Raw genomic sequence first — 72,089 nt, forward strand, 5'->3', positions numbered from 1 at the left:
TGAAGTCCACCATGTACAGCCTAGTCCTCATTGCAATCGAACGAGCATGATAAGAAGGAACATGAACTGGGGGCTCGATCAATCGAAGACGCTCCATAAGCCAAACCTACCAAAAGCAGGTATTAGACATAAAAAAAGAACGAAAAAAAAAGAACAAAAAAAAAAAAAAAACAATAAAAAAACAAAAAAGAAGAAAAGAAAAAAAGAGAAAATGTTCTTTTACCTGCAGAATAACGGGACTTCCCAAGTATGGTAGGTCGCGGTTGGCTTTCCTATTATCCAAGCCCAACAGGATCTCTCCTAGGCATAAACAAGTTGGGCTCCTGCGCAGCTCCATTTGCTCAACTAGGCCCAGGAGACGGGGATCACCTCTCAAGTCTTCATCAACATGCCCTTGGAGGACATACACATGCAACAAACAAAATCCAAATGCCCTTCGCCTAGCAACATAAGAAACGGTGGGGTCGGCCCTGTTAATGAATCAGTCAATGAAGTCCAACATCCGCACTCCCTTCGAGGTCACTAGACGGTCCACCTCAATTCTTGTCAATCCAAGCAAGTCTCTAAATTTGCTCTTATACCCTTGCAAAGTAGAAGGAATGGCAGGCAAGTGTTCTGGGTCCCACCCACCGATCGCAGCAATTTCTTCAGGAAATGGGCAAATGTCGCCTCCAGGGAAAGCAAAAACATGGTAATTCGGGTCCCAGTAATCAAGACAAGCATCCAAGAATGGTTTGACAACCTTGATAAGCTTCAAACTCAACAACGATCCAAGGTTGTAGGCGCCCATGTCGTGTTTCTCCATGTTGGAAAACTCGTTGGTCCACTCTTTTAGGCGAATCTCCAAAGTATTCATGATGAGTGATTATATTGAGAATTTTATGTAATAAGACGGAGAAGAGACGGAAGAATTGTGTGAATAAAAGCTCTATCGACGTCTCTATTTATACTAAATTTTGTTTCCTAAAATCTGCCAGAGCAGACACACCGGGGAGCAGGCGCAGCACCTGCTGCGCCTCTTCAAAGGGACGCAGCTCATGCTGCGCCTCTTCCTCAGCTAAGTTTCTGTGATTTTCCGCGTTGGATCTTTCCTAAATTCCTTGACGAATAATTTCGTATTCCTACGGGTTATTATTTTGGTAAATATGTGGAACTTACCATATCCCATGTTTCCTAATTCCGCCGGCGCGCATTTCGAGGCGATATCAATATTTTCGTCATTTTACCACACTTGTATATTTTCATTTTAGGAAATAACTTTCATTTTAATGTAATTCATTTTAGGAAATAATTTTCATTTGTAATTTAATTCATTTCAAAATTCATATATTTATTTCACTTATATATATTTTCTTTTATTTCTTTTTTAATCATTTCATTTCTAACTTATAAATTTCTATTTTTTTCTTTTTTTAGGGGTAACCCTCCCTACCGTCCGGTCATTTCCGGCAAATTTTTTGCATTTTTGCATTTTCTCTTGCATTTTTGCATTCTTTTGAGTCATTCGTTTTGCGCTAATTCAGGCCGTGTGTATATACAAATGTATGTTCTACGTGATTTCTATGTAAATTTCGGCAGCATGACGGCATAAACCGTCATCTACCAAACCTGTTCAAAGCTAACCTGCAGATACAAGCAACGCAACCCAGCAGCAAAGGCACTCAGGCCATCATATATACAACAAAAAGGGAAATGTACGACAAACTGGGGGCTCGAGCCCCAAGCAAAATCCAAATGTCCAAAATGAAGGTCCAAAATGTACAAATGTGCAAAAATACAAACAACAACTAAACAAAACTACTGTCGGTCGCCCTCCAGCTCCGCAACTCTCGCCTCGAGAGCAGCAACCTCAGCGTCTCGAACCTCGAGCTCCCTCAATAAGCGAGTTGTCTCCTCCCGAGACTGGGCCAACTCTCGCTCCAGCACACGGTCCCCCTGTAAACAGCAAAATTGGCTCATGTCAATCATTTCAAGCAATTACAAGAAAAGTTGGAAAATCAAAATTCAAAATAAATAGACACAAGGTTCATACCTGACGACTTCGACCGCCGACAAGTGCCTCGATGGCAGTAGCTCGCAACCGGTTGGCCACCCTCCATAACGCCACGAACCGAGACGGCGCTACCTGCATTTTCAAAAAAGAAATTCTCAATAATTGAATAAGTTCAATCAAATGTGTTCTTACACAAAAATCATGCAAATTAGAGGATCACCCTCCGAATCAGATGCTGCCAATCGTCCAGGCCAGCATCCGTCACAGTCACGTCAAAGTCACGCAGCTCGGAGATCGTCGTCCTCTCGGTCGCGTCAGTGTACTCGAGGGTCTCAGGGTACTCTGGGGGCTCGATGCCCGCTGCCTCCACCTCCTGCAAAGTCAGATGTTTCTCGTTATTCGATGACCTTTCATCGTATCTCAAAATCAAGAATAAAGAAGGATAAAAGCACTTACCACAACCGGCCAGTACGTCAACCTCCCGTAAAGAAACGCCGAGTAGTCCTCACCAGGAAGAAGGACGGCGTCGCCAGCCAAGTCAGCCTCCCTCTCAGCCTCAGAAGGCTCCCTGGACATCGTCCTAGGAGGATCGATGGGAACCGTCAAGACATCCCGAGAGCACTGATGAGCCAAGCGCCCGCCCAAGTACCACACATGACCCATCGACGTCCTCAAAAGCAGTCAGCTCGAGCTCCTAGGTCGAAGGACCTCGGCCACAAAAGGAGGCGCTCCCGCGTACTCCGCCCAAGGCCTGGGCACCCACTGGGACAAGACAAACAAGGAATCATTCTTATGATCGATTAAAGGCAATATAGAGGCAACATGAATATAAGTGAGATGCTCACGCTGTCCAGCTGAAGAGCGTTCACGTCCCGCCGGTAGACACCGTGAGAGGAACGCTTGCTCCTCGTCCTGCACATCACCCAATCCCTCACGACGAGATAGGCCCTCTCCAGCGGCTCCGTCCTCTTGGGCGAGAGGCTCAGAAAGTAGGAGTACGCCCACGCCTGTGAAGCGAGATAGTCAATAACGATCTTTCGTAATTTGATAAGGAAAAGAATTGATTTTAATCCAGATGAAGGTTCATACCTCCAACAGTAGTCCAGGACCGACAGCACCAGGAGAAGTCCCCTTCTCCATCAACTCCGGACGAACCATGGCCCTCATGAAGCGGATGAGGACCGCAAAACCAGCAGTGACCTAGTCCCAACGCCCTAGGGAGCTCAGGTAAGAAAGGAAGGGAAGAAGCTTTGTCGACAGCCAATCTCCCTTGTCTCCGAGGTAGATCGAAGACAGAAACCACCAAAGTCACAAACGAGCCCTCTGCTCAGCTGTACAGGGAGGAGGAGCCATCTCTCTCCCGTCAATCGTCACCAGCGCCGGGGTCTTCCCCGCAAAGTAGTCTCGGACATAGGAACTGGGCACCAAACCAGGCACTATAACAGCCTTCGGCGACAAGTTCCAGCCGATCAACCTCCTAGCCTCGGCCGAGTCCACCCTCATGGCAGTCTCCGGCCACTCCACCGCCTCAGTCCCACACGGCAACCCCGAAATCATGTCGTAGTCCTCCAGGGTGACTCCCAGCTCACCAAAAGGCATGTGAAACGTGGAAGTCGTGTCCCAGAATTGGTCCAAGAAAGCGCGAACCAGGCTAAGGTTAGCCCGCAGCTTCCTCTTTGCGATATCCCTCCAAGCCTGCACCAACGCACCAAACGCTCCACGCTCGATCATGGCGCGCTCCTCCGCCGACAGCCTCTCGTATCACTCCATCGCCGTCGTGTAACCCGAGAACGACCTGATGTTCCTGGCCTCCTATTGTGGTTTGAAACAAAAGCTATCTTTAGTTTTGAGTGAAAATTGGAAAAGATATGAGCAAGTGAAATGAAAAAGGATGAGTGATGAGTAATGAATTCCTATTTACCAAGCTCTTCACCGTCCTGTAGGACAGGTGACCCTCCGCAGCCCAAAGCAAGTGCCTGATGTCCCAGGTCTCAACCCACGTGGGTGCTCCCCTCAGCTGACGACCTCCTCGTCCAACGTTGGCCCTCCTCGGGGCCTCCTCCTCCTCAACAGCCTCCTCCTCGTGGACCTCGTCCCCAGCAGCCATCACCGCGGCGGTGAAAGCCTCCTCGATGGCACGAGAAGGGTCAACGGCAGCGTCTATCTCCATGGGAGCTCTCCCAGAAGTAGAAGCCTCATCACCTGCAACATTAAAGTAGATTTAGGCCGCGTCACGTGACGACGAGCCTTAGTTAGGGGATTTTCGAGCCTTCGGAAACCCTGAAATCGCTCTTTTCTCGCCATCTTTGGTTATATTCTCACAAACCCGATCACTTATGTGGTAGTTAGGGTCAAGTCAAGCCTAAGTTGAAGCCTAGTCATGGGTTCGAGTCGAAGTTTCGGCAACATTTTGTTATAACGGTGATTATGCCCTAGAAAAGTGTCCTGAAAAAGCCGTCACAAACCAAAATTCCGAGATGGTAGGAAGATTACCCATCATCCAAGGATCCCGCATATCAAGTTTCATCACAAATGGGCAATCCTAAAGCTATTTTCGAAGCAATTTACGGTTCAATTGTGAAACCGTCTCAATTTCACTCAAATGCTCAAAATTCAACGCAAATTCGAAACAAATACATGGTTATGATCCTTATACTACCAATTATCCGTTTCTAGTACCAATTTTGCAAGGCAAATCCATTTGGGGGAAAAGCCCCAAATTTTCGAATCAATTGGGTTGAAAACTCTAATTTTTTCGATCCAAATTGAGCAAAGTGCAGAAGATTGATGCAAGAACGATATACATACCTCGATTAGTCATGATGAATGCAAGCTTTTGAATCAAATTTTTGCGGAAATGTTTAAGATTTGAGAAAGAAAAGGAGGAATTTGTGTTTCGAATAAATGAATTGAATCTCTCTGTTTATCGCGTTTTTACGCAGAAAAGACGCTTCCAGGAACAGACGTAGCAGGCACTGCGCCTCTTCCAAGAGACGCAGCTCTTGCTGTGCCTCTTCCTGGTGTTCCCTTCATACGAGTTTTCAAAAATTCGTTATGAGTTCGTTATTTGTGGGCCCATCTTTGGTGCGCCTCTTCCTCGATGTCATTTTATCTTTTTGGTCCGTTTGACGATTATTCTTCGTTCAGACCCGCATTTCTAAGCCAACAGCAGACTATCATACGTTATTTATCGCTTCCAAGACTTTGTTTGTCACAACGAGCGGCTATTTCTTCACAGGTGTTTCGACACGCCTTCATTATATTCCCAGCGAGAGTAAGCGGATAGACTATCCCTCTCGAGACATGGAGATAAGTTCCCGATTATGTTCCCCAACGAGAGTTCACGACCGACAGTCACTTCCTCTCGAGACATGGAGATCAACATCGACCCCAAATTCTTCCGAAGTTTGTTTGAAGCTGAACACAAGCAGATTTCTCCCAGCAGTTCCAGACTGAGTCCTACTGTCTTTCTTCAAAATCATCGTTTCCTTATAGTCCTTCAGATACACCCTTTTCAGGATAAACCTTCATGCCTTCAGACACTAAGTTATCTTCAGACCAAAGAGTTTCGCCGAAGCGTCTTCAGTCCTGTTTCATCCAGAAGTCTCAGGTCTTATGGCTGGCGAGCCTCCTTACATAGTCTAATAGACTTTAAACGACCCTCCCCGATAGTCGACAGACTCTAAAATGTTCCCGACGACAGGTCCTTGGCTCAGACCCCTCGAGCCGTCTCGCGTCGCCATAGTCGTCAGGTTGTAATCTTCGATTGACCTGGTGGCTATACTTTGACTTCCGCCTTGTCCAAGCCTCAGTCAAAGTGGGGGCTCTGTAGATACCTCATTTCTACACCTCCCGCAAACCACCCGGTGATGATTGGGCCGCATGTTTGGTACGCGGAACGATTTGTGACAGTTCGTAAGTTTATCGTCAAGTGATTGCTCAAACACTAATGTCTACCTCTTAGTTGTCATCTACGCGCCGATCGATCGCTTTGTGATAATTAGAGTACATTTGGAGTCCGGCCTAAAACCGTCTTCATTTTCTGATAACCGTTAAATCCCGATTCAGAATGTTCTGGAATGTTCCGGATATTTCTATTCCATATTTTATAAATATTTCACAATATGTATTCTTTGGTAAACAATTTCCCGTAATATTCATACAAAATATTAAGGAAAACCAAATTATCCCGTCATTCCATAACTTAAACACGGAAATCTTTCTTCCGCAGGAGGAAACCACTTGGGAACAGACGCAGCAGGTGCTGCGCCTCTTCCAAGAGACGCAGTAACTGCTGCGCCTTTTCCCAGTTCCTTTTCTGCGTTTTCTTCGTATCTTTTTCATTTCTTTCCGAGATTCACTTCCAAAGTCTCTCCGAAAACCATATTCCTTCATGTGATTAGTATAAATAGGAGCCTTCGCTCCTCATATTTCTCACGCGACTGTCCGCCCTTCTCTTCTCCCTTTGCATTCTACACCTTTGTTCTTAATTTTTGGCGTCTACGTGCTTGAACATTCGACCACGTAAGCTCGGATCCTTCTGAGTACCAGCCTCGTTTGCATGACCGACCAATTTGACCAACTCCACAACTAATCAACTTAATTAATCTAATCGTTTTCCTCTTATGATGGCACTTTCGTCTACATTCGGGTCGAGCATCACTAATCGGTAACTTAGTTCATCTCGTTTCGTCAAACATGTAAGTCTGAGGGTGTAAATCTCTCTTTTATTTATTGTTCTTTACTTTTTGTATAATCATTAATGTAAGGTTTATGTCGAAAACACCTCCTTAAAATCGATTTATAAAACCGTGTTTAAAACTCTTTTTACGGATTTCCAGAAGACAAACCGTCGAGAAAGGACGCGGCAAGAATTGCGCCTCTTGAAGGAGCGCGATTCTTTGCGCCTCTTCGTGAGGGCCGCCAGATTCTCGCTTCCTTTTTCTTCCTCCGTCCTCTGTAATTCGTCAACTTTGTTCGTTTTCGTTTGTTTTCTTTAATTCTTTGATACCATAGCATAATTTCACCTGTATTATTGTTCATTCTTTAACACATTTAATTCATCATTAAAATTCGACTTAAATCCCTTATAATCCAATATTTGCGGGTTTTCGTCATTAAAATCCATCCGGGTTGTAGAAATTCGATTCGTTCATATCGGGTTTCTGGAATTCGATCTTTGATATATTTTCATCTGTCTATTGTTGTATTTGTCATTAATTTATCGTTAATTCGTCATATTAAACCTATTTTGTTCACCCATGTCACTAATCAATCGTTCATTCATGTAAATAATCCGTCTCATCCATGTTTTAGTGATTTTATGACTCAATCACATGTAAGTAACGTGTTAATCACTTCCGTCCGAGTAAGTATATTAATTAGCCATTAAATTCATCGATTAACATTAACGATTTGCGATTCGGCTCACGACGAGAACTCACCCTTGGAATGAACACGCAAAGAATCGTTGCGCCTCTTCCAAAGCGCGATCGATCTGCTGCGCTTTGTTCAGGTTGATTGATTGTCTCTCGAACTCCGTTGTTGCTTGACCTAGTTTAATTAGCTTACGTATAATTGAATATTAACCGTATTATCACCTACTGACTTGTTAGTTAATTCTTTCTTTATTCTTTTTCTAAATTATCCGTTTTAAAGGTATTTTCGACATAAATCGTTAAACCCGATGTAATTATTATAATTTTCATTATTGTAATTTTTCTTTATTGTATTTATCCTATTTTTTTGTATCATTTGTATGCCTTCACATGTAATTGAGCATTAAATCCTACTTCGACATTAATTGTATGCTAAATTGCGTGTTAACCGACTTAGTCTAATTCTTCACATGCTAGGATTAAAACTTGGATGTTGCATTGCATGCATATAATCGACGATATATCAAGTACGAATAACTTCCCTAATCATCAGTAGTGGTCGCTATCGAGGCGGGCGGGATTAGGTGTTCGATCAAAAGAGCTTCCTAATACGTACCCTCACCCCTTACTCCAGATCTCTGTGAACATCTGTGTTCATTGGCATCCACGAGAGTCATTCTAGACATAGAATGCTAAGGGTAACGAGTTCTTGGTGTTCATGTCTCTACTTTGTGTCTTGACATGGCACGAGGTATTCGAACGGTTCCAATTTCCCATAAAAATTGGTGGCGACTCCACAAAAATGCAAACGCTTGTTCTCTCTCCCAAGCGCCCCCGTGGGCCCATTGTCCACAATTACACTCACACTAGCACCTAAATCGCATAAAGCTTTATCAATTTGGTAGGTGCCAATTGTGCATGGAATAGAAAAGCTACCGGGATCTTTTAACTTCAGAGGGGACTGGTTTTTCAAAAGAACACCCACCTCGGCGGTGAGAGCTATTGTTTCAACCTCATCAAAAGTCCTCTTCTTAGTTATAATATCTTTCATGAACTTAGTGTAAGATGGAATTTGAGTGATTAATTCGTTAAAAGGAACGATTACCTGTAGATTCTTCACAACTTCCATGAATTTACCGAATTGGGAATTCTTTTGATGCTTTGCCAATCTATGAGGAAATGGCACTTTGACTTTTTCCGGAATCTTTGCTTCAACATCTTTCTTTGGAGGAGCATCCTCCACTTCCTTGACTTTCTCAACAACAACAAGTGGGTCATCCACTTTCTTGGGTATTTCTTCAATTTCCTTATCATTTGGAGAGACCTCGAACTCAACAAGCACCTCCTCATCATCTTTGGGCATGGATGGCCCATCATATTTTGTACCACTTCTTAAGGAGATAGCATTAAGGGTATCATGTGGTTGCTCACCTTGAGGGGGTAGTTGACCCGATTTCCTTGAAGAGCTAGATGAGGCCAATTGAGCCATTTGTTGCTCCAACATTTTGATTGCGGCATTTTGAGCTTGTTCATTCTTTTGGATTTGAGCCAACAATTCCTTTTGCATACGGATTATCAAGCCCTCAAGCTTACCTCCCTCTTAGTTATTTTGTTGGGCATTTTGTGGTGGAGGTTGATTTTGTTGGACATTGTTTTGTTGGAAATTGTTTTGTGGAGGCCTTTGTTGATTTTGATAACCCGGTGGAGGGATATATTTTTGTTGAGGGACATAGGCATTTTGTTGTGGTGGGGGTTGTGGTTGAGGATTTAGCACATTGTTGCTTCTATAAGACATATTCGGGTGGAATTTTGAGTTTGGGTTATACGTGTTTGAGAATGCACCCGGTGGATAAGCATTTTGTCTTAAAGCTAGAAAAGCATTTACCTCTTCAATGGGAGCTTGGCAATGGGCGGCATAACGACCCGCACCTCCGCAACCTTCACACACAACGATTTCGCTTGTTGAGGACATGGCATTGATTTGTTGAACGGAATCTCTAGCATCCCTTTCCGCCAATTGTTGTTGGAGCAAAGCAATTTGAGCTAGCAAAACAGAGTTGTTAGAGGATTCTTCTTTAACTTTAGATGGCACAACTCGGGAATTGACATATTGGGCATCATGGATCGCCATAGATTCGATCGTGGAATGAGCAAGGTCGGTGTCAATTTGATCAAACCGCCCATTGTTGGCGGAATCAAGAATCCTTCGGGACTCGGCACAACATCCATTGTAGAATGTTATTGCTAGAAATCAATCATCTAGCCCATGATGTGGGCATTGCCTTTGAAACTCTTTGTACCTCTCCCAAGCCTCATATAAGCTCTCAAGAGCTTGTTGACGGAATCCGGTGATTTGGCTCCTCAAAGTTTCAGTTTTCTCCGGTGGAAAAAACTTTTGATAAAAAGCAAGAGCCAATGTCTCCCAATTGGTGATTCCCAAGGTGGTGCGGTCAAGGCTATTGATCCAAAGCTTGGCCTTGTCCTTCAAAGAGAAAGGGAAAAGTATTTCCCTTATTTGGGCTTGAGTGACGCCCGTTTGCCGGATCATGGAACAATAGTCACAAAAGTTTTGCACATGCAAATTGGGATCCTCCAAAGGACTTCCCCCAAATTGCTTCTTCTCCACAAGGCTAATGAAAGCCGGTTTGATCTCGAAGTCCGGCGCGGTGATTTGAGTGGTTGTGATTCCGGCCGGAAGCATGGCCGCGGTGGGCTTTGAGTGATCGGAAAGTTTCACCATCTTTTTGGTATTAGATGGCGGTGGTGGTGGAGTTGATGAACAAGAAACCTCCTCCTCTTCAAGAACCTCTAGATCGTCTAAGTATGACTTTCTAGCACTTTCAACTTGTACGGGTGAAGTGACTTCTTTCACTTCCCTCCAAAATCGTCGTCTTCTCCTAAATGTTTTCTCGGGATCGAAATCCGGTGAAAGCAATTCTCCACTACGAGAGGACCTGGGCATAAGACACCAATTTCTAGAGAAGTGATAAGTAACGGTCTCAAGGAACAAGTGTTCCCCAAGACAAAGGAAAGAAGATAAAAATCGACAATTCAAAAAGCAATAAAACCGTTTTCCCGGCAACGGCGCCAAAATTTGATAGGTTTATCGCGTACCTATGCAAAGATAATTTCCCTAGACACAATTTAATGTAGTAATAGGGGTCGAACACAAGGAAACGGGAATTACGTCGTGAATTGCTATGGGTAGATTTTTATCAAGGTCGATTACGATTTGGGTTTGGTTTGATTGGTTGATGATTAGTTAAAAATGCAATGTAAATAATATGATAAAAGATAGTCTAAAGGGTTCGGGTCACTCATGCAAAGGTAAACATATGAACATGATAAATTTAATACTAATAATCTTGTCAATGTCAATTGCTTAGGCTTAAAGATACCCACCTTAAGGCATTAGTATCAACCATAGACCGGGTCCTAGAAAAACTCTCGTTCATGACTAGGTCGTCCTACCACACATGCTTAGTCTAATTCAATTTCGTGCCTCTCGACTTTAGAACGAATGAACAAATTAAATCTACGACTACGACCGATAATCAAAGATTAAGCGTAACAAAACAAGTATGTGATGGAAACAATTGATCAATATTATTATGAACTTTATTTAATCATATTATATGTTTGATTTTGCATGGCTCCCCTAGCCTTTAGACTAGAGAATTTAGCTACTCATACTAAGATGTAAAATGTAAACTAAATTGTAAGGAATATTGAACATGGTTATATGAATTATATTAATTAGGTGATATAACATGCGAAAAGAACAAAGCTAAAGTAAATATGAGATACTTGATTATAAAAACTATGTGGTAACTAAAGCAATAATGTAAATTGTAAACTTGTAATAAGAAATACCTTATAAGGGAGGACTTGTATGGAAGAACAAACAACTAATAACCAAAAGATTGAATAACAAATGCTTGAGAATATCTTGAAGTACAAAATGTTGAAAGGTTAACTAAGGAATGCTTAAACAACTTATAACTTAAAATGAAAACTAATGAGAGAAAACTTGTAATGCTTGAGGCTTATTGTAGTAAACTTGGACGTAAAATTGGATGCCTAAAACCTTGGAACACCTCTCCTATTTATAGGAGAGGAAGAAAAAACGTAAGAAACCAAGGGGCATGCAACCCCGATCGGGGCCGCCAACCCCGATCGGGGTCGTGTGTTCCACGGTTTATTGCCTTAATTCCTCTCTTAATTCCTTGGAGAATCCTATGTGGGTGATTAAATGTGCGATTAATCACCCGCTTAATGCTTGCATTTGGCATCTTAAGATCATTTGGAATCCCATGCTTTCCCCTTGACTTTTGACTTGCAATTTGGGCTTGAGTTGGATGTTTGATCTCATTTGTATTTTGCTAATTAATCCAACAAATTCTCATGCAAAAATCCATGCAACTTGAGGCACAAAGTCCATGCAACATCCAATCCTTAGTCCATTTGGTCTTCTTTCCTCTTAGCTTGCAATTTCTAGTATTTTGTAGTTATTTTAGCTCCAAAAAGCTTATTCCCTACAAAATATGTCAAACTATCCAAAACAACTAGAAATGCAAATATTAGCTATAAAACACTTAAGATAAGTGCTAAAGACATGTAAAATCAAGCTAATATAGGGGGTTAATATGTATAAAATATGCACTTATCACAGAGTTCGTTGGGACTTCTTGGAGGCGGTCTTGGTTAGGTATGGCTTTCCCCAAAAAATTGATAACACTTATGATGAATTGTGTTACTTCAGTAAGCTATGAAATTCTGGTGAATGGGATCCCTCTGCCGCAATTCCGACCGCGGTGTGGCTTGCGACAAGGTGATCCCTTATCCCCCTATTTGTTCATTCTGTGTATGGAAGTTCTCTCCCGAAATATGGAGCACGCTAATGAGCAAAGGTTGATTCATGGAATTCAACTAGTTAGGGAGGTTCAGCCAATTACGCATCTTTTCTTTGCGGACGATTCGGTGTTCTTTTTCAAGGATAGAGGGGATGCAGTGGCTCAGTTAGTGCGTATTATCAATGACTATTGCGAAGCTTCAAGCCAAAGGCTAAACGTAGAGAAATCTGGGATACTTTTTAGTCCTAACACCACTTTGATTAAGGCACAGAGGATTATGAAAGCTTTCAATATAAAAAAGAACAATGGAATTGGGAAATACCTCGGGATCCCGGCGGAATTTAAAGAGTCAAAACAAGGGATTTACTGCTCTCGTCGAACATGTCACCAGACGCATCTCTTCATGGAACGGGATTTTTCTATCACCAGCAGGACGACTTAATCTGATTTCATCGGTTCTATCCAATCTCTCCAATTACTTTCTATCGGTCTTCAAAGTTCCGGTAAGTGTGGCAAAAAAGATAAACTCTCTTTTGACACAATTTTGGTGGGCGGGATGTAAGTTGGGGAATAAACTCCACTGGTGTAGCAAAAACTTTCTGAGTTTACCAAAGAGTGCGGGTGGGCTTGGCATTCGGAATGTTCAATGTCTCAATCAAGCTCTGTTGGCTAAGCATGGTTGGCGACTTGTGTCTGGGGAAAAATCTTTGTTCAGTAGGATCTTCAGACAAAAACGTTTTGGAAAACAGGTTTTTCTTCATGGGATGACCCCTATCAAGGGATCCGGATGCTCGTGGGGCGTACGCAGCATACTTCATGGGCTGAATTTTGTACTGGAGAATATTGGGTGGAAACCTGGTACTGCTTCGATGATAAATGTTTGGACGACAAGGTGGGTGGGGGGAGACAGGCCGGAACCTAGGAATGAATGGCTAGACCACAATTCTAGTCATCTGGCTACTTTACAAGTCCAAGATCTTTTTCTTTCTGATGGAAACTGGAATGAAGTCTTCATAAAAGGCCTGTTCACGGAGGAATGGGCGGCCCGAATCCTTGCTATACCACGTTGTGAAGTAAGACAGAGGGATAAGATTTACTGGCCACACATGACGACGGGCGTTTATACGGTGAAGAGTGGGTATGGATTAATTTTTGAAGATTTGATGAACAAAGTAGGAATTGGTAAGGACAACAGTAGACTAAACGATCGGGGCCAAATTTTCTGTCGGACAGTGCTTTGGAATTTACCAGTTCCTCAGATGTGGAAGATTCTGATTTGGAAGATTGTTACCAATGTTCTGCCAATCGGACATGAGTTTTATAAGCGGAATATTGAGGTGGATTCGTCCTGTAGCATGTGTGGCGGTGATCAACGAGCTATGTTAACATCTGAACACCTTTTTCGAGATTGTGGTCTTTCAAGTCGAATTTGGGCAAGCTCTGATTTAGGCATTCGGGTGGAGGGGGCAGGGGGCGTTCCTATATCCGATTGGATATGTAACTGGATTCGCTATCTCACTAAAAGAGATAAGGGGACTCGTGAGGTGATCCTTTTTGTAGACCTTATGGGATTTATGGACTGTGCGAAACAAGATTAAATTCCAGAATCAGGTTCTCAACTCGCAAGGTATCACCAATATGGTTTACAAGGTTATCCGGGAGCAAACGAACATTTTGTGGAAGTCCTTCAAATCGAGACAGTTTCAGGTTGATAAAGGAATAGAGGAAGGGACACCTCAAAAGGAAGCTTTGGCTATTCGGAATGGTCGTCCGGTGTGTATTCTGGGCATACCGACCGGTTGTGCGGTGGTATGTGTGAAAGTCGATGCTAGCTGGAACCGTAATTATGAGGCGGCTTTCGGATGGATTGCTTCTGATGACACAGGCAGGGAGCTGGGAAGGAGGCAGGAACGCATCAGGGCGGAATCGGCACTGCAGGGGGATTAGAGATATTGTGAGGTGGGCATAAGAGCGGCGGGTTCTCCACTTGGATATTTCTTCGGATTGTCTGCAACTTATCACTCAATTAGCGGGAGCTGACAAGGATGACAAGGATGATCACAGGATTACGGGCATCCTAAAAGACATTCGGACTTCTTTTAGTTTTTTTCATTGCTTAGTTTTTAATTTTATTCCGAGACGTTTCAATGGCTTTGCGCATAATCTAGCAAAGCAGGCCATGAATTTGTAAAACCTTTATTTACAGCTAGGGGTGTTCAAAATAAACCGAACCGCAATAACCGAACCGCAAAACCGAAAAACTGTCCATTTTTAAGGTTCAATTAACCGAACCGTTTCGACAAAGTGGTTCTTTGAACCGAACCCTTAACTTTATTATGGAAAAGGTTCGGTTAAGGTTCGCAATTTTAGATAACCGGTTAACCGCGAACCGAGCCGTTTCACAAAAAAGTAAGCAAAAAATTAAAATATTATATAAAAAACTGTTCGTTCATTTAATTTTCTTAGTGTATCCAAATTTAAAATTTCTTAAATTGATTAATGCTAAAGTTTAGCTTATTAACTTTATTGTTGGGTATAATATATAATGAAAATTTAATTAAACTATTAGAAAAAATTCCAAAAATTAACGAAAACTGAAAAAAAAGTAATATAGAACGATTATCGGTTAACCGGTAACCGAACCGCTAATAACCGTTTAAAGTGATTAACCGAACCGTTTATAACCGTTTCTGACGGTGCGGTTTAGGTTCGGAGTTTTGCCGAACCGAACCGTGTGCCAACCGAATTAAATTAGAGGTTCGGTGAACCGAACCGCGAATGAACACCCCTATTTACAGCTGTGAAAAAAAAAAAAAAAAAAAAAAAAAAAAAAAAAAAAAAAAAAAAAACTCAATGCATTATGCTATAAGGAGTAAGGGCTCAATTCACTAGACAATTAACTTAAACTTTTGATTGAAATGGTCTCGAAGATATCACTGGATTTACACATTTGCTAGTTGGCTAGTTGCTACACATACAAATTAAAGAACTATCAAGACATTTGAAGATTGTGGATCACGGAGTCAATGGTTCTAAAACTAAAAATCAAATTACTTGTGCAAAACAATGTCACATACATGATCCTCATACAGCAAATTGAGTACTCAAATCTACCAAAAAAATGATACTCTCTGAGATTTTGCAGGTATATATTTCAAATGAAAAAGGAAACGAAAGAAGAAAAAAGATGCAGAAATGCACCAAAAATATTCTCGTAATTCCAATAACTAAAAATTTTATGCTTACAATAATTTCTTATGTAAGATTGTCTTTTGATAAGGATATCGTGTATGAAACCCGCTTTACTCAGAAATTAAAGCGAGTGGTTTTACAATAAGTTACTCCGTAGTATAATACCGTCTCATAAGAGAAAACTGTCTACTTACACATTTACATCTTAATGCATCATGGCTATACAATCACTGTAGGCAGTTTTACGCTGGTTTGGCCATAGCAGCAGCAATTGCCACTAGATCACTTCAATTATTTACATGGACATCCCTCTGCTACTCTGCTTCCCTCATTCTCCTCCATTTCATCTTACAATGCTAACCAGCACATATAGTTGCTAGTTTGTGCGCAGTATATTTCTATAGCTAAAATCTCTCCAAAAAAATATAATTATTACCTTCCCTATAGTTTCGTTCCTATTCAAAACTGTACATTTTGCTCTCTTTCAATTGTTAACTCGTTATTGTGCCCCTTCGTGTTCTTTCATATCTACTCCATATACTTGAAACAATATATTATGTATTTGATGAAGGTGAAGATAAAATGGCCTTCTTCCATGGGGACGAGACTCGAGAAGTGAATGGACTGACTTACCACAAGATACTTCTTAGAAATGCTCCTTGTGGAATTCAAATTTTGTTGTGCCTCTTTGATTATACTCATCGCAAAGCACTTTCAGTTCTTTCGCCAAGATTGGTGCACCACAGTAAAATACACCTGCTCCCAACAGCAGTATTAAGATTAGCAACATTATTGTAGAGTATAGTTTATCTCTTATTATCGACTATTGATTTCGTTAGAGATGAGTAATTGGTAGTATTTCAGTTGAGGACTGATGTAACGAGCTTAAGCTTGTACAACACCATCACTTTCCTTCTAGGATATTGTGAAAAAGGTGGTCTTTATATACTTCAAGGCTTCAAATTCATAGAATTCATATCCCCTCTACGACAAAAGTGAAATTGTATTATATCACTGATTCACTGGTGTCATAAAATTTTCACCACCATACCCTCAAATAATTTTATATCAACAAAATACTAGGATTTTAAAAACTAGTGCACGTATAATAATTAGTGGTTATGGTGACATTGAACTCAATACCACCAAACGACGTCATATCATTTTCCATAATCGTCCAAGTTAGCGGGCTTACCTATCCTTGCATTTGCATGCTTGGAACCTATTTTAGATAGAACCTTTTTCCAGTTTGGCTTTGCAAAATGGGTACGGACCTGCCAGGAAAATAACAGTAGAAATCAATTAATTCAAGTGTAACTGATGACTTCCAAAGACGGATATTCTGCCATTGATTATAATCTTAGTACACATGTATACTAGCATTTGCATGCTTGGAATCTATTGACTTCCAAACAACTTAAAAAACCAGGACCCAAAATTTTTAAGCATCAAACTATCAAATTGGACTAGAAAGGAGAAGCTAAATAGGTATCTATACCTTGGTCCCAGAAACAATGTCCACACCATTCTTGGCATGGTTGAGTGCTGCAACCATTGTTATGAGTGCGGATCGTGCATCCCCTTCCTCGTATACACTAGTCAAGTAGTTGTGCATCTCAATTACACCCTAATTCAAATGACAGACTTATGAGACCACCAGGAAGATAATTCAGTATTCTATTCGAAACAAAATAGGTCGATTTTGCTTTACCCTCTGATCAAGTTCAGCAACTTCATTCATCACCCCTTTGAACCAATCAAACGAGCCTTGTTCCCTAGTAACCCAGTAGAAATAGGCGTTTGTGGTCCTCAAGGTCTTCTTTTGTTTAGGTGAACCAATGTTGAGGTCTGGTACCGGGTAAAGATCAACAGCCTTCTCCTGAACAGAGACATAACAGAAAAAATTGCATGTGAAATTATCTGTTTGACAACGAAACATTACGGGAGTCTCAGACTCTAGCATGAGATAGCGCTAAATACTCATTGAATACGATGTTAAATACAGTATTAGATATGAATGAATGAGTATTTAGGACAGTCTGACAATAAAACTGTCTCATATAAGATTTGCTGTACTAGCTTAAGAAAACTGTCTCATATGAAAACTGTCTCATGTGATGATCGGAATTGTGAATGATATAGGGTGCAAAAATACTATGCAATAATGACTGGCATAGTATAGATTATATTACTCACTTCCTCTTCCTCCTTTTTGATAATGTTGTTGATCAGATCTTTCAGGATACTGATGAATGGCGTGGCACCAATACCAAGACCAACAAGAAGAAGAACATCATAATTACGGTAATCTTGTGCTGGAGCACCATATGGCCCATCTATCAGCAACTTCGGCAAACTGAAAGAGAATTGGTTATCGTGTTAAATATAAGCTACCAGAGCAACCAAATTAAAGCTGAAAGACGGCAAAACCAACAATACCCTAGCACTGCTATGTTCCCTGCAGATCGCAGGGTTAGGGAGATCGGGTACACACTCTTACCTCTGAGCTAACAATAAATATAGGATTGTTCACGGATGACCTGTACTACAATTCTATAAATTGTGATCATGAATCATCAAACGACTGCTGTTTACAGAAGAAAAGAAACGCAGCTAATTCAGCAAGCCTAAAAGCTGTAAGATACCGGAAAAAAAAAAACAAAAGAAAAAAAAAGAATGACCTTTTCCTTGTTGTTTCATCAGCTCTCAGCAGCCCACTCCTACCAGGTACGGGAGTCTCACAAGCCTCTGAAAATACTCTGTGCAGCTCCTGTGTCCAATCACCAAGTTTACGGACGTGGATGCTGAGAAAGTCATCTCCAGGAGAAGATGTAATTGAAAATGGGTGCCTGGGAAAGAGCAGTAGTTAATGAATATTCAGAGGACCGTATCTAAACTCTAAAGCAGATTTCAAGTACATTCCATGATAGCCATATGGCTGCCAATCCGTGGTTTGTGCCATATGTTAGAAGTGAGGAAAAATCATACTCCAACAATAGTGAGTCTTGTGTGAGAAGGTCGTATGAGCCCAAGTCAAAGCCAAATACTTTCTGCAATTCTCATTTAATTATATGATCAAGAGGTTGGTCTCATACGTGAGACCGTCTCATATACATTTTTGTATTCCGACAGTATATCCACGTTGTTATATTTGATAAATAAATCTCCTTACTGAGAATATCAGGTGTTATCTATGTATATCAACCAGTGTGAAGGTTGACAGTACTATGTTGATAGTGTAGATACTAAGCCTGATAAATATGATGACTGCTACGAAGGATATGTTAATATGATCCTACATAGCTATATTACAGTCTTACAGATTTGCATCTACCAGCTATTAATGATTTCATGAACAGCTAAGTTCCGAAAAATTAATTCTGTTGCATACTAAAAATCACTCAGCATATCAATCATGCACCAGATAAATCAGACATATAATTTCTAAGAGTCTAAGACTATTGCAGCTAGAATGTGGGAGTCAAAATGAAACATGAATCACCCGTTGAAGAAAATTTCGACAATAAGCTTAAATTATTCTACTCACAACGTTTAAGAAAGGTGAGTGATGAATTACCATTCAAAGGGAGAAACAGCTGGGCACTGAACAAACATGTATTGCCCACTCTTATAACGAAACTGAGGGGGCTTCGACATTTGAAGAGTGAGGACGTTTCCTGGATATATAGCCGCCTAGTTCAATGAAAACAAATGATCTGTGAGGAAAATTCCTGGATATATAAAGGGCAGCCCGGTGCACGAAGGCATCCCCACAAGGCGAAGGTCTGGGGAAGGGTCCCACCATAAGGTGTAACAGGGGCAAGCCTTCCCTTGCCATTTTGCCAAGAGGCCGCTCCAAGGACTTGAACCTGTGACCTTTCGGTCACACAGCAACACCTTAACCGGTGCGCCAAGGCTCCCCTTAGGCTAACTGGTGAGGGAACTTCCTGGATATGTAGCTACACAAATTGAGACAGCACTTAGGCTAACCTTCAGTAGACGGACACTGTACAAGCCAGATCGAAAGAGTCTCAAGGTCCTTTCCCCGGCATAGAGAAGCACTGGAACAGCAAGATACATCCACATCTGAAATCATGGGTAAAAAAATGTCAGTAAATATATCAGCAACTAAGAAGCTATAAAATGAAAAGATTAATGTGGCAGTAGAAAGATTACCGTCTTTTTGTACCACTGGTGGACAAGATACAGTTTTATCCCATGGATGAATAGACAAATGTAGACAATGACGAAAAGATGGTGGGAATACCAGAAGGCATTGAACCCTGTGAGTCTATCAAAAGGCTTAGGCAGCTTGACGAGGCCACGTCTAAAATTATGAGTAGCCAGAGTGAAAGCAATTGCCATCAAAACAACCATTATGATCCCTGTTACACCTTCCCACCCGCGAACAAGGTCCCCATATGTCGGTTTATGACCATGATGGCTAAAGTCACTCAAGTACAGCCAGAAGTCTGTTGTGGATGACCGCTCTAGCCTCACAAAGTCGCAAGTTAGATGGAGACCAACATGGAGGATGATACCAAGGACAATGGCCCCAGCAACAGTCTGCAATTTATTCCAAATTCATTAATATAGCCACAACAGGAATTCAGAGAACGGGAAAGTTGTTGCCTAGAAACAAGCGTTTACTTATTGAAAACTACTAGAAAGAGATGACCACCTATAAAAAATATAAATAATTAAAAGAAACGAAATGACTAATAAATCCTGGTTACTGGAGATACCAAATAGCTGTAACTCTGTAAGTATGCTGAAGTTTTAAGAACTAACAAATAAAAATGGTTTTTCTAGTTCATCATGTCAATATACATCACATGTTTTTAGAGGTTGAGCCATTGAGCATCTCAGGTGCGAAAGGTTAGCTCCAATAAGAGAGTTGTGAACTTTGAATTAATAATGTCAGAATTATAGCACATTTTTAGTTCTGGAGCTCAAGCAACTCAGCTGTGAAATGTTAAAGTGATCGTGAACAAAAAGACTATTAGAATATGTTGAACGTATAAATTAACCTCTAAGCTTGCTTGTATTGTCAGCTCATTTCTTTTCTTCCCTTCCTAACACACAATAACTTAATTTCCGATACTCCCTCCCTTCAAATCCAAACACGATCTAGACCATGTTTTTCTCCATCAATATGATACTATTTTTTCGTTGAAAATAATATTTTATAACACATTTTTATAACATATGTTAATGCTTAAGTGTTATATTCAACTGTTTGGTATTTTTTTTTTAACAATTTATTATCAGTCACAAACTTCGATCTCCAAAAAATCAAATGTGATATTTGAATACGAATGGAGGGAGTACGAGCATTATTTAAAAGGGTTTCTAGCCTATGCTAATAGGGATTACGGATTATAGACTGAACAATGACAAATGAATTTCATATAACTAAACAGAAAAAATGCAAAGAAAACATGTTCTGTTTGTTGAAAATAATATTTCAAACTCCATATGATTAAGGCGATACTACGGTAATAATGCTGTCATTTCTTGAACGGAATTATTGAAGTTCCCATTCATTAGGCATAATTCCTTCCCATATGCATTATTGTGAATGGAGTTTGGTACCTACTCCAATAATATGGAGCTTAATAATTTCAGTTAAACCAACTAACTATAAGCCTAAGTAAAATAAGAAAAATAAGAAAGTTTTTAACAAAAAGAGTTTCCCATCACACCAGTCAATCATTTGCTATTTTTGCACTTATCAGCTTTATATACGTGGTGGGCTAACCCATGCCCATTACTTTGAGCGACATGTGAAAATGGGCCATTTGGCTTTCCCGTTACCCATTAACCAAATACCACAGAACTTTCATTGCACATGCAATGTTTGACTTTGAATCCAACTTGATTGTGAAAGATAATAGAACTGACAATTATTAAATTCAGTCATAGTTCAAGAATGGATTTATTCTTATTTATTTGGTTCCTACGTTTCCTTAGTTATTAAAGCCACATATACCACGTTGAAGTATGGTTCAACTGGGTGCAATGCCTAAGATTAGCAAAAAACACGTTTCTAATAAAAAAAAAAAGACAAACAAAAAGCTATTTTTCGGGATATTTGGAGTTTTTGACCAAGTTACTAGATTTTGGAATTTGGATAGCCCTGTCCTTGCTATTACTCTTACTTAGAGATGGCACAGTGGGCCGCGGGCCGGTGGGCGGCACGGCCAGGCACGACTTCAGGCCCAGCCCGGCACGCCACGGGGTGGTTTTCGAGGAAGCACGGCCCAGGCACGAGTGGGCTGGACATGGGCCGCGGCGCGAGTTTGCCCAAATTTCCGTGCCAGGCACGGCACGGCCCAGGCACGAGGTGGCACGGCCCGTACCAGGCACGGCGGGCCTGGCACGGCACGGCCCGACAAAGCACGGTGGATTTTTTCAGCTGTTTATAATTTTATTTATAAATAGTTAAATACCACTCTAATTCAATTCATTTCTTCACAATTCAATCCATCTCTTATTCTTCTACTTATCTTAATTCTTACAAATTACAATCTTACAAATATGAATTATTGTGATATATAAAAATCTTATATAAAATAATTAGTAATTAGTTATTTGGGTTTTGTGATAATTAGTTGAATCGGGTTTTATGATAATCAAGTTGTTGAGTCGGGTTCAAGCAAGGCTATTTTTTTTAACATTGTTTCTTAATCGTTTAATAAAAAACTCTTTTTTTTCATCGTTTCTTAATTATTTGATTAAATCGAATATATTAAAAATACAACTAATCAAGTACATTAATATTTAATAAAATATATATTTTATTTAAATTATTATATTAATAAACAAAAAGTACTAAAATCATACAATTATTATACAAAGTTCTTTGTTTTTTTTTTAAAAAAAAAAAAAAAAAATAGCACGATGGGCCGGCCCATGAACAAGGCATGACCAGCCCATGGGCCAGGCACGGCCCAGCACGAAAATAACCGTGCCATAGGCGGGCCGCGGCTGGGATATTCAAGTATGGGCCAAGCACGGCACGGCACGGTGGGCCTAATTAGCGTGCCTGGGCCGGGCCATTTTTTGGGGGTGGCACGGTGGGCCGGCACGCGGGCCGGCCCAGCACGGCCCACTGCCATCTCTACTCTTACTGCTCTTTCTGAAAGCCTAAAAGTATCCCTTATTCCATAATTCCATAGGTAAGGAGTGGGACCAAAAATATGATGAAGCCGTATAATGCACTCTTTAGTTCCAGATTATAATGGAATAAAGAAACATAACTAGGTGAGTTATGTTTCTTCTAATGTAAAAGTTCAGTCATTTAATGCAGTTTTAGCCGCAATTTTTAACGTTGGTCTTATGAAAAAAGTCGTCTTGTCCTGCTAACAAAAGTGTAAGGTTGCGCACATCAAACTTCCTTTATCCCGCAATTTATGGAAATTATTGAGATGCGCAATTTAACATATAAAACAAGTTAACAAGCACAAGGAAAAGAGAATGGAGTTGGTTTTTACCTTATGGAAGTTGATATTGTCGTCAAAAGGCACGCTGTAAGCCAGTCGAGTGGACCTAAGCCAAGTTATGGTATTCCTGCAAACAGGAAACAGTATCAAAGCCATGTTGAGCTTCAAGGTTTCAGCTGCGCCCTTAGCCGTGGTAAGGCAATAACCCATGACATGAAAGGCGCTCTTTCTTCTATATTGAATGGTTTTCCATATAAATAGAGATATCATGATCAAAATCCAAAGACTTAAAACCCATATCCTCTTCCAATTATCCTGTAGGAAATACAACATGTTGGTCCTTATCCTTTGTATTGGTGTCCGATATCTCAGTCCTTGTAAATTTTGGCTCAAGGCTTGGCTTGTATGACTGAGTGCCTGACTGTAGCTCAAGTACGTGTCCTTTTGCAACAGAAGTGTCTCCAATTGCCATAACTGTGAGCATTATTTTGTCAAGAAATCAGTCTCCAATTACTTCTCATTAACGTTTAATTGCATACTTATATAAATACATAAAGCTTAACCCGAAATTACGAATATCACACATATAATGCGCAATAAAAAGCCTGTATGATCACCATCTTTTTTAAAATCTCTGCATTTATTTCACCATAGTTGGTTAGCATATTAAGTCAGGCATGCGCATCCTACTATCCTAGTGCGGTATAGCAAAGATTTAAGCGAATCCATGTCACATGCATGATGGGTATACCAACTAAACTATTGGATTTGCACGTGGCAAAGATATGCACCACTGTATTTGGCAAGTTACTGCTACTGCTACTTTAGTCAACGCTATAAAGTAACCACGAATGCATATACTAATAGCATCTCACTCCACAAATGTTCTGACTTTGCTAGTAAAGTCAAGATCCACCAAGGCAAAGTGCCAGCGTCACTCCACAGATGTTCCCATAATCTTTTGTGGTAGTTATGAGTAGAGATGGTCAAGGATTGGTTCATGACGAGCCGGGTCAGCCGGTCAGGTAAACTTCCTCGAGTAGGATTTGGTACATTGGCTAAACATATATTTCTAAACCCTCAGCTGGCTCACCGCATAGTAGCAGGCCCGATTAAACTGGCCTAATCTTATGTTTACATGATGAACAAAACCATCATAAAAATGATTCGGGCGAGCTACGCGAACACTGGGCAAAGAGTTTTTGTACTCCTTACAATCTTAATGGTAGTAAATTTCTTGCAACTTCAAGAAATGTAAACCCAACCACCCTGCAGAAATAGGATTAAAGAGCCTACTCATTAACGGACTACTAAATCTCCCTGTGAGCGGTTTAACAAAACAAAGTAATGACTGTTAAGACCCTCTAACGGTAAGAGCTAAAAGCGCTATTTTGAGTGATTAATGAAAAAAGAACTTCTTGGTTTATAATTTCTGATCACAACTCATGCACACCTATGAGTCTACTGTCTATGGCCAATTTATCTTGGTCAAAGTGTCAACAGTCAAACAACGACTTAACAGCAAGAAGTCACTCAAATCGTAAATTTATTTTCCTAGCTTTCGTCATTTAATGTTCTCTTCTAGGTAATACAACTAGTTGACATGGAGTGGAAATGTGGGTTCCCACTTCAATTGTGATATGTTTGGCCAGAAATTCAGCACACTTCCCTTCGCTTTCAAGCAAGCAAATTAGCATATGAGGCCTTGTAGCACACTTGTAATGACAAAAGATAATGGTAAGCATGTAAAGTTGAGAATGACAGAAGAATACCTCGATATATCCAAGCCTTTCTGGATCCAATTCTTCCATGATTAAAGCGGCGTATTCCTCTGCTTGCTCTTTTAATCTTGATAATTTATTAGCTGAAGCACTTAACATTATGATCTGTACATCATTTCAGATATTTCAATCTCACATTAAAAAATTTCCTATAATGTTTAGTAGCATTAAAGAAGAAAAAGTTCACCTTAGTGTTAGATTTTAAGGGATAACATATCATATCGAAAACAACAAATCGTGAATTTCATTTGACTCTAAACAGTACGATTTCATAATTCCTGGCGGGTTTTTAACAATTGACTTACTGCATTTCAGTCTACACAACAACTTTACCCTAACATCTCAAAGCCTCTCATCAACGATGTGATAATGAGATCTGATTTACACAATCATACCCCCGTGTAGAAATCAATGTACGAAGATGCAGGCTTAGTTCATTTTTTTTTAAGCAAAGCTATTCAAGAGCAACACGTAAAGAAGACACTCCGAGAGTAACATGTAAATTGACAAGTTGGTCTTTTCCAAAATTGTTGTACGGTATACAATGGTCGATAATGCGGAGTAACATGTATACCTCAATACGAAGTATGAGATATAGTAGTGTTGACAACCAAAAACGTGGATTGAGACGTTGAGTTATCTATAACTTTGAAATGATTTCTTCCGAGTTAAGACCATCCCCAAGCAGTGGTCGCGCTAACTAGGTCGCGACCCGATTTTACTCTTAATCCTACCTTATTAACCTTGACCCATTTTCACCTTCCCAAGCAGAAGGTCGCGACCTAGGTTATCAACCCAATCATTATCCACTTTACAACCTTCCCAATTATTGTTTTTTTATTGTTTTATAATTGTTCAACCAATAAGAAATTGACACATAAAAGGTCAATAAGACCATATCTTTTGATCAACCTTGGTCACAAATTGACCATCCTTGGTCACAAATTGACCATTTCTTGTTTTTGGTCACAAATTAACCACGATTAGTGACACATTAATAATACTAATTACTTGATTAACCATGACCAAGCACCAAGCAAGGTCATGACCAAGCAATTGACCTTGCTTGGGGAAGGTCTAAAAACACAGAGTGAGGTTGCATGCATTTAGCATTCTAGCCCTCGGCTTGTTGAAGTTAATCTTGCATAAAAATAGCCAACTATTATACGTATAACAATTTTATATTGAGAATTTGTGGTGGTTTGAAATTATGAATATCATGTCAGCCAGTTTAGCAACTCCAACACATTCTTATTATCCTTTGCCAAGAAAACCCCAACCTTTCTAATGAGAAAAAAAAATCCACACGTCTCATATAAATTGGTAAGAAATAGTAGATGAGAAAGCGGAAGGGAAAGTTGACTCATGCTCTAGACGACTAGACATAAGTTTTGTATAATTGTGTACTCTTCTAGGTTAGTCACAATTTACAAGTAACTCTTATTCTAAAGGACAAATGGGTAATTTTCAAGTTACATAGAACCATAATAACTACACGAATTCTCATTTAAGACAAACAATATCCATCTTAAACTTATGACTAGTCAAATACATACCAAATTAAATGGCAAATTGCTAGAAAATTTCAAAAATTTTATCTTTATTATCACCATATATTATATTAGCGTTTGACATTTTAACCTATCTTAAGTGACATAAACAAGACTTACCCTAATAATTAGCGCACCAACTAAATTAGTTCCGTGTATGGTTTTCCCTACCGACAAAAAAGATTACAAAGAAATGAAGTCACCTGAGGAGGTGACAAAGTGTGCCTTATCGGCTTATCTTAACAATCACAATAACAACTACGTTAATTAAATCTAAGAGGTGTGCGTGGAGAATCTCCCTGTTATGATGAAGAACATGGGTAGCGTAAGTCATGAGCAAAGCTTTCACATTTCAATTTCTTTTTTTTAAAAAATAAAAACAAAAGAAAATCTTTGGTTTATATTTCATTATTGGAGTAGTTGGATTAATTCGTAGAATTTTCGCACATCGTCAGCCACCGCATTTAGCCTAACCCAATATATTATTACGTAGTATATTTTATTAAGAAAACATGACACCGGCCTACTTGACTACCTTTTGTTTTTCCGGACAATTAACTAAATTTCATTAGAATAGAAGATCAAGAAAGAAAAGGTGTACAAGGCTAAAAGCATCCACAAGATTACTCGGGTCATCAACTCAGTTTAATTCTAAAGTAAAACTTAAATACTTTAATAATTTTACCTCTTTGACTTCTTCTTCAGTCAACCGACCATCGTCATTTTTATCCACCCTTCAAAATACAAGAAAAAGGTAAACAGTCATAAATTAATAAGGAAACCTAAGACTCATTGCATGCAACTGCAAGTGGTTAAAAAATACTCCTAGTGTTCAAATTTAAAAAGTCAAGCTTGAGATATTATATCAAAACGTTCTCAATTTTGACTTACAAGAACCTTAATTAAATACAAAGTACCGAGTATATACAGTAGTACAAAGTAATTAAGTCTAGATCGAAAGTTTCTAAAAAAGTTTAAATCAAAAGTAAAGAAGAAAGTCATCTCCAACTTAACCAACCTAGAAAATTTGAGTTAAAACGGTATCATAATCATCTAGAGTCAAACCAAATCACAAAAGTCCAAAATTCACTAGAAAAGATTTGTTTGTCAAATGACATGTAAGAACGATACATTTCAGCGACTAAATATTACAATAACTCTGTATAAGTAATTTTGTAAAATCCTCTTTTTTAGTCAAAAATGTGACCCCAACCAAAAATGACACGACAGCCATACATCCAAAATTAACCGAGTCCCAAAATAACCTAACTCCAACCAAATAGGGTGGCATACCCAAAATGATGGATCTAAACCGATGAGACTCTGATTTAACAGCTAGTCTCGCGTCACAAGCTTGTGACCTTTCACAAAAAGGGAGAGGGAATAAGGTGGGGCACCCTCATGTGCTTCCTACTCACCTCTTAATGGGTATTTTGTGAGAAGAAACGGTATCCGTCATAAGCTTGTGACGGATACCGCCCGTCTTCAATGAGATTTGGTGCTGATTTAATATGATTGATTGATCCATTTACCACCTCTAATTTACTATTCAAGGGTGAATTGTTCACTTAGCTTCACCATACTTTTCAGCTACATACTTCTCTAATAACGGTCTACAATACCTTGTAATTTACATGGGTCTTACAAAATGTATTCATCTGATGGGATTTTTTTTATTACCTTTTTCAAACAAAACCACTTGATTGCCTAAACTGTTATGATTGTAAGTCATTCTTATTTCACAAAATCTCATTGAAGACATGACATATCCGTCACAAGCTGAAGACGGATACCATTTTACCTCACAATGTACCCACTTTTTCTCTCTCTGCAACACTATTCATGTGGTCCCCTTTCTCCACTAACCCATTTTGTTACCATTTTATCTCACAAAATATCCGTCACTAATGGTAACCCGTCACAAGGGAGACCAATTGTTCTTATTTATTCCAACTCCAATGGAGAGCATCTCCAGTGGTTCCGATTTCGTGAATAAGCTAGTAAGTGAACTATTGAGCTTTGCCTCAAATGGACCCACAATAAGTTCAATCCCACAAGAAGGAAAAAGACAATAGAAAAAATAGCACAAATTCTCATTGAAGACATGACATATCCGTCACAAGCTGAAGACGGATACCATTTTATCTCACAATGTATCCACTTTTTCTCTATCTGCAACACTATTCATGTGGTCCCCTTTCTCCACTAACCCATTTTGTTACCATTTTATCTCACAAAATATCCGTCACAAATGGTAACCCGTCACAAGAGAGACCAATTGAAAAAATAGTGACACAATTACTAAAGTTTTGATTTTACAGTATGTCTTGTTTAAAACCGAATGTCTTGTTTAAAACCGAATATCCGTCTTAAATCTTAAAATGGTCAAATACTACCACATGATGGTAATAAAGACAATTTTTTTGACATTTTTTAGGCAACTTACCGTATGATTTGGTATGTATTTGACCCGTTTTAAATGATAATTTGGATTGATCTTATGAAACTGAATAAATAAATAGTGAACTTTGACCTATGTCCAACTAAGGTATTGATATGATCACTAAACTATTGGAGTAGTTTGTAGCTTGAAATTGAGGTAGCTTAAATGGTGAGATGGCAAAACTAAGATAGTAGCAAAGCTCAACTACGGAGTTGTTCTAACCTATAGTACTTTATTTATATTTTACAAATATTGTAAGTAAATCCTTAAAAGCAACCATTATAAATGCTCTAACAATCGCAAATTCATAATTACAAACTTACACAAGACGGCTATATAAGCACAGACAAGTCATGTAATATTTTCATTATTTTTATGATAGAATTTAGTTTTATAAGTATACAACCATCTCATTCAAAATTCGCTTATCTCTGATTTTTCTATGGCCAATATATTTATATAACATATTGATATTTCATGCAATAGAAACAAAAGTAGAAATGATGTGCACAAAGCCGTCATAAGCAAAAAACGAGTTAAATAGGTTAATGAGACACACCATAATATTTAAGAACTGATAAACTATTGTCTTATCTATTTACATTTTACATAAGTAATACCTGAGTCATTTTACACTTAAGAGGGATACAGGCATACACCCCAACTCAATGATGACTGATGAGCATTGAGCCATTGAGCAACTTGTTAGCATATAAATTACTGAATTAGTCAGATTAACATAAACGAAGATTGAGACTTCCAAAGTTAATAGGAACCTCAGAGGAAGTGGGGCAATCATTGGCATGTTTTTAGAAAATCAGTAATCATGAATTGAAGAGCCATGATTAAACGCAACTAACTAAATCAATCAAGCCAACCAACCAAATACAAAAATAAGAAAATGATGGATTAGCGAAAATAATTACTCCACTTACATATCGAAGAACAGCTGTAGCCTCGAATCGAAACTCTGGTCTGTAATTTGTGACCAATATTCGTATAATTCATCCTTGCCAATCTTCTCTACCTTCAATCTTCTCCTTCTGCTCAACGCATCGAACATTTCCAGCGCAAATTCCTTGGAATCTTTCATTCCTAAATTTCATCATCATCAATTAAATTGAACCTTATTAGTCAATTAAACAATGTAAAAATGAACAATTAAGTAACAAAACAAGAATCAATCTGATGAAAAAACACAATTCAAATGCATTGCGGTAATTCAATTGAACAAATTAAAAACATTTCCGGCGCAAGTTCCTAACTTAATCAACATCAATTCAAATTAAAAACACGAATCAATTCAAAACACAATTCAAATGCATCACAGTAATTCAATTGAACAAATTAAACAAACATTTTCAGCGCAATTTCCTAACCTAATTAACAACAATTAAAATTAAAAACACGAATCAATTCGATGAAGAAACTCAATTCAAATGCATTGCAGTAATTCCATTGAACAAACTTAACGAATATCTCGAGCGCAATTTTCTATCTTCATCATCAATCGAAACTAAACTGCTCAAAACACGAACAATTAAATGACGAAACAAGAATCAAATTGATGAACAAGCATAATTCAAGTCCATTGCAGTAATTCAATTGAGCAAACTAACGAACATTTCCAGCATTCCTAACTTAATCATCAATTAAATGACTGACGAAGAATAAACATGATGAAGAAACATAATTCAAATGCATTGCAGGAAATTATCAATTCAACAAATTAAACTTGAACACAAAACGAATCAAATCGACGAAATTCTGGAGAAAATATACGAAAAACAAACCAATGCATTGCGCGAAATCAGTCCGAAAGAGATATCCGTCTTTAGCAAGCTTCTCAAAGTTATTCTCAACTTCATTCCACGAAACGTTTCCTTTACTATTACTACTTATAAATCTAAGTCCCTTGAGAGCACGATGAGCTCCAGACCGAGTTCGATTGAGTTGCGCAAGTTGCCTCCGTCGAGCTCGGGCAGCAATCGCCGAGTCAACTCCAGTATCAAACCGATTCATAGAAGGCGAGTTCGCCATCACTTTCGCAACCATACCGTTATTCCACGAAAAACGTTTCGTAAGCTTCTGAGAAAACGACTGCTTCGCCTTACTGATTTCCGCCTTGAGCTCCTGCGAGAACTGCCTGAACCTGTTAAACGACGTCGTTCGATGCATCATTGACGGTGACCTTGACGTCGACGCCGATGTCGGACCTTCCAAAGTTATCGACACCGGCGACATCTCGACACCTCCGCCGTGGTGCGGCGGCGTCGCGATTGTTCCTTTCGCAGGCTCTACGCTTCGGAGAATGATCGTTTCATCGTCTTCGATGTCGAGTGTGACCTCGACGAACTCTTCTCCGGCTGACGACGGCGGCGTGGAGTATCCCGAAGTAGTTACTTCACTTCCCGGCGACGAATCACCGCTTGCCGCCGCCGCTGACGAAACCGGCGGCAGCGGCGGTGACATCCGTAAATTTTCCGATGCCCAGCGGCGTAATTCACGTCTCGGAAATCCTCGCATTGTGTGAATTAAGCAGAGAAACTAATGGAAGGAATTAAGCATAAATAATGGTGGAGTTGGAAGAGAGAGTAATATAATGGAGTGTGAATGAAACGAGGCGTAGAAAGAGGAAATAGATGCAAAACGCGGCGTTTGAGGAGTAAGTGGAAGGGGAAAAAAAAGAAAAGGAAAAGAAAAGAGGAAGGTGGTCAGGTCATAACTACACAATGAGAAAGTCTGTTATCTTGTTCGACTTGTTTTTAGTTTAGTTTATCTCTCTATGGTTTTTGTGGAATGGAAATTATGGAAGGATGATGGAGGTAACGCGGTTGAGACTTGAGAGGCAAGAAGGTTAGATAATGTAAGAGGTAGAGTCGTGTAGTCGTGACGTGGACAACACCATTATTAATAAATTTTTGTAAAGGAGGGGAAAATATTTATACCACAAGTAAAATTTGTCAAAGAAGAAAATAAATACTTCATATGTTGATGAGATAAAGATTCTCTCTATTTGAGTCGATAAAATTCTGTTTTTTAGTTGAAAAGAATCGCACCGAACTTAATGAAGTTTGATTGAATTGAACTAAATTTAATGAAGCTGAACTGAATTGAAAAGAACTGAAATGGGGTGAAATTAAGTCTAAAAGAACGGTTAATAAGTTATTAGGTTTGTATCTTGCATAGCCGGTTCATAAGAGGAAAATATTTTAACAATGGAATTTTAAAAGTTACAAAGGTTCGGTTAGCTTATTCGTCCCAATTTTGTTATCTATATAAGTCCGTATGTGAGAAAATTATTTAAAACATTGATTGAGTTTCAACTACCGGTTTAACTTTTGGTTGTAGATCAAATTCGTATGAAAAAGAAGCTGAAAAACTCGGTATCATCTATTAGACGACTTGTAAAGATTCACCTACATTATGAATAACTTTTTTATTTATAGCAAGGTCAAACCTTTTATTTACTTTATTTTATTTTGTGCAAAAGGTCAAAGTAGATATAAAGGCATAGGAAGGGATTTAAAAGTGTGATGATAATCCACATAAAGCCTCTAACACCAAATAGATTTCATATTAGAACAGTTTGGAAAGCAAATTAAGGAGCACATTGTATAAATGATGGTAGAAAATGGTAGCACTGAAAATATCAGGCCAACTACAAATTAAAGAATTTCCAGAACACAAATGCGTGGCAAGATTTGTGACACCAAATGTATTAGCTTCACATTAAACTTACCAAATTGTTCCATTTTATTTGATATAAACTTCTATTTGCGATTGATGGATGGATCACTAGTAGGTGGGCTTCTAGAACTTTGTTGGCATTGGGCCCACATTGATGGTTCTTAAGTCATCGGCCCACCAACTCTCTTTCGTTTTGTATTTTGCTTTGTCAACGGCTTGGCGTCCTTCTCCTGCCTGCATTTGTCGTTTGTAAATGCGTCTTACGCCCGTAAGGGTGGTGGTTAAAACTTGGATGAAATTCTTAGGAGACTCAGGTTCAAATCTCCTTAAGAGTAATTTTGTAGAGTATTTATGGAGTGAGCACATGCATATAGACTTCGAGCTCGTCACCCTCGGATAGCTTACCTGGTATACGTGGTTTGCAGGCTATCACGCATACCCGAGGATTTACCCAGTGTACACCGAAAGTAGCGGCTGCGGGTTCCCTCGTCACCAAAAAAAATGCGTCTTACAAAAAAAAGGTATATAAAACACATTTTTTTTTTTATAAAAAGAATGAACTTTTTATCATAAAATTATCGGAGGTAAATATTATGCAACGACAAATATTTATAAATTGTGAGCATTTAAGTGTTATAAGTATCACAATTTAAAAGATTAGACCCATTTTAGTCCAATATTACATAGTTTATACTTATAGAACAAACTTTATGTCCGTGCGTTACACGGATACTAAAACATTGTGTGATAAGATTATTTTTCTCACACTTAAACTAGTAGTAATCTTTTTTTTTTTCACATTTAAAGTGTTACATACTTTCATACCTTATACTTCCTCCCATCCAGACCAAAGGTTACAGTTGCTTTATTACACTTGTCGAGGCACGTTTTGTAACGTGCATATCTTTAGTTACACATTATTAAAAATTATAAAAATTTGATATTCTTATAGCATTCATGACGATAAATCAAACAAGATCTCACATGACTATATTTTGTCTTATAGATTAAGAATAATATCAAAGATTCCCTACGACCATGAATAGTGCCAAAAAGCAACTGTAACCTTTGGTCTGGATGGGAGGGAGTATACCCCTATAATTAATAGGGCCAGACTTTTTAATTATATACCCCTATAATTATCTTTTTTTTTTAAATCTCCTATTAATTATCTTTTAAACATAGTTAATAACAAAGATAAATAAATATATTGTTAAACAAATATATTCAATTAGAGATAGAACTCTACCGATATATAATTAAATTAGAGATATAATTTTACCTTTTAGCTTTGATATTGCACTTATTAACAAAGATAAATAAATATATTTTATACAAATATATTCAAATAGAGATAGAGCTCTACCGATATATAATTCTGTTAGAGATAGAATTTTACCTTTTAGCATTGATATTGCAAATTAGTTACCGCCTAATAAACTTCTTTCATGCCTACATCTCATTGTGTTGCGGAGTATCAAGAATCTATCCCTCTGGAGTCTGGATTCTTCTAGAGGTTGTAATTGTTTTCTTTTGTATTTTTATTTTTACCCCTTATAATTGTGTGATGGGCATATAATCATATATAGTACAATGGATCACCAAGTTGTGTAATACGGAGTATATGGCTCATTGTTAAATATTTATCTTATGACGTCACTGTTATTGAATGGTTAAGCCGAATTGCCTTGAGCTTATTAGATAATATCAATTTATATTTAAGACCGTATGGAATAGGAGACTAAGATTAAAAAAATTCATGAAAGATAAAAGTGAATACGATCAAGAACTCCTCATAATTGTAAATTCAATTGACTATAATAAAGTATAATATTTTTAAGGTAGTTTTAAAAATTGAAGATTAAAACTTATAATATAATATTTTTAAGGTAGATCTAAGAATTAAAGATTAAAACTTATATAGTAAATAGATAAGTGGGTCTAAATTAGAAAAATTGTAATCTAACTAATTATTAAAAAAAAAACACCCTAAACTTAAAAGTGCATGGGATAGGTTAATCATGGACACACAGCTTGAGTTTTGCATCAGTAGTTCCCATGACGCAAATGTTATGGGAGATGAATATCTCTACATAGGTCTCTCACAAAATATGGCGTCAACCTCCGTAATCTCATGCCTCATTCAGGCCTTGAATCTGATTTGCTTATATTCGAGCTCAACTATCACATCTTGGACGCGCCTTTTACCTTCATTTTTCGTCATCTTCTTTGCTTCCACGTCCTTTCGTCCTTTCTTCAACCTTTCACGATCTCTATCAAACTCGGGAACGTATATACAATTTCGACTTATCAATTTACACATCGCCATCCAGTATCATAATCAAAATTATTTTGACATGAATATGGAGTTTGGACTTTAGACACCACTGTCAAACTTTCGATAATTTATATGCGTAGAAAATTAGATGAGATTTATCATTCTTAATGAAACTGCCATAGACCATTTCTTACCCATATTTTCACCAATATGGTTGCATAACACATTTATGTTTACACGTATCTTTCCCTAGCACAAAATAAAATCAAAAGACTTGCACTCCTACAAAATAAAAATATAGAACTATGAAGAGTAAAATATACCATAAGATCAACCCTTTGAAAAATACATGTACTCCTACAATATAAATACAGAACTATAGGAGTAAAACATACCATAAGATCAACCTGTTAAAACTTGCTTTGTTGATAGTCGTAAATCAGAATGTATAAACTGCATTGAAAAAGGACAATGTTTCAACAAATTGAGCCTTTAAAAGGCAAAACAAAAATCAAAACAAATTTGTAACCAAGCACAATCAATTATAGTCAGATTCAAAAGGAAAAATAGCATATAACGATGACTTTAGAGCACCAACATAGATGATATTATTTTGATGTGTACTGATGTTTATATAACATTTATAGTGTTTGGAGTCGAGTTGTGTACGGATGTTTGTGAGCATATGATGATATTTCATTGGAGTAGACAATTAAGTGTTGGCTTTCTAATGAAATTGAATCACATAGCAATACACCGCAAGTAAAAGAAGAGTCCAAGCTATTCCATCATACTTCTATATAAATATATCTTAAGTTTAATTTAATTTATTTAACTAGGTAAGTGTTTAGTTATTTTAACAGTTTAGCGATTCTAATTTTTATCTTTTATTTATGTATATTTTTTTCTAAGTGTTTTACAAAAATTGGAGTCTATCACGTGCCTCGAAAAAACCTCTTTTATATATATCTATTGATTAGGCCCAATCATAAGCGATAGTATTTAGGCAGGAAAATTTACAGATCTCTTATCCTCTTAGTAGATAGGAGATTAAGTTAAGTAAGAACAAAAATACTAAAAATAAGGCTTCTTTGGGAAAAAAAATTATAAAAAACCGAGAATTTTTGTAAAAGACGGATATATCCGTCTTATTATAATTAATTTCGCTTAAATATACGAAATTATCTTACATAATATTTGTTCTGATTGATTTTGCATGAAAAAAGTTACTACCATATGATTTGTATCCCAACCCTAGTGGTGTAAATCCGAGTTTTATAATAAAAATTTTGAGTTTTGATTTAAAGAATTCGAGCTATATCATAAAGTTCTAAACTCACCCATTTAAACATTAAAAAAAAAACCTTTTAACAAAAATCGGAATAATTCCACATAAGCTAAGTTTAGATATTGACTAGATTTAATGCCCGTGCGATGCACGGGGCTAGAAGTAATATCGCCATATTTGATATCATTTAAAAAACTGATTATTTGGTTGTTTTTTATTTTTAATTAAAATCATGTTTTATATATAATAAAAAGTAACATGTTTTGGCTCAAAACCAAATCTATTTCCAAATTTTGATTATTATACCGGTAAAAATCTCACTTTTCAAAGTGAAAACCTGATTCTGAGTTTTCACACAGTCTTTTTTCAACTCTTACTTCATGTAAAATATCTTTAATGTGAATCATGTTGAAAGTTTGTCCGGGGCTTAGGGCTCATATAGATTATGCTTAATTCAAGGTACGTTTGACATTCTAATCAAACTCAACTACTTATTTACGGTGCTACATCTATAATTTAAGCCTATTAATTATTATCTATTCCAATCCTTATAAATATGGAGTATATAATATCTTAAACAAGACTTACGGTTTATTTATATGCTATGGATGGTTTACTATCATTGTCAAATGAGAAATTATGAAATGCACAACTTTTGACACGTTTTTTTAAAAGTAATTTTCTAATCATGTTCGTAAATAGATGGCCCTATATTAAATAACATGGAAAATCTACAGAAATACCATTGTGTAAAATTCACGTCATATTTTCATCGGATTAATTTCATATATCTTCGTAAAGCAAGAATTGTAGTAGTAAAAACTAAAAATTCATTTGTTCATATTTATGGAATGAATTTGGGAAAATTTACGTAAGGGGGTAAGCCAATAATTTAAGAAAACATTTATTTTTTAGTTTAAGAGTTATTCCCTACATCCCGGTCATTTGTTTACCTATTTTATTTATGATTGTCTCGGTCATTTGTTTACCTTTCTATATTGGGTATATTTCGAAGGTAATTTGATTATCTACATACATAGGTGCTATTGTCCTTGTTACTCACAACATCACCCCCAGATGGTCTCCTTCTACTTCCCTTTCCCTAATCTTTGTGCCACAATCAAAGATAAACAAATAACCGGATCGAAGAGAGTAGTTGGAGTATTATATAGTGTTTAAACGACTTGGATGCCAAGTAGGAGGCGATCTCTATATTATTTAACCGAGTATTTTTTTTGGGAGTAACCAGGCCTTATGAGATCACCTCATGTCCGACCTGTAGTTATATCAAACACGAAAATTATTTATTTTGGCTAACTAAAAAAAAGTGAAAAAACAGAACTTTTAGAACGAGTATTGTACTCCGTAGTAGCTCATCAACACAAAGTATTTATGCACCCGTATAAGGTTTATGAATTTATATCATTTTCGAATTATCGATTTATTCTTTTGATCATGATAGTAATATTACTTACCATCACTCATTTTATTTCGTTATGTCAAAAGAATAAATCGAATTATCAATTTATTCTTTTGATCATGAAAAACCGATACTCAGTAGTAAAGACTTATGCCTCTTACTTACCATCATATTTCGCTACGTCAATGTAAACATCTTGTCTTGTTATCATAAAACCTTCTGGGTCTGAACTATATTCTAAACACCTGTAATATAAAAAAAAAACGTATTAATTTGGAGTAGTTGATAATGAAATTGAAACGATATGCATACATCTATTAAGTATACAATTAAAAAAATTGAACAAAATCTATTAAGTCGACAAATCTACCATGTGAACATTCCATAGAAAGTTTAATATACACCATTGATATGAAACAAAAAAAAGGAGCTAAGCATAATAATTAATAAGAAATCAGAAAAGCATAGTTAAACAAAAAAAAAGTAAATTTAATCTCTACGTGCATTGTATTATATATAGTGTTTCCTATGTTCTACTATAGTGTTGTTCAAATTTAGGAGTCTAAACTTTTATAGGGAAGTATATGCAATTTTTATCTACTACTATAATATAAAGATTAATTTATGATTCATTTGATAATAAATATCTATTTTATAACGCAATGCATCCCCTATTTACTAAATGAATAGGCGATTCTACATTTTTTCCCGCCTAAAATATTAACTTCTAATTGGGTTTTTATTTAATTTTTGCATTCTACTATGGGCCAAGTCTAACGTAAAAAATGATTGCAAAAAAAAAAATAGGATTATTTCATGGGAATAATCCATCCTATGGGTGCCCTGCAAATAACACTCCATTCTATCAGTAATTCCAATTAAATCCATCCTATCCCTTATTCTCCCCATAACAAACTCACTTAAAATGGTGACCGGTTACTTTAGGTTAATTATAATTATAATTAACAAAACCCAACCATTTAACTTTCTCTCTTCCCTGACAATCAATTTCCCATGTAAAAACAAACACAACCAGCAACCACCATTCACCAGCCACCTTCAACCCGCCACCACAGCTGCAACCACCATTGCTCGAACTCATCAGCCACAACGGAACCACCATACTTCATCTTCTTCTCCTTCGCTCGAAACCCGATGACTGCATCTAAATTGAGAACCCAGCCTGGTGATTCAACATCACAACTCACAATCAACAACCATTCATTACTCCCTGCATCACCAACATGAATTTTCTTTGATTCCGATCAATTGGAATCGCTCGCACAACCGTGCACCCTCGAACGACCATCGCATCACCTCCGTCTCTCTCCCTCGCTCCCGACGATTTAATTGGACGAAACCCGAACCCAACATCGAACTACCCAGAACCGTCACATTCCCTTGCTCCGTCTCGACACCGATTCCAATGTTCAGGTTCAGCCATCAGTTTGCACCATCAAACACTTGGTTTCGATACCGAACTCGACTTTGTTGCACTTATCGCACACTTATGGCAGGGTGTTGAGATTTGGCGGCAGAGTGGTGGTTGGGTTGGTGGAGGGTGAAGCGTGAAGGGTAGAACAATAATGGAGGAAGGTGGAGTAAGTTAATGGAGAATGAGGAAGGACTTTTTACCTAAAAACTAACAAGGGTGACCTGTTCAAAGTTGCCGTCTTCTAAGTGTGTTATGGGAATAATGGTAGATAGGATGGATTTAATTGGAATTACTAATAGGATGGAGTGTTATTTGCAGGGCACCCATAGGATGGATTATTCCTATGAAATAATCCAAAAAAATATAACGTTCTTCTATTCAAGATATGTGATATATATTAACAAGGCCAAATCTGTGATAATAAAGGAAGATTTAGGAGGGATGAATATTTACTAAATGTTTACTAAATGAATAGATCCGTCTTAGCATGAGTATATATAGACATAATGAACTTCCAAAAATTATTGTCTTATATCACGTGATCTAAATTAGGAAATAAAACAATAATTTATAGACGTAACGCATTCAAGATTAGTAAATATTAATCAAGCTCTTAGCAAATTTTAGAATCTAAAATTGGGTTGTTATTATTATAGTCTATTCTATAGGTGTATCTTGAACTATAAATGGATATAATCTTTTAATTGGGTATATTCATAACTTGAAATGCTCACAATCTGCGAGATTTGCCTTCACGGGTTTTATAATAAAAAACTTCATTGATTTTCTATGAAAATATAAGAAATTGCGGATCAAAATTACAAAATAAATAAAATGTTTTAAAATAAAATGATTATGAAAAATGATCTCATTAAAATAGATTTTTCTAACCCTACACAATTCTCTTGATTACTTTTTCAATATTGAGTTTTTTTTTTCAAATCAAAATATACAGATGACGAACGCATAAATTAATGAACGGTCAAAAATTAATGATTGTCAAGTTATAAACTAAAAAGTAAAACTTCATATATACCGTGCATAAATTGCACGAGGTCTATACTAATAATAAAATGTAAAACCTCTATATATACCGCGCATTGCGCGGGATCTAAACTAGTTATTGGATTAATTAGTAGTTCAATGAGATTGCCTTACCCGCAATTTCGGAATCTTCTTAAAGAGTAATTTTTATCTACTTTCTAATGGTATACATCTAATCGATCAAATTCAAATTGAAATTCTATATTTAATCATTTATGTATGATGGGGCATATTCTGCACCGCTGACCAAGTCAACATATTGAACAAGGTCAAAGATATCCACAGCAAGTCAACGACTTAGACAGCCTAGCCGATGCAGCCCATCGGCTTTAGTACTGGTCTCGGCGTGACAACCGCCGGTAGGGACACATACCCGCGTACTCATATCCAAGACCCCTCGGCGGTGAGTCAACATGGCCCGCCGGCCTGCCATAGGTCCCTCGGCCGAGGGGTAGATCAGTCTTTCCACCTGCTAGCCACTTGGCCACTTGGCCACTACGTGACAAAAGGTGAAAGCCTATAAATACTCCTCAACCTTCATTGAGGAAAGGATCCCACAACTTAACCTAAATACACTATTCATCTGATAATATCTTCCTTATCTCTCTACAATACATACCTAGCCAAGTGACACAACTTAATCCTTTAAGTTTACTGACTTGAGCGTCGGAGTGAGTACGCTTGGCACAAAGCCAAGCCCTCAGTTCGTTCATTGTTGCAGGAGAGGCCGAGAGGAACGATAAAGGCAAGAAGGGTTCAACTCAAGACATTATTCTACAAGCCACGGGTGGTAACGATACTTGCTCTGGAATTACACCCGGAACAATTGGCGCCGTCTGTGGGGATAGACACTAGAAGCTAGTCACATTCATTCTCAAACAAAAAAAAAAAAACAAAAACCCACCCAAAAAGCTAAAGAATATGTCGAAACAACAAGACGCAGTCGTGACCGACGAAACCGCATTCTACCAAGATGATACCTTCAACAACTCTGGAGTCGTGCAGCCCTCCACCGGCGGAGTAATCCAACCAGAGTTCGGGATGCCAACAATACCCGACACGCCGCTGCCAGCCAACCAGGTCACCATCATGGGACATGTGGTTGACGTAGCAAACCGAAAATGCTCCGGACCTAATCGCATGTCCGCCGCTCACACTGTCACGCCGACAAGAGCGGCGGAAACCGTCCAGGAGACCAGGGCACAAAACGTGACTCCGAGAAATTTGAACGGAGCACTAGGAGAAGCTGACCCAGTCAAGTCGCCGGGGGAGCCCAAAGTGGGCGCGGTAGACCTAAGTCCTTCCCGCACTCATGGGAGGACAGCGTCCCCGCAGCACGAACGAGGCTTACCCCAAAGGAGCCAGAGGAGTCCGACTCAGCAGAGTTGGAGGAGAAGCCCGAGTCGAAGAAGGAGTCCTTCCCGCTACGAGGGGAGGAGCCGGATTAGGAATGCGAGGAGCCGATCGCCGCGTGTCGTTCGGCACGTGGTCAGACAGCCCCTCAGCGCCTACGTCCTAGAAATCCAGGTGCCAACTAAGCTCAAGTTGCCACCTCTATCATACAGGGGAGATAATGATCCAGCCGACCACGCTGAGGCTTTCGAGTCTTACATGTCGGTATGGGAGCAGCCCGATGAGGTCTGGTGCCGAGTTTTCCCAACAACTCTGCATGGAATGGCTCAAAATTGGTACAAGGGGCTTCCCGACGGCTCGGTATACTATTACGCCGACCTAAGGAACGCCTTTCTAGCCCAGTACTCTTGCAACAAGAGAAGGGTCGTGGAGACATCGGACCTCCTAACTATCAAACAGGAGGGAGGCGAGTCTCTACGAAGCTATGTGAAGAGGTTCGACGGAAAAGTCCAGCAGATTCGAGAAATCAATCCCGAACTGGCGGCCTTCGCGCTGATGAAGGGCCTCCCAAGGGGAGATTTAAAAAATGAGCTCATCAAGTGCGGAGGCCTGGGCTTGGACGCCGCCAGGAAGTTGGCCGACCAAGCCATCAAGGTAGAGGACTATCACAAGACCTGGGTAGGCCCCAGTGAGGCCGAGCACTCAGAAAAGAAGAGCCGCCGGGAGGACAACCCGGAGGAAAGACGCCGTGACAACAACGGGTCACGGTCCGATGAAAGACGCCGTGAGAATAATAGGTCACGGTCGGACAGATCCGCCCGGAAACAGGACTCGGCGGGCGCCGAGTGGAGTTCAGGAACGTACCACCAGAGGCGGTATAGTGATAAAACCCTCTCGTCGTATCCGCCGAGGTCTTCGCCCGAGCAAAACGAGGGCCGGAAGTGGGAGAGACCCCCAAGCCAAAAAGTGACGGTGACACGAGCCAAGATCGTGAGTACCACGGCCACACCGGCCATCTAACCAACGATCGCCGGCATCCAAGAATGCCATTGAAGAGCGATCGGAAGGGGAGCCTCGGCAAGTACGTTGCCAAAAGCCAAAAGACTGACGCCGACAGTTCAGGTAAGAAATCCGTCTTCGAACGGATAGGAGTGATCCATGTTGTCATCGGGGCAACGAGAACGGAGGGTCCGCCCATGGGCACAAGCGGCACCGAACGAGCTATATCGGGCCATCAACTTTGTGCCCAACACAGCGATCCCCGCTTCCAACATCCCCGATATAACCATTGGAAGGAAGGACTACGAAGGAGTCATCGCTCCTCACAGCGACCCACTTGTAGTCAATTTGGACATATCCAACCACCTGGTCAAAAGGTGCACGATTGACACAGCGCGTACACGAACATCATGTTCGGGGAGTGCTTCCTCACCTCTACCTGAAAGTCAAGGACTTGAGCCCCTGCACCAACCCACTATACAACTTCTCTGGGGCCGGCCTGGTACCACTAGGATCAATCGACTCCGGTAACGTTCGGCGAAAAGAATGCGGCTAAAAATGTCCTAGCCGAGTTCGTGGTCATCGACGGCTCGTCCGCCTACAACGTTCTCATAGGCCGAATCACCCCGAGCGAGGCCGACGCGGTGATATCCATCCGGGCCCTAACACCGATGTATGTCTCGGACCGGGGGGAAGCGCATAAGCTCGTATCCAAAGACGAGAATGATGAAGTGGTCAACGTCCGATAGCCGCGAGGATGCAACATGCAATCCCTCAAAGTAGCGAAGAAATCGGGAGAAAGGGAAAAGTCTATCCTTACAACAGGAGGGCGACCTCATGGATGTAGCTAGCGGCTGACCGGGAAGGTGTGCCCTTGACGGTAATCTCGGAAAACTCGTAACGGCGGAGGTGTCAAAACAGTGTGGGCACCCCGACGCATGTTTTTATCTAATGAAAAATCGTCCAAGTCTTCCATCAGAACGATCATTTTCCCCATAGTCACTAGGAAGCAAGAGACGCCGGCTCGCACTTTGTCATACCGACAAGAGCGGCAGTCTCTATCAACCAGCGACGTCGGCTCACACCGTCACACCGACAAGAGCGGCGATCTCCTCCAAGAGATAGGCGCGTCGCAGTCACCCCAAGTAGTAGACGCCACGGCAGATCACCCCAAGAGGTAGACGCCGTCGCAATACCTCAAGTGGTAGACGCCACGGCCGTCATCATCAAGAAACAGACGTCGGCTCACACTTTCACACCGACAAGAGCGGCAGTCTCCTCCAAGAGATAGGCGCGTCGCAGCCACCCCAGTAGTAGACGCCACTAGCCACCCCAAGAGGTAGACGCCGTCGCAAAGTCACTCCAAGTGGTAGACGCCACGGCCGTCATCATCAAGAAACAGACGTCGGCTCACACTGTCACACCGACAAGAGTGGCGATCTCCTCCAAGAGATAGGCGTCGTCGCCATCACCCCAGTAGTAGACGCCACTAGTCACCCCAAGAGGTAGACGACGCCGCAGTCACCTCAAGTGGTAGACGCCACGCCGTCATCATCAAGAAACAGACGTTGGCTCACACCGTCACACCGACAAGAGCGGCAGTCTCCTCCAAGAGATAGGCGCCGTCGCAGTCACCCCAAGTAGTAGACGCCACGGCAGTCACCCCAAGAGGTAGACGCCGTCGCAGTATCTCCAAGTGGTAGACGTCACGGCCGTCATCATCAAGAAACAGACGTCGGCTCACACTGTCACACCGACAAGAGCGGCAGTCTCCTCCAAGAGATAGCGCGGGCCGTTAGTCACCCAAGTAGTAGACGCCACGGCAGATCACCCCAAGAGGTAGACGCCGTCGCATCACTCAAGTGGTAGACGCCATGGCCGTCATCATCAAGAAATAGACGCCACCACACCGTCACACCGACAAGAGCGGCAGTCACTAACAAGGAGCACTCGCGGCCGACACCGTCACACCGGCAAGAATGGCAATCACCCTCAAGAAATAAATACCTCGACGGTCACGGCCAAAGACATTGATACTCGCAAAGCGATCAAAACGCCTTGGAAGCGTTGCACGTTTAGAACGCACTCTAAGATGCGCTCGACCAAGCCAAGGCGGAAACAGAGGAGACGCCCGATTAATAACATAAAAAAAAAACTCGACAAGGATGATAATAGACCTCGGCCGAGCCAGAGACAAAGTGAAACGTTAAGTACAGATTGAGATGCTCAACTATTAGCACAAGGAAAAGGGAATGAGGTAAAGACCTCGGCCAAGCCGGAGGCAGAAGAAACGAGCTCTTATTAAGTGTGTTCAACAAATTACAAAAAATACAAACGACGGCCGTCCCCATAAGGATCACCAAAGGACAACTGCCGCCAAAGTTGTACAAAATACAAAGACGGAAAGGCGAAGGGGTGCGGACATCATCTCCTATGTCCGCCGCTCGCCATCGCCATCGCAGCCGGTAGCAACGTCTCCTTCGATGGGCAACCCAGCGGCTTTCCTGGCAGCCTCAGCCTTTGCCTCGGCAGCCTCAGCTTCCCTCATTCTCTTGGCCTCCTCGTTGGCCGTCTTCGCCCTCTTAGCAAGGGTTGCTGCCTCCTCGGCCGCCTCCTGCTCTATCTTCACCCTCACCGCCTCCCTGACCCTCTCCTCCACGGCCTTCTCCTTAGCTTCGAGCTTGTCGTCAAACAGCTCGTCGAAATTGCTCCACGGAAAGGAACCTTCAAGAGGGAAGAGTTCCTCAATTACTTCCCGCGGCAAATGCTTCGGCCGGATCCCGGGTCGGAGCACATGTCGGGGAGCATTTTGGTTTGGAGCATCTCAATGTCGTCCTCCTTTTGCCTGATGATGGCCTCCTTGCTCTGAATCACCTTCCCCGGATCTCGAAACCGTTCCTCGAATTCATTCCTCTGCTGGAGATAGAGGTCGGCGTGCCTCTGAACGAGGCCACACTTCGCCGCGCTTTTCAACTTCGGCCGCAGGTCTCGGCCTTGGCCCTCTCAAGAAGGACCTCCTTTTCGCCGTCCTCCCCGAGCTTTCTCTCGGCCCAAGAGCGCCTTCTCGGCCTCCCGAAGCCTCTGCTCATTGAGAAGATCCAGCTTCGCCTTCGTGGCCACCTTCTTAGCTCGTTCCACCTCGCCAGTCTCCTGCTCCATGATACGGCCTTCTCCTGCTCCATGATACGAGCGCGGTCGCTCGTTCCACCTCGCCGATCTCTTAATCAACCTCGCGCCTTCCGCCACAAGCGAGATGAAGAGCCGGTGGCGACGTTATGATCACCGGCCCGCGGACGGGAAAGGGAAACCTTCCGGGATGAAGAGTCGATGAGCGACGTTATGATCACCACCTGCGCGGGTTCTCCTCCGTTTCTTTGCTCAACAAGAGCGGCGGACAACGGTTGATCTACAAATTTTTTAAAAAAAAAGGGGGGCATCGTATCAACATACATAGGCATGCCGAAAAGCTTTGTCATCGCAGCGGCCGATAAACCGGCAACTGAGCCACCGGATAGATCAATACCGTGTTTGGCCTTCTTGGCCGAAGGGCGCATTTCCTCGCCAGCAGGCAACGGCGGTAAAGGTCGTCTCCGCTTTCTTTTTACGGACAAGGGGAGACCCCTCCTCCTCACCGGAATCATCGCCATTGGAGACATAAACGACTTCCACCGTCTCCTTTCGAACAGGAGGGGGTGGAAGGCGAGCCGATGTCGACGCCATCATCGCCGAAGGATTTGTTTTTCGCGTATGGCGCGGCATATTACTAACAACCTTCGCCAGGCCTCCACCACATTCAAGCGTTTCACTTTGGTCCATAAGATCATTCGGCGACGCCCCTGCGGTCGTGGGTCGAGCCTCTGGGATGCAAGTTAGCAACGGTTTTGTCTTTGTGCAGCCCCATTCTCCGGAGGATATCCTCGGACAAATCCGGTCCAAAGTGGTCTGCGAAGGAAACAAAGCAAGAATTAAATAGAGGAATTAAATCGAAGTTCAAGAACAGGGAACATCGACAACGGTGATGGGCCTCATACCGACCCTACTCACCCTGTGCTAAGGCCGGTATGAGGCCGACATGGCAGAGCGGCTCATCCTGAAGAATGATCTGCGTTGGGGAATCCATCTTTTCGGCACCCCACTCTTGTCCGCCTCAAAGAGCCTCATCGCAGACCTCTCATCCTCCTTAAGAGAGACCTGCTGGCATCCATCTTGAGTTTTTTCCGGAGACCCATCCGTCACGTTCCGCCTTAGTCTCACACCGCAAGTTAACTTGGTGCTGAAAGCAGCGGGGCAGCGGATAGTCATCCGGCACCTTAACGTACACCCACCGATCTCTCCAGTCTTTGCAAGAAGTAAGTTTGTCAACAGAGACATAACCCTTCTCCATGTGCACACTGTACCAACCGACGCGGCCAGAGATTGACGGCTGGAGATAATGCAGCCGGCGGAATAAATTCACCGTCGGGGCCTCCCCCTTGAAGAGACAAAGCCACACAAAGCCGACTATCGTCCTCACGGCCAACGGATGCAGTTGGGCCACAGCGACGTTCATAGCTTTGATGATAGCCATGACGTACTCGTTCAGCGGGAACCGGAGCCCGTACTCCAAGTGTCGCATATATACACCGGTATGGCCCGGTGGAGGGCAACAGACGGCTGACGACCCTCCTCAGGGATGACAATCTTGTATCCCCTGCCAAAGAAAAAGTGGCCCTCAAAAAACTTCTCACCAGAACAACTGGCCAACTTATGGGTCCAAGCTCGGTCAACGCTTGCCTTACAGACGTCACCGTGATCCATAACGTACCGCCTCCTCTCTTTGGGACGAGCACTTTCAGCATCATCACCAAAATCGTCTGCGTCATCATCGACATCATCGTCATCCTCCCATTCCTCCAAAACTCGAGGATCGACTTCAGGAGAAGGAGACCTAGGGCCCCCAGGCCTTATCAGGAGGGCGTCCAACTTCTCCTCCTCATCAAGACGAGACGGGGAACCCCCGTGCGCCGGTTTACAAGGCTCGGCATCGCAGTAAGACATGTTTACAATAAAAACTTACAAAGTTAAGAAATTGAGAAGTTTGTTTACCTTGAAGAAAAACACTCGCCGGAGTAACAACTCTGAAAATTAGAAGACAAGGAAGCCCTTGAGAGCTTAGAGAGAAGAAAATTTTGGAGAATGAAATTGGTGGCCAATTTCACAGAATAACTGCCCTATTTATAGGGAAAAGCCCATAAGGAAAGACCAATCGCCGAACGACCCATGAAGCGTCATCCAATCGGCGCGTGCAGACACGTGTCGGACATGCAACCACGGGATGTCAATCGTTGCAACAGTTAGACGTCAATCAATGCAACAGTGACCAAGCGTCTTCAACACGCCCATTCATATCTCTCCGCCTATTCACCTTCCTCAACAAATTCCCAAGCATCGTTCTCCGCCGCCACTCGATCAACCAAGCTAGGTAGCGCCGGGGCAATCAAAAACAACCAAGCACTCTCAACCCTGGTCTCGGCCGTCACTTTCTTTTCCACATCGGATACCCTTTACGCATCCATGTGGAGGGGGGATATGGTACGGCCTAGGGTAGACAGCCGAGGTAAAAGAAGTCGCAGTAAGAAGCCGATGCGTAACATTTTTTACAAATTACTTGCGCAGAATATACGCTCAAACGTACATCGGAGCCCATATACCACGCATAGACTACGCTGGGGCAAATTGATGGGGCATATTCGCACCGCCGACCAAGTCAACATATTGAACAAGGTCAAAGATATCCACAAAGAAGTCAACGACTTTAGACCTTAGCCGATGCGGACCCATCGGCTGTTAGCTCGGGTCTCGGCGTGACAACCCGCCAAAAGGGACACATACCCGCGTACTCATATCCAAGACCCCTCGGCGGTGAGTCAACATGGCCCGCCGGCCGCCATAGGTCCCTCGAGGGGTAGATCAGTCTTTCCACCTGCTAGCCACTTGGCCACTTGGCCACTACGTGACAAAAGGTGAAAGCCTATAAATACTCCTCAACCTTCATTGAGGAAAGGATCCTACAACTTAACCTAAATACACTATTCATCTGGTAATATCTTCCTTATCTCTCTACAATACATACCTAGCCAAGTGACACAACTTAATCCTTTAAGTTTACTGACTTGAGCGTCGGAGTGAGTACGCTTGGCACAAAGCCAAGCCCTCAGTTCGTTCATTGTTGCAGGAGAGGCCGAGAGGAACGATAAAGGCAAGAAGGGTTCAACTCAAGACATTATTCTACAAGCCACGGGTGGTAACGATACTTGCTCTGGAATTACACCCGGAACAATGTAGTTTGTAAAAGTTGGACTTCTGTAATCGCTCGAAAAAAACTTCCTTTAATAATATAGATAGATTGGTTGTACAATGCTATTGTACCATTGAAAGTATAACATATTTGTGCAATTTGGAGTACTTTGGGGGAGCTCCCCGGCCTTTCCTCTTCTTTTTTTTTTTTGAAGGAAAATATCAATTCATTAATAAATCGCCAAATGGCACTTACAAGAGATAGATATAATCGAAAACAACAAATCTAATAGAAGCCAAAGGACAAATTCCTCTCGTAAAACTAGGGATCTCAAAACATGATATGACAATTCGGCTCGTCCTTGTATCGCTCTCTTCATGTAGCTTTTAAGGGGATCCTTCGTTTGATTCATTGATGGAGAAAATTTACCTTTTATCGGCACCATAGATCGTCGGCGAATAACGCGTATCAATTGTAGAGTCGTATGACAAATCATCAACAAATCACTCTTATCTATATTTCCAATAAAACAAAACCCTAAAATAATATAAAGGACATAAAAAGCTCCGAAATTGGAGACAGACAAACGGATCTCACCAAAAAGTAGACTTTTATTAATGGATTCATAAATTTTCATACTAATAATTGATAAATAAAACTTTTATGGGGCTTACCATCGATTAATGGTCGAAGGAAGCCCCGAATCTGATTGTTGGAGGCTAGGGTTTTTAGAGAGAAAAAGGGGTGATTTTGTGATGCCTTTCCTCTTATTTTTAGCTACATATATTACGTGTTAAGATTTTCTCTATTTCTTTCTCTTTAATTATTACCTTCTCTCAACCCTAATTAATACGGAGTAATAATTTCCCTTCTAATTTCCACTTTCCCTTTATTTTTATGCATAAATTTAGGATCGTTATATTTTGACATAATGGACTTTTCCTAAGGAAATAGAGAAAATATGGTCTCATGTATTAGTACTACGTATGTGATTTTGCATGAAAGAAGTTGGGACTGATGTCAGTATGTTACTGTGTACAACTAGAAAACAATATCAAGGTCGGCATATTAATTTGTTGATGTTAACTAAGCTCTATTTACTTTTCTCAAATTTTTTATTTAATTTCAAAATCATTTTTTAGTGAAATATTAAATGTGTGGGCACTTAAATTTGAAGGAAGGGAATAATTAGTTTATTTGACAATATATAATTATATGTATTCAGGTTTCCGTTTCAATTATTTGTTTACCATTGATTAAAGTTGACTAAGTAGTCCTTATAAAAAGAGGTAAATAGATGACTGAGATGAGGGAGGTACAAATTATCACCCTACACGCGAACAATTGAGCAAGCAATTGGTTGATTAAAGGTAAGATTTATAGGAGGCTTGCAGCAGCCAATTTATGATATCTTTGAAATAGTAACGAGAAAACCGTTTTGATATTGTACCAGCATGCGACACACATGACCTAATTAATATTATTTTGATGATTGATTTAGATACGATAACTGCTTCATTAGTGACAGCTAAAGGTTCTACTAATTTGGTTAATACAGCCAGCCAGCCATATAGAAAAAGATTGTTTAGATAGTAATGTTGATGGTCTATTCCACAATTCAAAGTTGTTAAACATGAATTAAGACGTCATCTAGTCATTTTATTTACAGGTTGACAAACATGGTTTTCAACATGAGTTGTTAAAGAGTGATTATCTTAAATTTGGTGTTTTTGGTGACTACCTAAATAAAAGAGGGTGATAATGTCATGGTCTAAATAAATTGTTGGAATATGTAGAGATATCGCTATATATGAATTTAGTTAGAGTCTTAGAGGTGATCGTTTGTGGGCTTGGGTAGATATGGGTCAGACCTATCTTTGAAAAAGTATCCAACGGGTCTAATATGACTTGTCCAAGCCCGCTAAAGCAGGTTTACTAGTATTGTCCCTGCCTTCCCTCTTTAAGCTAGCGGCCTGGTCCGTGGGCTTGCGGGCTTGGATGTAAAATATATTAAATTAATCAGTGATTCCTCTATAGACCGTCTTATAGCACATGACTGGCCAATAGGAGAAAAGCCCATAAAAAACATTGAGATATTAAGTTTTTGATTTTATTGTGATAACTTTATAATGAAAAAACTAACATATTTAAATATATAAGTTATTAATTAAAAATATCAGGTTATTAAAATAAAAAGTATTATTTCATATTTTTATTAAGTAATTTTGTTGGACCTTATGCTATTGGGTTAGTCTTACCTAAATATAGGCCTTATAGAACAAATAGCCGTTAAACAAAATTCTTCAATACACTTCACCGGAAAAAATCGAAAAAATAATTTTTTTTTTTTTGTGTATAAGTTTAATAGAAAGCTAATCTCCTCTACTACTAAGAGAATAAAATTCTCTTAGTATTTTCCCGCCAAGTGCTCCCTACTTTAATGAGTCTGCTTTATGGATTGAAAACACCACAATCACATTCTATGTTGAGCCCACTATTTAAAAATAATCTTTGACTTTTCTAATTAATAATCTTATATGGAAACAAATTGATTTTCCATTGATTGCCAGATCTATTACTAACATTCTAACGTATAACCAAAAAAATTCTAACAAATAGATTTCCTTTTGATTTGGCAGATCTCATTACTAACAATTCTAACGTTAGAAACAAATTGATTTCCCTTTGATTTTTAAATCGTCTCTTTAAATGCGTAGTATATTATTTCTACCGTTTTTTTATAATGATAATAGGTCTTTTTAATTATAATTTACATCTAACTTAATTTCATAAATTAGTTCCCCTTTAATGATTTAACATTATAGTATTATTATTAATAATTTGAACAAGACTAACTTAGTTTCAACTATACTTTTACAGTAATAAACTTTATTTTTTTCCTCCTTGGTAATATTATATCTACTACTCCGTATATTATAACATTAACTTAAAAGTATCATATATGTTATGCCAAAAACAATTTTATTGAATTCTCCTCTTTATAAACCTAATCTTAAAAATGCCGTGCCATAGCACGGGTCTTATACTAGTTTTGTATCCATATAATACATTTTTCAATGATATATATATATTGTTTGGATTTTTTTTCTTTTACCTAATCGTGATATACTCCGTATTAATTATTGTTCTCATTCTCTTTGAAACATGTTGAAGACTTGCGCAAATATATTGAAAATACTACATTATGACTTTACTACTAACAACGGCGATGATAATAACACAAGAATAATAGCAAAAACATAAACGATAGCAATTAGCAATAATAGTCATGCCCTTTTACGTCACTACATTTTCAGCTAGTTTCCAAAGACTTTTAATAAAAATCAGCTACCTTATTAGCTCCTAATTTTCAGGTACCTTTTCAGGTTTTAGCTAACTTTTCAACTAGTTTTGCCAAACAGAACCTAAGGTTTACACTTTAATTTATTTCTTTATTGGCCAATTATTTTTGGTTGTTGTGATTAGTGGTCTCACATATTTCTCAACTTGCATTTTCATCATACATTCTTATCCCTCCTTTTCCTATATTAAATTTTATGCCCAAAAGAATGTGAACCTTAGGAACAAAATTGAGTGAATCTGTTATTATGACAAAAATTTGTTTATATTCTTAGATTACCAAAGTGAAATGGTTATAAGTCAGATTACCAAGTTAGCATTAGCTCGACTCAGTCCCCTAAACTTGGTCGATTTGTCAAGTCCCGACTGTAATACAACCATATATAGAAAAATATTGAAGGCCAATATTAAATACTCTTTCCGTCTCAGTCATTTGTTAACCTTTTATATTCATTGTGAGAAATATTTTAATCAAAGATAAACAAATGATTGGGACAAAGGGAACTGAAATTGATTGCTGACTTTGATCCATATATATTTCTCCCTTGTTTTTTAAAAGCAATTGAAAAAAAAAAAAAAGAATTCAGTTCACCTGCTGGCTTAACAAACTGATGTTACCGGTCTTGACTCCTTGAGAGAATCAAAATGATTTAGTCATTACTCATTAGTTAGAAATATATTGTTAAGCTAAAATTTGAAACTAGAAATTACAGCAGTAAAGGAGCAGATTTAAGAAAGCTACTCCCCACATATTTAATCAACGTCATTGACTACGTGCTTATATACGGAGTACACACTTAACCTTTACTACATTATCTTGTGTTATATACCATCCATCCCACTCATTAGTTGTCAATTGAATTCGACGCAAATATTAAGGAAGTATGAGAGCAAGCATTTAAATAATACTGTGTAATATTGGATCACAAGTCTCTCATTTGCTTATAAACACTTATAAATAGATTGATTTACACACTTAAAAATAAAATTATTGACCAAGACAGAATAAATATATTATAAAATAGATTAACATTGGACAATACTTGAGGTGTCACAATACTAAGTACAACAATGTTATTTAAGTATTTGTGTATATAGTAGGAAGAATATAGTTTGAGCTTTCAAAATTTGACATCGTCCAAAATTATTCAAAACATCCCCGTCATAGCGATTGGTAAGAAATGAATTTCAAAAGATATAATTATTTCATACACAAGGACTATAGTAAAAAAAAACACATAGATAGTCGCGAATCGTAAGTCGTAATAACCAATTCAACTTAATCAGCCGTTTGGATGATATTCATAAAAACGTAGGAAAATTGTGTTTACTAACTTTTGAACTTGACTAAAAGATAAATTTATTTATTATGTGGGATCTTAAAATACCATATCATGCATTCAAAATGGCTTGACTACTATACTTGTATTTGTCGCAAATATTTGAGGATTAAGTGATAGTGGTGTGACTTTAGTGTGGAGCACTAAGAGAGTAAGGGGCATCTCCAACGGTCAGCTATAATGCATTGTAACTTAGTTTGTCATATCGATTTTTAAAGCTACTCGGCTTTTCGGCAACGTAACACTTTAATGACAAACTACAATATATGTAGCTTGTATGGGTCCCACATACTTGCTTTCATCCAATGAGAATTTACCTTTTATTTTTTTTCTAAAGCAAACATGTAGCTTGGTAGAGCTACCATGCTTGCAAGCTACATCTCACTTTTCCATCTCCAATGGTAAGCTACATGCTTATTATTTTGTAAAAATTACATGCAGGTCTTGTAGAGAATCATTAAAAATGCTCTAAATAAAGTAAGTGGAGCATGAAATTTTATAAATTTAGGAGCTGCATTATATTGTTATTATTGAATATTGACGCAATGATGACGCATGAGTTTGTACCACGGCTTCTGTGAACCAGAAGCTTAATTGGTGTATGCAGTACGTTCATACACATTACGCTTACTATAGGAAACACAAGCGCATTGTTTGTTACATATCATTGAAAATGATTAAATCCACTACAACAAACTTATAATGGGGAATGGGGATTAATGTAAAACCAATACGATCGATATAGTGATGTATTTTTATAGATGGCTAAGTTGGAGGAATATGGCATATTGGCATGTGATGTGTCGCCTATAAATCTATAATATATACTTCCTCTTATTCACAATAAACCTCTCATTTCATTTTAACACAAAAATTAAGAAAACACACTACCCCACCATATAAATAAATTTGAACCACACAAATACACTACCCCACCATACAATTAAATTTGGACCACACAAACACTTACCAAAAAAGGAAATAGGGAAGTTATTGTGAATAGACGGAAATGGAAATAGGGAGGTTTATCTTGAATAGGAGGGAGTATAATATACTCCGTAGTCCGTATCGATTAAGTGAATTTGGTGTGGTGGTTGCTCACCTCATCCGGCCTTAATTATAAGGTCGATGATTCGATCCATATTTATAGAAATGAAGCAAACTTTTTGACTAACCGTTTACCTTTTCATGAAAGCACCCGCGATGACAAGACTGTTCACTATTATCGACGGTGGACACCACAATTTACACCAAAATAAAATAAAATAATATATACTCATGGCAGACAAAAACACGTTTTTCATCAATATGCTAACCCCCAATGCGCGCATAACCTAGGTAGCACGGACACTTTTCTTAATTAGCCGTCTCGTGTCCGACACCGTGTCGGACATCGACACTCGTCGGACATACGTCTAAACGTGTCGGACACCTATAAAGCCGTGTCTAACTTTCTACTTTTATTTGGGCACGTGTCCGACGCTTGTCCATGGTATTTGGGCACGTGTCTGACGCGTGTCCTTGGTATTTGGACATCATTTGGAGTGAATGATGTTCTTTAGACGAAAAATGAGCCGTCGACAGAGATTGATTAGAATGTGTGTTTGGCTGGGAAGTGAAAAGAGTTATAATGAAGGCCAAATTTTGCCCTCAGTTATGTAAATTTAATATCAAATACTTTTACAAAAATAAAATAGAACGTTTATAACTAAAAAATATATATTATTAAATTTATATAACGTGTCCCGTGTCCTAAATTTCATGGAGTGCCGTGTCACGTGTTCGTGTCCGTTTTGGTGCTACGTAGCGCATAACAACTCCATATGCTTGTTTTCAGGGGATACAAAATTAATTAGCTTAGGAATATACTCGACTTAGACTAATTTATTTGGCAATTTACGAGTATCTTTATCTTTAGATACTTTATTTATCCATATTATATTGATAAATGACCTCTCGTAATCTTTATCCTAAAAATAAGTGAACTGGATGAAAGAATTATTAGTTTATTACGAGTATTTTTTTTTTTGCAAGAAAGATACATCCTATTTTATTCACCACGAACGAGGTTGTTATTATGAGTATTTGTTAGTAGCTCAGATCACCTACGTTAATTTCTAGTAGAGTTAACGAATAGTTGAATAATTATGTATTATATAATTTTGTATATTTATAGATATACAGTATAATTTAAATACACACAAATAGATAATCCTCTATCTATAAAAGCTGGAGTCTTTCAAAGCTTCCTATTGGCTGTAGCATTTTAGGGAAAATTAAACCCACGCTCAAGCCTAAATGTTTAATTACCCTCTCTCCTTATTTGATAATTAATTCTTCTCTCTCCTCTTTGAGTAGGGCCCCCCCATATTATGTATATCTAATAATTTCTCTCTTTCCTGCTTTCATTAAATAAACTAGATTTCATGCCCGGCCGTTGGCCGGGTAATATCAAAAAATAATTTCTGATATTTATCTTGAGATTGTTGTTTTTAAAGCATTTATAACGAATATCTACCTATAATTTTGGTCAATCTTTGTAAGAGAGAACACCGTGGTGTTGATTGCTCTTTTGGGTAGACCATTTTGCATAATGTTTGGCGTCAAACACATAGGATCGTGATCGGTACAGATTGTTTACATATATATATATATATATATATATATATATATATATATATATATATATATATATATATATATATATATGATTCTTATCAAAATTTTAATGACATTATATTAAACATCTTGTATCATAGACATTGTGTAAATATTAGAGAAATGTTTTTTTGCTTAAATTATAAGTAGTTGATTCAAAAAAAATTATTTGTGCTTTTGCATGGAAAATATAACATCTATTTTACATGATAATATAAATATATTTTGGATATACCCGTCTTAAATGATAATATGTACTCGTATTTTTGTAGAGCATAAGAACAAAAAGAAAAGGTAGTTATGAGAAGTATAGTTGCGCAGAAGGATGAACCGCGGTGTAGAGGAGGCTTAGTTGCGCTGTCACGCAGTGGATGACTCCATCAAAGGCGGAGGTATTTTCAGTAACAACTGCTTATTTAACACAATAGTGTATGAGTGATTACCAACTCAAATCATAAAATAAAATTATTATTATTTTCTTAGAACCTGACCTTAAGTAGTATGTTATCTGATAGGGGAAGATCAGAGTCAAGTGGAAGGGAAACTGTATGTTGTAATATTAAGTTCAAGGACGTCCGGCGTCACATTGAGATCTCTCGATCTTCGAAAGATGTGACTATAGTTAATACATGCATTAATTGCATTGATTTATATGTAATTTACTCTCTAGTTATTAAATTTATACTAAATTTAGAAGGGTATTAAATGCTTAAATACAACCCAATGAGTTTTATTTATCATTTCCCTTGTTTTAATTGCTATTAACTACTCGTATAAGCTTTGTTATTATTACTTGCATTATTTTAGCTTTATTAATTCAATGATTTCTAAAAAAAAAAAAACTACTTATATTAATAAAATATGATTTCTAAAGTACCTATATTAGTATTATAAAATTGAATATTATAAATCTCTCTTATCCCAAAATTAGAAAATATCACAAGGTCATGCAAATAAGTTAGGACTCTAAACACAATACAAACCTAATTAATAAGGCACTAAATTCTTTTAATCCAATGATGACAAATTATGTACTCCGTATCAAAAATAATTATGAACCGAAGTCTACCACCTTGATTTTGTCTGTTTACATTTGTACTAATTATTTCCTAGTCTTTTGTAGTAATAGAAGTCACCAGGATAAATATAATTTTGTCTCATTCCACTTCAACTCCAATATCATATATATATTTGACTTCTTAGAATATATTTCATGCATTTGCTTCATTAGTGTCGACAATAAAATAGAACACCATATAACTATAAGCAACAACGTATAACGAAGGACAAATCTATGTGTGAAACTACTTGATTTATATCTTAAATCCAGGGAATTTTAGTCGGCTTTTCCTGGAAAAAAAAAAGAATGGTTTCATGGTTTGAGTATTCGGTTTGGCGCTAAATACGGGTAACTTCTTTCTAGTAGATTTTCGAACCAACATCCATTCTTCAAAGTTTTATTCCATCTCAGGTTTATTATTTGCGTCTTCACTGTCTTATAACGACTCTTCAATCTCAGGTTTATTGGGACGGAGGGATACCATACAATAATAAGAATATTCACGTTTCGTATCCGATCTTGTACGAATATTCTGATGAATGTCCAGCGCCATAAATAAGATGAAATTGTTAGTCCTCGTATACCTGGAAAGAAAAGCAATCAAAATCACTCATATACACAAGTTATATACAATAATAACTCAAATAGACGAAAAGTATTAGAAGCCAATATAAAACATGTTTACTGCAACCCAATACAATAAAAATAATAAATAAGTTAATAGTGAGGAGGGGATAACACGATACAAAAAAAAAATCATCTTTAGCTAATTGTAGCTAGGGAGGGCAAAGAATACAAAATTTCTAAAAAAAAAAAAAAAGAAAGAATACACAATTTCTTATCAGGTGAAATATAGTAGGGACATATATATAGAGCTACGTGGGAGCAAATTTTTATCTCTTAGTCGAATTAATTAATGGTTAATATTCCATTCAAACATAAACTCTCTGATACTTACGGAATATTTCTTTATTTTTATCTTTTAGGGAGTAATTAATACTAAATTGATATTAAACATAATTCTTTATCTTTTACGGAGTAATTAATATTTATCTTCTTTTTCGTAGTTTACAAAAGTAATAGCCAATGAAATCTCTTCAAAAGTAATAACCAATGAAATCATTTCAAAAGTTCCTCTTTTAAGTATATATATATTGATTGATTGATTGATGTTACACTCTACAATACTTTCATTAGTGATTATTAGATTTAATTTAAGGGTTATGATAAATACAACCCAATGGGTTGTATTTAAGAAATTAAAAATGGAAATAAACACTTAATATCATATCATATATTATATTAAAACAATAACCAACGGCCTATTTAATTGCCACGTGTCAATACATATTCATACGCCACGTGTCATTTGCTGGATTTCTAACAAATATGATACGGTTTCCTAAACTGAAGCCTAGATATTCGGGATATATTTAATCAACTAGGTATGATATATTTAATATTGCTTGCCATTTATACAAATATATAATATATAATTGTTATCCATTTATACAAACTAACTAATCAAGTCGTCATTTAGGCATATAATACGAAATCATAAACTTTAATAATGGCGATAATATATGATGTTTCGTAACTCAATTAAAAATCTTCCTAATATTTTGTTTACAGCTTATACCATCTTAAAATTTCGTTTACAACTTATTTCCCTAGATTTTACAACCTACATCTTAGGATATTTGTTCAATTACGATTTTAGGATAAATTTTGAGTATCTTTTAAAGAATACATAACATGCTGATTAATTACTTAAATTTGACTAATTAAGTTTTAAATCTGGCTAATTAAGTTTACAATATACACATGCTGATATTTTTGAATACTTTTAAGAATCCTTCAGCGAGTTTCTATTACAGCTTAAGAGTCCGCCGATACGGTCAAAAAAAAATCTTACTTTAAATTATATTATCCTAAACTTTTCATAAATTCAAAATCATTTAATTTAATCATAATTATTTTTATCATCGTAATTCAAAATTAGTAACTAATAACTAATGATTTGTCAGTTTGTCATCTTATTTGGCCCCACTAAATTTTAAATTTTTATAATGACAGGTTAAAAATCCTAAAGTAAGATATTAGAAAGTGCATAAAATTGAACAAATCGAAATTTAAGCCTTGATTCTTGATTGTGAAAAGATACTAGCATACAATCATATCATTTCCAAATTTACTGAGGTATGATTTTGGTAGAGAAGGAACTTAGAAAATACAGAAGTATAAGTGAATAACAATTGTTTTCGATAAAAAAAAATGCATGTTATCTTCTGCCATTTTTAGCCACTAATATCCATTTTTGTTAGCTTTAATAATTAATATCACCAAGAGTATTAGACTATTAGGACTTGGTATCCCCACAATGTATCAAGTAATTGTTACTCTTTCTGATCTTCTGTTACTTTGAACACATATAATATGTGTGCGAAATTGTCCACATATAATATGTGTGCGAAATTAAACAATTTATTGGAGACAAGTTAGATAGAGGTTAATATTGGATTCGTATAAATTGATATGTTAAATAAATCATCCTTTGATTCATCTTTTTTTGTGCTCTAATCTACTCTTCACAATTCTTCTATTAACTTGCAGTTACTCTAATTAAGGTTGATTTAAAAATATATATCTACCATATAATTTTACACAAGTGACAATACAACACTAACCAATGACGTAGAAATTCACAACGGTTATGGTTGTATTTACCACCATTTTGATACTCCACATTATAAATGCATAGTTTGTATTTCTTAGGTTAAATAACACCGTACTTGGATGGATTGGACAAGCTTATTATTAATCCCTAGATATTATGCTTTTGTCCTATGTATGTATTTTATTTGATCCGTTTTAAATTTAAGACGGGGTATTAGAATTTAGAACGTAAATATTGATATGCCAACGGGGTAGGAAAACCATTTTATACATATTTACTTAAATGCGTATGAGAACGTAAACATTGATACGCCAACGGGGTAGAAAAATAACATGCGTTGCATTGCAATAGTTTCAGTTTGTGCAATAACAATTGGGTAAATAAAATATGAAGTTTCATACTCCCTTGATTCTTTTCGTCCCGATCATTCGTTTGCCTTTGGTTTGGACACAAATGCCAAGAAAAGAGGAGAAAGTCAATTATTAAATAACAAGTCAATCAAATTGAGTGTGCAGTAATAAATTGCTTATTAAAGGCATTCCTAAAATATAAAGGGACACAATTGATTGAGACAACTCAAAATGGAATAACCAAACAAATGAGTGGGACAAAGGGAGTTTCATATAAGGAGTTACTTATCCATTGTTTTACACAATTTGGGTACAGATCAAGCTTTAGTCCTGAATTTGGGTGTCGGGTAGGATTATTCGGATTAGCTCAATTTTGACAAGTCTAAGTTACCTCAGCCGTCTACTTCGACTACTTGCCAATAACTTATCAAAAGTCGAGAAAAAAATCATAGTATTTCGAATAAAAAAATCATAGTATCAAAAGTGTACGGGTAGCAGACAAAGTGAAATTTTCTAAAATTTAATAATTTACTAAATACAAAAAATATGTAAGTTATTACTTTTAATAATACTTTCCGTTTCCACCCGTGCATTGCACGAGTTCAAAAACTAGTTTGCATTAATTGCATGGATTTCTGTGTAATTTTTTCTTTAATTTCTAAATTAATACCAAATTTAGAAGGGTATTAAATGCTTAAATACAACCCATTGGGTTGTATATAGCATTTCCCTTAATTTAATTCATTGATCCTTGATTTTAATATAATATTATTATTATTATTATTATTATTATTATTATTATTATTATTATTATTATTATTATTAAATGACAAATCGACTTTGAAAAAACTGACGGACTTAGATTTTCATAAAAAAATTACTCCGTAAAACAAAAATAATAATAAAAAATTAAAACAATAATAATAATATTAAAAAAAATATAAAAAATGACAGATCTACTTTGGGTGTAAATAAAAAATAATGATAATAACCATAATATATAAAAATTAATTACAAATCGATTTTGAAAAAATAAATGACTAGTGGAGCTTTTCATGAATAATAATAGGGAAAATGCACGCGGTGCCCTTGAAGTTTCGAATTTTGCCCGAAATACCCAATTTTTTGTTCCGGAAAACTTTAAGCGGCTATAGCTCGTGTCTACGAATTCAGAAAGTGATAATTTTTTTTTCAAATTGATCATCTTAAAGAGAACTACGATTTGAAAAAAAAAAAATGTCGTATTTGGATCCCGTGGCTAGGAGTTTTTGTACGTCAAAGTTTTTTTTACCGTACAAACTTTGAGTGACCATATCTCTTGTTCATGAATTGCAAACACGACAATTTTTATTTTCAAGTCGTAGGTCTCGAAAAGATAATCAATTTGAAAAAAAAAATCGTTACTTTCTGAGCTTGTAAACACGAGTTATAGCCTCTTAAAGATTTCCGGATAAAAAAATTGGGTATTCCGGGCAAAACATCAAAGTTCAAGGGCACTGCATGCATTTTTCGATAATAATAATAATAATAATAATAATAATAATAATAATAATAATAATAATAATAATAATAAGGGTAATTTGATAACTTATACCTTGAATAACTCATTTTTTCAAATCTTATACCTAAGATAATTTTCTTTAAAATCTTATACCTAAAATAACATTTTCTTACAAACTTGATACCAAATATTATAAAAATCCCTAAATTAACGATTTTGTCCTTACTAATTTGATGGTTTTTAGTGGTGGTAATCATGGATGTGTGTGTTAATAGGTGAGGCAAATGATGACAATGTATAATTAGTAAGGTAAAATTGTTAATTCAAGGCTTTTTTTCAGATTTGGTATCAAGTTTGGAAGAAAATATTATTTTAGGTATAAGATTTTAAAGAAAGTTATCTTAGGTATAAGATTTGAAAAAGTGATTTAATCAAGGTATAAGTTATCAAATTACCCTAATAATAATAATAATAATAATAATAATAATAATAATAATAATAATAATAATAATAATAATAATATTAAAAGACAATAAAATGATAGAATAAATAAATAAATGTTTTTCCCTAAAAAAAATCATTTAAAAAATAAAAATCAATGATTGAAACAAAATATCAAAATATTCACAAAAGATATAAATGATGTAAAATAATATTGGACTCACAATAAGAAGGACAAAATCAAAGAGGAAATCATGCATTATAATTATTGATTATATAAGGCGATGAGTGATATGAAGGAGACGAGATGAGGGTAGTGAGTTTTATCGGTTGAAGGATGAGTTAGGGTAATGAAGATGAGTGAAGATAATGCAGATTTGAGGGAGATGAAGATGAGTAGAATATAATTTGGGATTTTTAACAAGAGGGGAGGAATGAGAGTGAGAGATGGACGTAAGTGAAAGTGCTAGGGTTTGTTTTGCGGGTGGGCCGTGGGGTGAGTTTTATTTGGTTTGGGTGTTTGTCAATATTTAATTGTTTCTTGGGTTAGTTACAATTTATTTACTTTGGTTATAATATATTAAGTCATAAATATGCAATACTTCCTAATCTTTACTCGATAAAACGTTTTAGATTACTTATCTATTTTCTAACATGTATTGCATCAGATGATAATGACTAATAATAACTTACTTTTTTTGTACTACTCATTAGTTATCAATTGAATTTAACACAAAGACCAATGAGATGTAACTTGTAAGAGTACCACTTACACATGGGCAATTTACAAAACAATTTTACTATAATATAAATGATAACTATTGATTAACGTAATTTATTTTCGCAGTACGATTTTTACTCATTACAGTAATTTTTGCACCAAACTTTCCATTTGTTTACCCTTGACTAAAAAACATCAAATCTAATTCTCTATCTTTCTCTACGGTCGAAACCTTAACCTCCTTCAATCTTCTTCAAAATCGTCAATTATGAATGATTATTCGAGTGTAGCGCAAATATTTAATCCATAAATCCGTTATTAATAATCAAATCTACTACTATATACGTTATAATTTTGTTCTTTTTAAATTAGGGTTTATGTTAAAATTAATTAAAGGCTAATTAGTGTGGTATGGTGGGGATATTAACGTACTTGGATGTCGCCGGTGGTGGTTAATGTTGGTGGTCCGACGGTGTTCGCCGGCGATGTGTGAGTGATCGTCCGAGCCGGCGGCTGTAGAAAGGGATATGCGTCGGAGGGATACGTGCAAAGGGATATGCGTGGTTGTGATATGCTTGGGAGGGGTTGTTCGACGGTGGTGGTGTTGGTTCAATAGGCCGGCGAAGGTTGTCGGGTAGCCGTCCCAGGTACCCGCCAGTGATGGTGTTTTGGGTGGTTAATAGTGTAGCAGTAGCAGCCAATCAGCCATTACGTGTGATTGGGTTATTTTTCATTTTTTCCTCCACCATAGTAGTATGTAGTACAGTAGATTAGTTGTGTGTTTCATTTTTTAATTCAATATAGTACATTTATTAATTGATCTGTGAAATTTTAGAGAGAATTACTTTAGAGAGAGGTTAGAGAGAGGAAATGGAGAGGAGAAATGTGAGGGTATAATTGTCAATAGTGTACTGTAATGAGTAAAATGCGTACTGCGAAAATCAGCACCCTTGATTAATACTAAAAATGAAAAATGATAACTATTGATAAGGACCGAGAGAATATATTTTATGTACGTCTAATCTAAAATTCTAGACTGTTTATATTGTCACACTGAACATTTAATCACGTTCGTTTATATGTCATGTATCTAATGATAGTGCCTGCCAAATTCATTGCATTTACTACTTTCTTTATTTTTTTCTTACCATGTCTCATTCCTCTATCATATGTGAGAAATATTTTTATTGAAGTGGAAAGATAAAAAGAAAATGGAAAAAATAGTACTCAACATGTTTAAGCACCAGATCCGTGCATTATTTTGCACGGGTTAAAACTAGTTTATTTATTATTTTGGATGAACTTTTGAATATTTTTAGATCCCATATCTGAACTTCTAACAAATGGCATGACATCACTCTATGACAATGGTAACAATATTTGTTTCACTATAGAGCAAGAAAAAGTTAAGCTTGAGACGCTTGGTACATGCCAGGGAAGATATTATATTAGGTACTAAATTTAGGTTATGATTACTACGGAGTAGTATTACTTAAATTCGGTGTTGAATTTAGGTTATGAGTATTATTACTCGACCAGCTGATCAGCTAGCACTTAGAGATCGATCATCTAGTATGGTCATGTGATCATGTCACTGTTGCTTGTGAGGGGCTGCTGAATTTCGACGAAACTCAAATGATCGAAGGACCGTTTCAAAGCATGTCATTCGTTCTCCTTAACAGTACACTATACAAGCCCCCCACATACAATTTTATTTTATCCTGTATTAAATTATCGAAATGAAATCCTGAGTATAAAAAATATATAAATCTAAGTAATTTTCTAGCCACTCTCCTTTCGCATAATGGGCCAATTTTTTTTTCTTTCTTTTTTTTTTTATTATGGAGCCATTCCATGGAACAGTTGTTTGCGAAAAGAGGGAACTGGAAATTCAATTGCGTTAAAAAAAAATGAGAAGAGGAAACTGAAATTTCAATTGCCTGATTTGCCTCCTGGAATGCACTGTACAAGGCGAGGAATATCCCCGGAGAAAGGTATACCTCTACATCTGTCTTACATCGTTACAACACTTAAAACTGGGTCTCACTTAGAGAAGGAGAACCACAGAACGAATCCCGAGATTCACATAACTTACACAATATGTACAACCTAACGTCTCCTGCATCCAGTTAAGTTTCTTTATCAGTATCGATGCTAACTCCACGATATGTGTTCCCAGCAAATAGGCACATAGCAGATGGAGATTGCTCCTACTGTTGTAGGGGATACGCTTGGTCAACATAAAACAAAAACATAGGAGCTTCTTGTACTAAAGTTGCCATATTTTCATATCAGCTAGCTTCTCGTCCTATTCCAATCCACTGGCGTGATTTTCCTTGTTTTTTGTGGGTTCTGACTACTCCTATCCAAAACCCTTGGAGGTGGAGGAACCCTAAACGATGATTTTACACAGCTGAAATCCCGAGAAAGCGAATTAGGAGATGACCTGTTCGATGACTTCGATCTAGGAGCTGACACCGAACTTAGTCCTATCACTGCTTGGACATGGCTATAATCTTCCCTCCGATCAACCAGAGAGATTTTGGGTTTCTTAGAAGAGGATCCATACTCGACACTTTTAATTACATGGTCAAGAACTGTTTCCGACTTTGGCGCCAGAAACCCTTCCTCGGGTATTTCATCCAATCTGGACTTGCGAGCTTTAATGGCTTTCTGAGATGCTTGTTTTGACCATTTCAGTATTCCACTGGACTTATGTTTTGTGGAAGGGCTTGCCATGTCACAAAGGGTCCGAGCAGCTGCCAGTACTTTGGGAGAATTCAGAGCTGCCATCAAGTACCAAAGCAGACAAGAGATTATGCTTGTAAACAACTCAAGGACTACATATAGGAGAACGATAGCACTCAAACTGTGTGGCAAACTCGATACTCATCGGACTAACATTCAAATTTATACATGGAAATAAGTAAAATACCATTCATTTTTAAACACAAATTCTCATACGCATAACTCTAATGATAAGATGAACATGAGACTGACTCATCTATCGAGGCAGCTATGCATTACTGCTTTTTGTCATTTTCTTGTGGTTAATGGGTAATCATATATGAGTAGGGTTTTTAGTTAAAAAAAGTTGGTCTCAAATTATAATAATAAGAGACCGACTGTCATGGGAATAACTGCATTGTGAAATGCAGAGTTCTCCAAATTACAAATATGATGTCCATCTTTCAAATACAACAACAAAATCAGAGCCTTAATCCCAAAATGATTGGGGTGAGCTGACATGAATCATCCTTTAGAACCGTCCATGGGTAGTCGCACACTCAAAAAGCGAAAATATAGAAAAGGAAAAGTGGAAAAAAACAAACAAATGGGGAGTGAAACATAATACAAAAGTCAAGTTAAACTTATAGGTTTTAAAATTGAAGCCCGGATTTCTTTTATAAAAACTTAGAATTTAAATCGAGAATCAAGAATAAAGATTAAAACGGTTTTTGAAAACCGAAGTAAAGCTTAATGGTCGGGAATACCTTAAAAGTACACCAAGTATATTATTATATAAGAAAGTTATTGTTAAAAACGTGTAATAAAAGGAGAAAAAAAAACTGGGGTCACTCACCAAGGGGTGGCTGAGAATTTCCTGGATATGGAGCTGGAGATACATCCTGCAGACTAGTAATTATGGTTGAAGACTTTCCAACTTCGGGAAGACTATATTTTAGCTGTCCTGTTGGAACAAGACTATCATCATAAGTGAGTGATTCCAAGCCCACAAAACCATTGGTGCTCCCTCCAATGAAACTGGCGGTACTGCTAATTTTAACCCATCTACCAGAACAAGTGCTTTTATTAGAAGTTTTCTGGGCATCATTATTAGATTTATAGTGGCCATTAAAATTCTGGGACCAAGGAAATGGTGGGAAGTTTAATCGATGAGATAATTGTTTGCTTGAACGTGAATCGGGGAACTTCATGGATGCAGCTGGTTTAACTGCATCCTGCAACAAGGATTCCAAGTCTTTTGGTGGAGGCAGCACCAACCTCTCCAGGACTTCTCTAGGTTGATATAAAGGACTGTCACATAAATCAGTGGAAACTTCAGCCTTTACACAGCAGTCCAAACTCTGAGGGAAAAAATAAAAGAAAGTTATTCACCCAGGTGAAATGGTAATTTGTATTGCAGTCTATGTTGCTCAAAATCGTTTAGAAATATCCAACACGCCAGCCGATACATGTCCAAGTGTCAAACTCGGCTATGCGTCTAAAATATCCAATTGGCTTAAAATGAAGTGTCCAAGTATGATATAGCATGTCTAAGTGTGAGTGTCAAACACGCACGAGTACGCAAGAAATCATGAAAAGTAAGAGTAACATGGATCAGCATAGTCTTGGGCGCATTTTGTCTCTCATAAACATTTACAATGTTAGTTGACACAATCTCACTAGCGGTCACGGAACAGCTTAAAAATGAAGTGTCCAAGTATCATACCATGTCCAAGTGTAAGTGTCAGACACGAGCACGCGAGAAATCATGAAGAGTAAGAGTAACATGGATCACAATAGTCCCAGGTGCATTTTGTCTCTCATAAACATTTACAATGTTAGTTGACATGATTTTCACTAGCGGTCACGGGAAACGGCTCCTATGTTTTCCACCACAGAGGGTAAGGTAAGATTGCAAACTCCACCCCCTTACCCCGCTCTAATTATAAATGTTCGCAATTTTGAGGCATTGCAGTAATGTTATTGTTGTAGTATAAATAAATAAACATCAAATTAGGTATGCCACCTAAAGGAATGGTTGTAAAGGATGAAAGATACATAATCAAATGCCTAAAAACAAAAAATAAAAACAGCGGAAAGCATTTTACATGTGATTGTTGGAGGTTGATTCTAAAATTGTTGTTTGGTTGGCCATTCAAACAAGAGGTAAATTTCTTGGGAGTTCCTAATGGAATTTAAAGTTCCTATAGCCAGTTAACACTTTTGGCCACTTCCTATATCATGAAATTTCATAGGAATTTCAACCACCAAACGTGAACCAGCCCAGGATTAAGAAAAAAACATTACTCTCCTCAAACACGGCCAGAAAGAACACAAATTTCTATTACAGAAACTCACTCTCATATACATCAATTACTTATTTGTGGTAACAACTAAGAGAAGCTCCTCTAGATACACCGACGATACTGAATTTTTTAACGAACCCTTTTCGTTCAAGAAAAAATGTGTTTTGAGGTAAAATGTGCTTAAGGTGCTACTATTATCATCTTAAATATTTTTTTCCAAGAAGCTGATGTTATCTTTGTCATTAGACCTGTCAAACGGGTCGGACGTGTCGGGTCCCGGGTCGGGTTAGCATGCGGGTCGGGTTAGGGTCAGAATATAGGCCAATAAATAATGTCTAACGTCTTTTTTAAACAATGTTTTTAATTAAAAAAATATTTTTAAAAAATGTAAAACATATTTAAAATTAATATTTTAATCATATTCAACATTTACATTAATTATATTGACATAATTATTAAAATAAAGTTTTTTTAATAATTATTTTATTATTAAATATTATAAAAGTTATATAAAATTGACTTTTTAGTTGTGTTTGTAATTTCAAGTAATAAAAAAAATGTAACCATTTTTTCAAATATAATATATAAATATTAATATTTTAATAAAATTCATTATTTATCTTTGACCCAACGGGCCAACCCGTTCGGGGTCGGGTCTTGGCCCTAAAATAACGGGTCATTTCGGGTTTGGGTCAAACGGGTCGCGGGTCGAAAAAAGGGGTTTGTAACCCTAAAAATGGGACGGGCGGGTCGGGTTTTCGGGTCGGGTCGAGTTTTGACAGGTCTAATCGTTATCCTTACTAAAAAAAAGGCTTGAAAAGACAAACCTTGTTACATTTAGATAATCCATCAGTAGTATTTCCATCACCATCAGACACATTTTCCACACTATTGCTAGAAGGCGATGAAGACGAAGGGATTTTCTTAATAGCTTGAATATCCAATTCCTCAGTTTGTTTGTCCTGTTGCAGTCCTTGCGGCCGAATGAGGGAAAAAACTTTCCTTACTGAATCAAGAACATTGTTATTCAAACTAGGTGTTCTGGTTCGCTCATCTTTGCCTATAGTAGGACACTGATAGGTTCCATCCAGGAGTTCATCTAAGGAGATGCCCACCATAAGTTTTGTAACATCATGTACATCAGGCTTCAAACCGTACATTCCTGCGAACAAATATTCAGAGTGTCAAGCTTAAATATCCCTTCATGTATGAAACCACTGGATATCTGAAGAAATAAATGTAGTAGAATCTTCCAGATGTAGTAGATATCGGTCCCCCTTAAACCCTGAAACTTGACTCGTAACGTTGATGTTTACCCAGTAACAGCGACCATGATAAAAGGTCATTAATGACTCTATGAAGTGTGAGTTGTAGGAAGATCCAAAGCCCCAATCACAGAAAATGTATCTATCAATCTTATGAAAACAAAAAGATACCAGCTCCGTACCAAAAGCATAGTTCCCTCCTGCTGCTGGGCTGAAACTGGACATTCCAGCTTTTGGCGAAAAGGAGTCAAATTTTGCCTTCATTGGAAGTTTTGAATTCCTTCTATCAGCTCGTTTTCCATTTATATTATTCCTTTGTTTCACTGCCTGAGTTTTGTCTACAACAAGCATAAAGCAAGTATGAATCAGCCATGATACTTGGAAAGTTTTTTAAAAACAATCATTAAAACCACAAGGGAAATCACTGGATAAGAAAGGCAATAATGAATAGAGCATGAATAGAGCATCATCAGGAAAACCAGATCATTTAAAAGCTGGATGGCATTGCCAAACTTGCACTTCTAAAGCTCATATGCTACGGGCATGAAGTAATTATAATCGCATTTCATTGAAATGACTCCAAAAACACAACCGATGTTCCCTCTTAATACAGGAAATTGCAACCAATAGAGGGGAACAGGGAAGACACCACAAATATATCTATAACACGCTTAAAAGTTAAAACTCACAAGGGATTTTAGTATTTTACAATGTTAAATAACCAAGCAAACAGATTGTCTTGCATCATTTTGTAGACACAACCATGGTCGATAAGGGAGAACTGGAGACAAACTTCATGAATACACATAGATGGTTTCATGTCTTTCACTGTTCCAATTTCCAAAGGGGTTTATTAAATGGGCTAAGGGATCAATCAGGTGCTTGTTTGAGTATTAATAATCGGAAATCAGTCCTCCGTCAATAAAGGCACTAAAAATAATACAAGCTTGCTTGGGAGTCTATAGCAACAAGTCAACAACTCACAAACCACTATTTCATGAGAACTGAATAAAACAAAGGCCAGCAGAAGCACATACAGAATGTTTTCATGCACATCCGCCAATATAGCAGTGAACACTTGATATCCCATGATTTGAAATTTTTTGAGATCAAACATCCTCAATCGTCATCAATATACTTTGGGCTTCTGACTCTAAAATCCCAAAAAGATTTGGACAACGTCACCAACGCTCCCAAGAGCGCCAACCACCAACTCTATCGTTACTGACCCCTCAAGAATTCGGTAGAGAGACAATTTTGATTGTGAAGTGGTTTAAAAAATGGACCTTCAACAAAGAGCAAATGAAATAGCTATTTTTGCATCCCCTAAGGGATATGCAAAAGTGAAAAGGTTGAAAGGAAAAGAGGATTTGTTCTATCCAAGACCATATTTACGAACTTAAAGATGCACAATAATAAATTATTCTCTTAGAAATATTTGGACGCAGGAAAGTATGGCCATGAGACGAAGAGCAAGTATGCATAGGCCATGGAAATTAACAGTATATATAAAACAGTATCCACCCAAAGAACTTTGTGCATCATGATCTTCTGACCGGAAGAAAATTAGGAGCTATTTGTGGGGCTTTCACCACTATTAGCCCAAAAAAAATAAAATCATAAACGCCATAGATAATTCTACCTGTATTTGAGTTATTCACAAAATTTGTCCCAAGAACATCCACTTCCATCTTTGCATCATCATTGTCAGCTAGAGGCAATATGTTATCTGTTTGAAACATTCTCGGCTTTTTAAATGATCCACTACCATTTCTTGGAACCTTTCCAACCCTTCTTTGAGCCTGATTCCCTTCCAGCCCATTAATCAATGCAACAGAACCATTTGCCATCCCATGATCCAAACCCCGGGATGCATCTTCTGTAATGGACCTAGATACTAAATAATTACTCCTGTGTAATTCGGTATCTTGTTTTTTCGTCCACGACAGTGACCCTGATGCGATGCAAGTACCTGCACATTTTACAAATACAGGTCAAATTTGCTTTCTTATATCAATTTCAAAAACACCCAAAAAAGAACATTATACAGTAATACTAATTACTGTATAGAAAAAGGGTACTAATTGGACAGTGAACATTAAACCGAAATAATACTCAGATTACCAAATCATCCACAATTCGAGAACATCAAACTCATCAGACCAAACCATCCACTTCCAATTCGACCAAACCATGCACTTGCCTTGACATATTTACCTAAGATTATTTCCCCTTTCAATTAGCTCACAACCAGTCACCACAATATATTACCTAGAACCTCAAGGGCTCTCGCAAAATGCATGATAAAGAAGTCGGGTCGACGCAGCCTAACCAATTATATTCTTTTCCTTCTTAATCTAAATGTAAAAATTCCATCTTTCGCCGCCATTAACAAAACTAGCTTATCTTCGAGAAATAATATACAATTAAACTCATCATTCTCAGTTCTTTCTCTTTAATTTCTTTCTTTTTTTAATCAACATTACTCAACAAAATGCATAAATGAACTAACCTTAATCTCACATAATCCACAATACACTTCCAAAATTACTCTTTTTTTTTATAAAACAAAGAAAAAGACACATTCAAACAATAAAAATACACAATAATTAACAAATCACACGTTCATAGCTCAATTAAATAAAAAAATATAGAAATGTAATTACCTCTATTACTAACAAATGAGCTAAAGTCATCAACTTTAGCTCCAGAAAACCCTAAAACGGCGTCGGATTGACGAACATCACCATCATCATCACAAACCCTAGCTCCGACAACCACCACCTGAGACCCCATCAAGAAATCATCCAAAAAACACCACAAAAAACCCTAGAAAATCATCGGAAACAATAGATCGGACAAATTAACACATAATCGAAGAAATTAAGAACCCTAGAAGAGAGAATTAAAGAATAAAATCGGGGAAAAATTGAAATGAGGTCGAAAAAGGAGGCGTCTAGGGTAAGTAAAAAGGGGGGAATAGAAAGAGGAGTATTTATAGTTTTCGGGAAAAGGGTAATGAGGTTAGTGTTTGTGGAATATTCCGGTGAAGTTGAGGTGAAATGACCGTTTTGTCCTTGATAAAGTGGATAGTGGATGAGGGTGTATTTGGAAATGGATGGTTTTACAGGGGTAAATTAGGGAATTTGTGGGTTAAAAAAGTGAGTAGTGTTGGTCAAATGAGGATGTCATTTGTGTTTGAGTAGTGTTAGTCAAATTAGTGGATAGATTAGTGTCTGAGTTTACGTTATTGTCCTTTTTGTT

The 72,089-nt window shown here is 37.9% G+C and overlaps 3 protein-coding genes and 1 non-coding gene across 4 annotated transcripts; 1 reads left to right on the top strand and 3 right to left on the bottom strand.

The window, feature by feature from the left end:
- Positions 1–1,632: 1,632 nt before the first annotated feature.
- Positions 1,633–4,685, bottom strand: LOC141638354 (uncharacterized). The gene is made up of 6 exons (XM_074447752.1): positions 3,083–4,685; positions 2,839–3,000; positions 2,450–2,755; positions 2,214–2,366; positions 2,033–2,125; positions 1,633–1,935 (listed from the first exon to the last, which is right to left on the bottom strand). The coding sequence occupies exons 3-6, from the start codon at positions 2,654–2,656 to the stop codon at positions 1,798–1,800; spliced, it is 591 nt and encodes a 196-aa protein (XP_074303853.1). The 5' UTR covers positions 2,657–2,755; positions 2,839–3,000; positions 3,083–4,685; the 3' UTR covers positions 1,633–1,797.
- Positions 4,686–9,632: 4,947 nt separating this feature from the next.
- On the top strand, positions 9,633–9,739 carry LOC141638591 (small nucleolar RNA R71). The gene has a single exon (XR_012542138.1). It is a non-coding gene; the product is annotated as a small nucleolar RNA R71 (small nucleolar RNA).
- Positions 9,740–15,400: 5,661 nt separating this feature from the next.
- On the bottom strand, positions 15,401–31,583 carry LOC141638364 (respiratory burst oxidase homolog protein F-like). The gene is made up of 14 exons (XM_074447761.1): positions 30,429–31,583; positions 29,571–29,730; positions 26,878–26,926; positions 24,634–24,747; positions 22,913–23,335; positions 19,593–19,982; positions 19,407–19,502; positions 18,994–19,109; positions 18,098–18,265; positions 17,613–17,772; positions 17,128–17,295; positions 16,915–17,043; positions 16,612–16,690; positions 15,401–16,172 (listed from the first exon to the last, which is right to left on the bottom strand). Exons 1-14 carry the CDS (start codon positions 31,159–31,161, stop codon positions 16,063–16,065), a joined length of 2,895 nt encoding a protein of 964 aa, XP_074303862.1. The 5' UTR covers positions 31,162–31,583; the 3' UTR covers positions 15,401–16,062.
- A 32,855-nt stretch (positions 31,584–64,438) lies between these two features.
- On the bottom strand, positions 64,439–71,820 carry LOC141638415 (uncharacterized). The gene is made up of 6 exons (XM_074447825.1): positions 71,492–71,820; positions 70,468–70,797; positions 69,008–69,163; positions 68,388–68,722; positions 66,111–66,615; positions 64,439–65,313 (listed from the first exon to the last, which is right to left on the bottom strand). The coding sequence occupies exons 1-6, from the start codon at positions 71,619–71,621 to the stop codon at positions 64,823–64,825; spliced, it is 1,947 nt and encodes a 648-aa protein (XP_074303926.1). The 5' UTR covers positions 71,622–71,820; the 3' UTR covers positions 64,439–64,822.
- Positions 71,821–72,089: the final 269 nt, after the last annotated feature.

The sequence above is a fragment of the Silene latifolia genome, unplaced genomic scaffold, assembly GCF_048544455.1.
Source record: "Silene latifolia isolate original U9 population unplaced genomic scaffold, ASM4854445v1 scaffold_20.1, whole genome shotgun sequence".
Taxonomy (NCBI): Eukaryota; Viridiplantae; Streptophyta; class Magnoliopsida; order Caryophyllales; family Caryophyllaceae; genus Silene; species Silene latifolia.

Excerpts from the sequence above, each read along its gene's own strand:
- LOC141638354 (XM_074447752.1), bottom strand. The coding sequence starts at position 2,656 with ATGGGTCATGTGTGGTACTTGGGCGGGCGCTTGGCTCATCAGTGCTCT. Across the intron at positions 2,367-2,449 it reads TGACGTACTGGCCGGTTGTG|GAGGTGGAGGCAGCGGGCAT; the intron begins GTAAGTGCTTTT and ends CTGACTTTGCAG. Across the intron at positions 2,126-2,213 it reads GGCAGCATCTGATTCGGAGG|GTAGCGCCGTCTCGGTTCGT; the intron begins GTGATCCTCTAA and ends TTGAAAATGCAG.
- LOC141638364 (XM_074447761.1), bottom strand. The coding sequence starts at position 31,161 with ATGCGAGGATTTCCGAGACGTGAATTACGCCGCTGGGCATCGGAAAAT. Across the intron at positions 24,748-26,877 it reads CTGAAGAAGAAGTCAAAGAG|ATCATAATGTTAAGTGCTTC; the intron begins GTAAAATTATTA and ends AATGATGTACAG. Across the intron at positions 16,691-16,914 it reads ACATTGTTTCTGGGACCAAG|GTCCGTACCCATTTTGCAAA; the intron begins GTATAGATACCT and ends TTTTCCTGGCAG.
- LOC141638415 (XM_074447825.1), bottom strand. The coding sequence starts at position 71,621 with ATGGGGTCTCAGGTGGTGGTTGTCGGAGCTAGGGTTTGTGATGATGAT. Across the intron at positions 70,798-71,491 it reads CTCATTTGTTAGTAATAGAG|GTACTTGCATCGCATCAGGG; the intron begins GTAATTACATTT and ends TAAAATGTGCAG. Across the intron at positions 65,314-66,110 it reads AAATTCTCAGCCACCCCTTG|CTCTGAATTCTCCCAAAGTA; the intron begins GTGAGTGACCCC and ends ACTTGATGGCAG.